This window comes from Hyperolius riggenbachi, chromosome 10, assembly GCF_040937935.1.
Source record: "Hyperolius riggenbachi isolate aHypRig1 chromosome 10, aHypRig1.pri, whole genome shotgun sequence".
NCBI classification, from domain to species: domain Eukaryota; kingdom Metazoa; phylum Chordata; class Amphibia; order Anura; family Hyperoliidae; genus Hyperolius; species Hyperolius riggenbachi.
Genome location: NC_090655.1, coordinates 223101056 through 223173144, shown reverse-complemented (window position 1 = coordinate 223173144; position 72089 = coordinate 223101056). Strand labels below are relative to the sequence as shown.

Below are 72089 nucleotides of genomic sequence, written 5' to 3'. Positions count from 1 at the left end.
AAAATGTCCTACTTTTCGTGTTAAATATCAAAGCTTTAATTGATTGTGTGTAGGATTTAGAACTATTGGGAAAAATCATTCTCAAAAGGGTTGTCCGCTTCAGTGCACAGCCAGTGTTGTTTTTTTGCATATCAGCTACAGAGAATTTTTCTATGAAAGCCAAAAAAAAAGTATGAAAAGCTGTGGTGTCACAGATAATTACAAATGTTTATAACAAGTTCTGCTTTCTTCAGACACTTCAGTCAGAGACACAGGACACATGGCTTTCTCTCACATACACAGGGTTAACAGATGCACTATGAGGGAATTCCCCCTCCCCTCATGGCTCACTCTGCCATCAGATTAGAGCAGACTACCATCAGTTCAGAGTGAAAGGAATTTGATTCAGTTAACAAAAGAGATAAGCAAGTGAATTGCATTCATCATTATTTACCAGCACTTCAGGAACTCTCTCAATCCCAGGTTAAAAAAAACATGTTTATCGATAGTGTTCCTTAAAAGTTCGGTTTGTGATTTTACAGTTGGTTATGGTCATTGCTTAACTAATAAGCCCTTAGTTTTATCAGCCAATTTAGGCAAAAATATCTAAATGTGGTCATACGCACATCAATTTTGATCACATTGATTGCATCGTCCAGTAATCTATTGTTCATACATATCCCATTGATTGATATTCATTTAATATTGTGGTGTTTATCAGTCAAAGATCAGAGCAGATATATTGGAAAATCTCTGTAGGATGGCGGCAGGACAGCAGTAGTGAGGGATTGCTGGTTCATTAATCTGCACTGCATCAACCAGTACAGCACTTGCAGTTTATTTGGAGCTGACACCTATCAAGCCTACCAAAATTAAGATTGCCATGATAGGAGTTGACCACTATCCAATTGAATTCTAATTAAATAGAGATTGATAGATTCGATTTGGCCATAATTGACATGTGTATAGCTAGTAGGGATTAGCTAGCAAAATGGACAAGTGCGGTATTGCAGTGAATCAGCCCCAATTTTGCTTAGCGAGATTCTCACAAACTTGACAGTCAAAGTGGCAAAGTGGCAGGCTTAGGCAATATTAAGGAAATTTACAGCAAAATCATTTTTTTCTGTAAACAAATGTAAAACAGGTGATCTTACATTGATCACTAACTGCCAGATTATGTATGAGCATGATTATTTTGGTTGACTAAAAAGAATCAAATGTTTAATTGAGAAAATAAAATCTATAGTGTTTAACTACCTTTAGCAGGATTATTTTATTCCCTCCCCCCCCCCCCCCCCCAAAAAAAAAACTACTTGATTTGCAATCGATTAGGCATCCTGTCTGATACTCACTCGATTATGGTACCATTGTGCGCCCCCAAGAAATCTAAAGCTGGAGCTGTGGACAACTGTACATTTCCATCAAAGTGACTTTTTTAGTCATAATACTAAATAGAAGTGATTAGAGTCAAAACACTGGGAAAATCAAACAGCAGTGTTCTAGTAAACACCAATGTTAGCAGTAAAGTCACAAATCAGGCAGCTGTCTGATCATTGGATCTGATGAATCCAGAGCTGCTGATGTTTATTATTCCCATCTAGTCATTTTATTTGAACTCATCTTAACCACTTGAGGACCTAGGGCTTTCTACCCCTTAAGGACCGGCCACTTTTTTTCCATTCAGACCACTGCAGCTTTCACGGTTTATTGCTCGCTCATACAACCTACCACCTAAATGAATTTTGGCTCCTTTTCTTGTCACTAATAAAGCTTTCTTTTGATGTAATTTGATTGCTCCTGCGATTTTTACTTTTTATTATATTCATCAAAAAAGACATGAATTTTGGCAAAAAAATGATTTTTTTAACTTTCTGTGCTGACATTTTTCAAATAAAGTAAAATTTCTGTATACATGCAGCGCGAAAAATGTGGACAAACATGTTTTTGATTAAAAAAAAAACCATTCAGTGTATATTTATTGGTTTGGGTAAAAGTTATAGCGTTTACAAACTATGGTGCCAAAAGTGAATTTTCCCATTTTCAAGCATCTCTGACTTTTCTGACCCCCTGTCATGTTTCATGAGGGGCTAGAATTCCAGGATAGTATAAATACCCCCCAAATGACCCCATTTTGGAAAGAAGACATCCCAAAGTATTCACTGAGAGGCATAGTGAGTTCATAGAAGATATTATTTTTTGTCACAAGTAAGCGGAAAATGACACTTTGTGAGAAAAAAAAAAAAAAAAAAAAGTTTCCATTTCTTTTAACTTGCGACAAAAAAAAATGAAATCTGCCACGGACTCACCATGCCCCTCTCTGAATACCTTGAAGGGTCTACTTTCCAAAATGGGATCATTTGTGGGGTGTGTTTACTGTCCTGACATTTTGGGGGGTGCTAAATTGTAAGCACCCCTGTAAAGCCTAAAGGTGCTCATTGGACTTTGGACCCCTTAGCGCAGTTAGGCTGCAAAAAAGTGCCACACATGTGGTATTGCCGTACTCAGGAGAAGTAGTATAATGTGTTTTGGGGTGTATTTTTACACATACCCATGCTGGGTGGGAGAAATATCTCTGTAAATGACAATTTGTTAATTTTTTTTACACACAATTGTCCATTTACAGAGATATTTCTCCCACTCAGCATGGGTATGTGTAAAAATACACCACAAAACACATTATACTACTTCTCCTGAGTACGGCGATACCACATGTGTGGCACTTTTTTGCACCCTAACTGCGCTAAAGGGCCCAAAGTCCAATGAGTACCTTTAGGATTTCACAGGTCATTTTGAGAAATTTCGTTTCAAGACTACTCCTCACGGTTTAGGGCCCCTAAAATGCCAGGGCAGTATAGGAACCCCACAAATGACCCCATTTTAGAAAGAAGACACCCCAAGGTATTCCGTTAGTAGTATGGCGAGTTCATAGAAGATTTTATTTTTTGTCACAAGTTAGCGGAAAATGACACTTTGTGAAAAAACACAATTAAAATCAATTTCCGCTAACTTTTGACAAAAAATAAAATCTTCTATGAACTCACCATACTCCTAACGGAATACCTTGGGGTGTCTTCTTTCTAAAATGGGGTCATTTGTGGGGTTCCTATACTGCCCTGGCATTTTAGGGGCCCTAAACCGTGAGGAGTAGTCTTGAAACGAAATTTCTCAAAATGACCTGTGAAATCCTAAAGGTACTCATTGGACTTTGGGCCCTTTAGCGCAGTTAGGGTGCAAAAAAGTGCCACACATGTGGTATCGCCATACTCGGGAGAAGTAGTACAATGTGTTTTGGGGTGTATTTTTACACATACCCATGCTGGGTGGGAGAAATACCTCTGTAAATGGACAATTGTGTGTAAAAAAATCAAAAGATTGTCATTTACAGAGGTATTTCTCCCACCCAGCATGGGTATGTGTAAAAATACACCCCAAAACACATTGTACTACTTCTCCCGAGTACGGCGATACCACATGTGTGGCACTTTTTTGCACCCTAACTGCACTAAGGGGCCCAAAGTCCAATGAGTACCTTTAGGATTTCACAGGTCATTTTGAGAAATTTCGTTTCAAGACTACTCCTCACGGTTTAGGGCCCCTAAAATGCCAGGGCAGTATAGGAACCCCACTAATGACCCCATTTTAGAAAGAAGACACCCCAAGGTATTCCGTTAGGAGTATGGTGAGTTCATAGAAGTTTTTATTTTTTTGTCACAAGTTAGCGGAAATTGATTTTAATAGTTTTTTTTCACGAAGTGTCATTTTCCGCTAACTTGTGACAAAAAATAAAATCTTCTATGAACTCACCATACTCCGTACGGAATACCTTTGGGTGTCTTCTTTCTAGAATGGGGTCATTTGTGGGGTTCCTATACTGCCCTGGCATTTTAGGGGCCCTAAACCGTGAGGAGTAGTCTTGAAACCAAATGTCGCAAAATGACCTGTGAAATCCTAAAGGTACTCATTGGACTTTGGGCCCCTTAGCGTACTTAGGGTGTAAAAAAGTGCCACACATGTGGTACCGCTGTACTCAGGAGAAGTAGTATAATGCGTTTTGGGGTGTATTTTTACACATACCCATGCTAAGTGGGAGAAATATCTCTGTAAATGACAATTGTTTGATTTTTTTACACACAATTGTCCATTTACATAGAAATTTCTCCCACCCAGCATGGGTATGTGTAAAAATACACCCCAAAACACATTATACTACTTTTCCTGAGTACGGCGGTACCACATGTGTGACACTTTTTTGCAGCCTAGGTGCGCTAAGGGGCCCAACGTCCTATTCACAGGTCATTTTGAAGCATTTGTTTTCTAGACTACTCCTCGCGGTTTAGGGCCCCTAAAATGCCAGGGCAGTATAGGAACCCCACAAGTGACCCCATTTTAGAAAGAAGACACCCCAAGGTATTCCGTTAGGTGTATGGCGAGTTCATAGAAGATTTTATTTTTTGTCACAAGTTAGTGAAAAATGACACTTTGTGAAAAAAAAACAATAAAAATTAATTTCCGCTAACTTTTGACAAAAAATTAAATCTTCTATGAACTCGTCATACACCTAACATAATACCTTGGGGTGTCTTTTTTTTCTAAAATGGGGTCACTTGTGGGGTTCCTATACCGCCCTGGCATTTTACAGGCCCAAAACCGTGAGTAGTCTGGAAACCAAATGTCTCAAAATGACTGTTCAGGGGTATAAGCATCTGCAAATTTTGATGACAGGTGGTCTATGAGGGGGCGAATTTTGTGGAACCGGTCATAAGCAGGGTGGCCTTTTAGATGACAGGTTGTATTGGGCCTGATCTGATGGATAGGAGTGCTAGGGGGGTGACAGGAGGTGATTGATGGGTGTCTCAGGGGGTGGTTAGAGGGGAAAATAGATGCAATCCATGCACTGGGGAGGTGATCGGAAGGGGGTCTGAGGGTTTGGCCGAGTGATCAGGAGCCCACACGGGGCAAATTGGGGCCTGATCTGATGGGTAGGTGTGCTAGGGGGTGACAGGAGGTGATTGATGGGTGTCTCAAGGTGTGATTAGAGGGGGGAATGGATGCAAGCAATGCACTGGCGAGGTGATCAGGGCTGGGGTCTGAGGGCATTCTGAGGGTGTGGGCGGGTGATTGAGTGCCCTAGGGGCAGATAGGGGTCTAATCTGATAGGTAGCAGTGACAGGGGGTGATTGATGGGTAATTAGTGGGTGTTTAGGGTAGAGAATAGATGGAAACACTGCGCTTGGGTGGTGATCTGATGTCGGATCTGCGGGCGATCTATTGGTGTGGGTGGGTGATCAGTTTGCCCGCAAGGGGCAGGTTAGGGGCTGATTGATGGGTGGCAGTGACAGCGGGTGATTGATGGGTGGCAGTGACAGGGGGTGATTGATGGGTGGCAGTGACAGGGGGTGATTGATGGGTGATTGATAGGTGATTGACAGGTAATCAGTGGGTTATTACAGGAGAGAACAGATGTAAATATTGCACTGGCGAATTGATAAGGGGGGGTCTGAGGGCAATCTGAGCGTGTAGGCGGTCGATTGGGTGCCCGCAAGGGGCAGATTAGGGTCTGATCTGATAGGTAACAGTGACAGGTGGTGATAGGGAGTGATTGATGGGTGATTGATGGGTAATTAGTGGGTGTTTAGAGGAGAGAATAGATGGAAACACTGCGCTTGGGTGGTGATCTGATGTCGGATCTGCGGGCGATCTATTGGTGTGGGTGGGTGATCAGATTGCCCGCAAGGGGCAGGTTAGGGGCTGATTGTTGGGTGGCAGTGACAGGGGGTGATTGATGGGTGATAGGTGATTGGCAGGTGATTGACAGGTGATCAGTGGGTTATTACAGGGAAGGACAGATGTAATTAATGCACTGGCGAATTGATAAGGGGGGGGGGGGTCTGAGGGCAATCTGAGCGTGTGGGCGGGTGATTGGGTGCCCGCAAGGGGCAGATTAGGGTCTGATCTGATAGGTAACAGTGACAGGTGGTGATAGGGGGTGATTGATGGGTAATTAGTGGGTGTTTAGAGAAGATAACAGATGTAAACGATACATTTGGGAGGTAATCTGACGGCGGGTTTGCGGGCGATCTAATGGTGTGGGTGGGTGATCAGATTGCCCGCAAGGGGCAGGTTAGGGGTTGATTGATGGGTGGCAGTGACAGGGGGTGACAGGGGGTGATTGATGGGTGATAGGTGATTGGCAGGTGATTGACAGGTGATCAGTGGGTTATTACAGGGAAGAACAGATGTAATTAATGCACTGGTGAATTGATAAGGGGGGGTCAGAGGGCAATCTGAGCGTGTGGGCGGGTGATTGGGTGCCCGCAAGGGGCAGATTAGGGTCTGATCTGATAGGTAACAGTGACAGGTGGTGATAGGGGGTGATTGATGGGTAATTAGTGGGTGTTTAGAGAAGATAACAGATGTAAACGATACATTTGGGAGGTAATCTGACGGCGGGTTTGCGGGCGATCTAATGGTGTGGGTGGGTGATCAGATTGCCCGCAAGGGGCAGGTTAGGGGCTGATTGATGGGTGGCAGTGACAGGGGGTGACAGGGGGTGATTGATGGGTGATAGGTGATTGGCAGGTGATTGACAGGTGATCAGTGGGTTATTACAGGGAAGAACAGATGTAATTAATGCACTGGTGAATTGATAAGGGGGGGTCAGAGGGCAATCTGAGCGTGTGGGCGGGTGATTGGGTGCCCGCAAGGGGCAGATTAGGGTCTGATCTGATAGGTAAAAGTGACAAGTGGTGATAGGGGGTGATTGATGGGTGATTGATGGGTAATTAGTGGGTGTTTAGAGGAGAGAATAGATGTAAACAATGGATTTGGGAGGTGATCTGATGTCGGATCTGTGGGCGATCTATTGGTGTGGGGGGGTGATCAGATTGCCCGCAAGGGGCAGGTTAGGGGCTGATTGATGGGTGGCAGTGACAGGGGGTGATTGATGGGTGATTGACGGGTGATTGACAGGTGATTGACAGGTGATTGACAGGTGATCAGGGGGATAGATGCATACAGTAAACAGGGGGGGGTGGTCTGGGGGGGGGGGTCTGGGGAGAATCTGAGGGGTGGGGGGTGATCAGGAGGGGGCAGGGAGCAGGGGGGGGGATAAAAAAAAAATAGCGTTGACAGATAGTGACAGGGAGTGATTGATGGGTGATTAGGGGGGTGATTGGGTGCAAACAGGGGTCTGGGGGGTGGGCAGGGGGGGGTCTGATGGGTGCTGTGGGCGATCTGGGGCAGGGGGGGGAGAAATCAGTGTGTTTGGGTGCAGACTAGGGTGGCTGCAGCCTGCCCTGGTGGTCCCTCGGACACTGGGACCACCAGGGCAGGAGGCAGCCTGTATAATACACTTTGTAAACATTACAAAGTGTATTATACACTTTGTATGCGGCGATCGCGGGGTTAACATCCCGCCGGCGCTTCCGTATAGCCGGCGGGATGTTGCGGCGAGCGAGCGGTGACAGGCGCCGGCGGAGGATCGCGTCACGGATGACGCGATCGCTCCGCCCATGCCCTTAAATGGACCGCCGCCTCTGTGGGTGAGGCCGTCCTGCAGGGCTCCACTTCCCCGCCGCCCCTGTGTAGTGGGCGGTCGGGAAGTGGTTAAGGCTTCACATATATTTACTCATTACATGTACTATTTATGTGAACTTTGTGAACGGTCTCTGTTGTTTGCCACAAACTGTTCGCTTACGACCAGTTCATGCCATCACCAAGGGCGTTGCAATAGCCATGGCAGCCATTGCAGCTGCTATGGGACCCTGGAGCAGAGAGCCAGGTGGTACTTGATGTATTTACCAACGTTCCTGTGTTCCTCCACCCTATGGTTTTATCTCGATGAAATATCTCGATGCAGCCCCCCTCTTATCATGTCCCCACCCTTTCAGTTTATATAGCATTCCTCTGGCAGGGCCTTCCCTTATTGTGTATTCTACCTGATCATGCATCCTGCTCACAGAATTACACAAACTTGCACTGTTTGTACGCAATGGCGTAGCTATGGAGCTGTGGGCACCGATGCAAGTTTTACATTGGGACCCCCAAGCACTCTATACATAACAATTGATACGGTGCACCAAAACCTGCCAATGGCAACTACAGTGTCAGAGGTGCAAGAAGGGGATGGGGTGCAGCTTGTTAATGATTACCACTATTCAAAGTATCTATAGAAGTGATTATTATGGGCACAGGACCAATAGAGAGCTAATACTGTAGTTAAGGGAGGGCCCTTCAGGGCCCCTCTGGCCCAAGGGCCCCAATGCGGTCGCTACCTCTGCAACCCCTCCTGCTTGTACTACTACTTCAATGTATTATCTGGCATTGTGTGTCTATTACCTGTATTGTTTTGTCTGTCACCCCTTTATCATTGTCTGTAACCTTATTTATTGTAAAGTGACGCGTATGTTACCTCTCTTACAACATCTATGACGATTCCAGCTTTCGCACTCCCTCGGCCACCAACACCTCCAGGCATATCCTCTTAAGTGGACTCAAAGGGATGACACTCAGGCCTTCTGTGTTTTAATGCTTTATTGAAGTAGAGTGCACTTGGCTGGAGCCTGTAAGACAGGGGTCCCCAAACTTTTTCGGTCAAGGGTCAACAAACTGCTGGGGGGCCGGAACATACATAAAATTATGTTGAAAAACATTACATTGAATATAGGTATGGATTCCCCTCAATCATGCCTGGAAAAGAACTCCCAGCAGCAGCCATTCAGTCATGCGGTGCCCGAAGGAACGTTTTTGTGCACCAGACAGTGTAGCATACCCGGGGACAACCTGCCAATGCCATCCAGTTGGACAGCAGTGTCATGAATTACTGCTCGCTGGCATGTACAGTATGTGGATGGGTGGGGCCAGCACAGCTATTCTATATGTGGGACACTGATATTTAAAGAGACACTGAAGCGAAAAAAAAATTATGATATTATGATTTGTATGTGTAGTACAGCTAAGAAATAAAACATTAAGATCAGATACATCAGTCTAATTGTTTCCAGTACAGGAAGAGTACTGCAAACAAGCCATTAAGCTCTCCGACTAAGTTAGTCGTGGAGAGGGCTGTTATCTGACTTTTATTATCTCAACTGTAAGTGAACTGTTTACTTTTTCTCTGCTAAAGGAGAGGTCATTACTTCACAGACTGCTCTGAAAGAATCATTTTGAATGCTGAGTGTTGTGTAATCTGCACATATTATAGAATGATGCAATGTTAGAAAAAACACTATATACCTGAAAATAAAAGTATGAGAATATTTTATTTGCTGCTAATCTTCTAGTAATTATTCATAGTACACAACCAATTCATTATATCATATATTTTTTTCCGCTTCAGTGTCTCTTTAAAGGGGCAGTGGGCCACATCTATAAGTTATACATTTGGTGTTTGGGGGCCAGTAAAAAGCCTCAGGCGGACGCATTCTGCCCGCGGGACATAGTTTGAGGACCACTGCTGTAAGACAATAGGGAAACACTGCCCCTATCTGGTGTACTGCCAGGCCACCAGCCCACCTATATCACATCAGGCAGACATTATATTACATTCCTACATACATGTTACATAACATATATAACAATGAATACAGAAAAATGAACAAATTCTCAAGAGAAAACAATCTGCAAAGATATTGAGGCACGGTGATATGAAATACAACATGTCTTACATATAGCAGCCATTTAAGGAAGAGAATAGCACATGGCTCTCTAAGTTTACATCATTTACTCAACCTTGCATGTACTGCAGGACCCACAGGCTGCTAGCATGTACTGCAGGACCCACAGGCTGCTAAAAAGTATACAGGCACCTCTTTACTTTCTACTAGGACCGGATTTACACCTTAGGAGCTTGTAGGCCAGGGTCAGTTCTTTCATGAAGCAAGGTGAAACACTTGCATCAGGCACAGAGATTACTGGAGCAGCATGTTTGTACTGTGTTTTCACACTTACAGCACGCAGCCAGAGTAGGAAGAGAAGCGAGAGGAGAGCCAGCGAGGTGAAGAGGTCTTCATTGAGCAAAAGCAGCTTGTTGTGCTGTGTGAGGAGGAGGGGAAGTCAGAAGAGCCACAGTCTTTCATTTGACTTGCACAGCAGAAGGGAGGAGGTGGAACTGCTGTCCTGACTGAGGAGAAATGGAGGACGGCCGACTGGCTGAGGGTGAGCAGTTTGTTTGTCACAGCCAGCCAGCGCAAAATTGTGTTGAGCTGGAGCATGGCATGTCTCAAGTTGTTGCATATGCTCCCTTGTTGACTGAAGCAGAGTAAATTGTCGAGTGCTGTGCAAACATTCCAAATTGTGGGGGGAGGGGGGGTGCATCCTCACAAGTTTGTCTCAGGTAGCGAAAAGTCTAGAACCGGCCCTTTTGAAGACACAGAGGTTTGAATGCCCTAAATGCCATCCTTTAACACAGGCCACACTTCCAATTCCCATCCATTTTTTTCTTATACTTCCTGGTAACATCTTGCGATGCAGCATTGAAATGTCCCTGACTCTCCTCACACATATACGGCAGTACACCTACGTAGAACATGGATTGGAAGCTGTTTATGTAATGGCTGTAGACTGTGTTGCAATTAGCTGCACAGCATCCTATGTGACTCGGTGAGCATGTACCAGATTCATAGCAAAAAATGGTGGCAATGAGGTGTGCAATTCCTGTCGCACAAACATGGAATGCCGGAGATAGTGTACTTGAGGTGACCCAGTGGATCCCACACATAAAATACAGAAAACATTACTCCACACATAAATTACAGAGAATGTTACCCCACAGTTCAGGGCTGTTTTAGGCAAAGGCCTTCCAGGCCATTGCCTGCAGTGCAATTGGTCCTGGGGGTGCCATGACCCTGGATTAATCCCCACCCACAAATTAAGCTTTGCCCCCTGGAATGGAGCCCCTCCCCAAATGAAGCCCTTCCTCCCCTGGGTGCTGTGTGTGTGCAACAGCATGAAGTTCGGTGAACTGAAAAACAGCGGCGTTGCTGCTCCCTTAGAGAGCAGACATCACAAGGCTCGGATAGTGTAAGTTGCAGGCAGCCTGCACTGCCCCACCCCCCCCCCACCCCCACCCCCAGCCTGTACATCCTTCTATTCCCATTTCTTCGGTCCCCCTTTGTGCCTCCCTCTGTCTCCTTGTGTCTCCTTCAGTCCCCCTGTGCCTTTTTCAGTCACCCTGTGCCTCCCTTTGTGCTACCTTCTGTCCCCCTTTGTGACTCCTGGTCCCTGTACCTCCTTCTACCCCTTTTTGTATCTCTTTCTGCCCCCTCTGTGTCCCCTTTGTGCCTCCTTCTGTCTTCTGTCAAGCACTGTGCCTGTTTGCCCATCCTATCCATTTACTGCTCCCTTTAGTGCTGGTACCTCATTCTCCTCATGTACCATGTAATTATTATTATGCTACACTACATGCAGTAGGAGATACTGGGTACTAGGCTGAGCAGTGAACGCACAGGTGGAAGCACAGCACTGGACTCTGTCGGAGAGGTGAGAGCACAGCTTCCGCTGCACTATACTCTGCATTTACACACAGGGCTGGGGTAGTACAGGAAGGGGGTGTGCAATGAAATGTGACAGGATCGGCAGGTTGTTTGTATCTCGGGGACTCCCTGTGCCTCCTTACATAGCACATGGCTGTTATTCTCTATTGTATGCATCGGGGAGAGGGGGGGGGGGTGACACAGGACTTCTTACCTGGGGTGACAAAAAAGGCTAGAAATGGATCTTCCACAGATGCAGCATTGTTGTCTACCACCTTAAAAACCAACCCCTATGCATTGCAGCCCTTGTCCCTCAAATCACTGGTACTCAACTACTCTAAATGAAGCATACACATCTCCACAACTCCCCCTTAATGCAATCACACTGCTCACCACAAAAAGAAGAGCAAACATTTTCCATATTAAATTATTGGACCAATTTACCAATCATGTAACTATGCAAGAGGGTCCATTGTAAATCCATTACCATGATTAGGATAATCAAATAATGAATTATATTACAGGATTGTGAGAAAATGCGGAAAAGCCGCCGCATGTGCCAAGAGCAAGGCGGCTGACTCCGCGTCCAACGCGGCGGTTTGCACGCATAGACACGCATCTGGTAGTATGGTGGAATGCGGAAAAGCCGCCACATGTCCTGACAGCAAAGCGGCTGTTTCTGCGTCCAACGCGGCGGTTTGCATGCAGCAGCGTGTGCTTGGTGTGGCTGGGTCTGTTAGTGCACATAGGCAGATGGAGAGCTACGCGCGCGCGGGCCTGAACTCAGGACCTTTATACCAGCAGGGGAAGTGTCAGCTGATCAGGAAGATCAGCTGATTCCTGCAGGACTCACGATTGGCTGAATGGCTCGGGGGGGGGGGGGGGGCGACAGAGTCCAGCAACTATATATTCTGCTGCTTGTCAGTTGCTGGTTGTCTGCCATTGCTAACACTTACGTGAAGGCACTCAGACCTTAGTCAGATCCTTACCGTGTGTTTGAGCTATGTGGACCTGGGAATTCACATTTAGCCAGATTCTGTTGATAGCTTAAAGTACTAATTGAATTGTATTATTTGTTAGACCAGTTCCAGGGTGTTGAGATCAAGGCCCTCACACCCCAGACTAGGAATACTGTGTATCTTCTGTGTATTCTCTAGCATAGTTCCAGGGTGTTGAGATCAAGGCCCTCACATCCAAGACTAGGGAACTGTATTATCATTTATGTAATACTCCAGACTAGTTCCAGGGTGTTGATGATCACGGAACTCACACCCAAGACTAGGGAATTGTATTATCATTTATGTTATGCTCCAGACTAGTTCCAGGGTGTTGTGACTACGGACCTCACACCCCAGACTAGGATTGTGCTATTACTGTGTTACGTTAGCCCAGTTCAGGGCAAAACCTTACATATTAGCAGCAGGGCTTCCTGCAACCCAGCCTTGGTCCCTTGCTCAGGGGTCCACAGGCTACAGGAATATCACCCACCGTCAGGGGTGAATTCCTCAGGATTATAGGCCGCCAGCTCCTCTGGTGGTCTTTACTTAGAGTTGTTACTGTTGCACCAAACACCTACACTCTCTCCGGTGTCTAGAGGTTAGACATATCTGATTATTGACGATTCCGCAGATCCTCAATAATCGGGTATATCTGTATTCTTGGGGATACTGCGGATCGCCAAGGATCAGATTCTCTCTCTGGTTGCTGACACCGATCGTTACAAGGATGTATCCAAAAAGATACAAAACAAAACATAGACGTTCCAAGCTGCCTCATCTCAATCAATAAGAACCACTGTAGACAAGCACCAAAGGAACAAAATAATGATCAAATATCAAGTGCAATCAAATTAATAAATGGGAAAAACACAATATAAACATATATATTACATTCATGATGAATTAGAAAGTGCATACCATGCAATAAAGTACTGTATATAAGTAATCGATTCATATAGTCAAAAATGAATAATATCGAAACCTACTAGTTCAAACTAAAATACAAGTATTAGACTAGATGCCTGGCAAGGGAGAAAAATCTCTGCTAACCACTACCTGATAAGTTACAACTGTGCAAAGATTCTTGGTTGTTAAGATTCCAACCCCCAAGATTCTGCAATGAGAGAGACCAGGAACTCAATGGTGCAATATTGTATAGATCGATGTAGTTCAAGTAAAGTAATGAATTACCGGTATACTCTCAAGGGTGGGTTACACTCCTGCAACCACCATCAGAGCCTATGTAAGATTGAACCATTCCCATTCAGTAACCCAGGTCTGCTGGTACAGGTACTGGTCAGTCGCTTTCCTTGGTTATTGAAAACACATATTTTTTACAACATTAAACCCGAAGGATTAAGCTACTGAGAGCAAACACTGTTGCAGGTGCCCTAATTTACTTATAGTCTAAAATACAAGTACAACCCCCCTGGAGGTAATCTGCTCAGAGCAGTAAGCCCAAAACTGCCGTGCGCTGCCTTTTCCTGGGTCTTGTGCACAATCAGTGCTGGCCAGCATGACCCAGGCTTCCTCCCTGGTGGCCAATTAGGACGAGCGAGTGGCGGTTTGCAGTGGTGTGTCACTCAATGACCAAGTTTGTGAGCTTTGTGGTCCTTGGCATTAATAATTAAAATGTTCCTACTGATATGAAACAAATCTGATTGGCTGTTTGTGGCTCTGCCCCCTTTTCAGAATGTGAACCCCCAGTCACCAGTGGCCAACTGTACCGGGTTTGAGGCCTTTGCCATTAGGAGTGTAAGAATGGCAGCAATGTAAATATTCACCTTTAAAAATCAATAGGTGAATTTTGATTGGCTGTTGTAGGCCCCACCCACTTTTCTGATTATTAACCACTTGAGGACCGTATGCTTTCATCCCCCTAGTAGTGACCAGGCTATTTTTTTTACTATTTAGGCGACTGCAGCGTTAATGGTTCACTGCAGGGCTGTACAACTTAGCACAGTGATCCCCCCACCCCCCCAGAGATTTCTGCTGGTGGGCTCTGATCGCTACTGCCCTGTTTGTTTATTTTTTTATTCATTTTTTAACAAATTTGTCTATTTTTTTTTAATTCCCAGCCCCCCCTCCCTCCCCACGCCAGCCAATCACCGCAATCGGCTGTTATATGCTTCAGCCTATGACAGCCGATTGCTCCTAATCCTCTGTAGGGGAAAGCCGAGTGACACGACTGTCCCCAGCTCAGCGCTGCCTTAGATAGCAGCGCTGTACATTGTAAATAGACAGTGGTTTCGCAGTCTAACAGTCTGATGTGGAGCTCCATCATTGAAGCGGATGTGTGCCCAATCTCCTGCAAAACCTCGCCCCAGGACTTCACGCCAATTGGCGTTGAGCGGTCCTGGGGATGCTGCTGCATTTACGCCAATTGGCGTGGAGCAGTCGGGAAATGGTTAATGCCAGTTACCCAGTGGCAAAATGTGTCAAGTTTGAGAACCCTGCCATTAACAGTGTAAGAATGGCAGCAGTTTATATCTTTCCATGTAAAAAAATTTAGTTGTTGGCTCCGCCCACATTGTCTGACCTTGACATGCTGTCACTCAATGACCAAGTTTATGAGCTTTGGGGTCCTTGGTGTCAATCATTTGTATATTCCTATAGAAATTAAACAAATCAGATTGGCTGTTTGTGGCTCCACCCACTTTCCAGAAATTGAACCCCCGTCATCCAATGACCGACTGTACCAGGTTTGAGGCATTTGCTATTAAAGATGCAGCAATTTAAATATCCCTCTTGAAAATCAACAGGTGCATTTTAATTTGGCTGTTGTAGGCTCCACCCACTTTCCTGAATGTTAATCCCAGTCACCCAGTGACTAACTGTGCAAGGTTTGGGAACCCTGCCATTAACAGTGTAAGAATGGCTGCAGTTTATATTTTCCCAGTGAAATTTGGTTTTGGATCCGCCCACTTTTTGTAACCTTGACTCACAGTCACTCAATGACCAAGTCTGTGAGCTTTTAGGTTGCTGACATCAAAAATGTGTGAATGGAAGCAGTTTATCCACCAAAGAAATCTGATTTGCTGTTTGAGGCTCCGCCCCTTTAGTGAATTTAAACCCCAGTCACCCAATTACCATCTGTAGAAAGTTTGAAATCTCTGCCATTAAGAGTGTAAGAATGACAGCAGTTTAAATATTCCTCTTGAAAATCAATAGGTGAATAGGTGAATTTTGATTGGCTGTTGTAGGTTCCACCCACTTTCCTGAATATTAATCCCAGTCAAGTGTGCCAAGTTTAACGATTAACAGTGTAAGCGTGGCTGCTATTTACATTTTCTATTTAAATGAATCTCTGAAATTTGATTGGCTATTTTTTGCTCCGCCCACTTTTCCTGCATTTGTAACCTCGGTCACCAAGTGATTAACTGTGCCAAGTGTGAGGCTTGATTACTGTGAGCATGGCATTACCCATTACCCATTATTGTACATACTACACTACATTGGGCTCTCAGTGTTCCCTTCTTTTTTTTTTTTTTTTTTACTGTGAGAATGGCAGTCTTTTACATTTTTCCCATTAACTTGAATGGGTGAGCTTTGATCGGTTGTTTGTAGCTCTGCCCAGGTGTACAGGGGGGACGCGAGACCCCCAGAACATATCATCCCAGCTAGTAAGGGATCTGTGTACCAAGTTTTGTTCAAATCGGTCAAAGCATTTTCGAGTGATCGCGGCACATACACACATATATATATATATATATATATATATATATATATATATATATATATATATATATATATATGTGTGTGTGTGTGTGTGTGTATGTATATATATATATATATATATATATATATATATATATATATATATATATATATATATATATACTGTATATTTACAGTATATGCACATATACATATATAGAGAGAGAGAGTTTTAGCCTGTCTAATTATTCCTCATTTGTCTCTAATTACAAGTTGTAATTTGATCTCTCCCATGTCACCTGACTGCCATGGCAGAGATGGCAGATAAGCTCATTTGAAAGCACAGGATGTTAACAATATAGCCATTTGGTTCCCAACTGCTTCTTAGCGAAGTGCTTCTGCCTTACTGTTACCAACGTCTGCCTGGATTTTGACTACTCTCCGCCTGCCGTCTGCACAGACGTCTGCTGGATTTTGACTACTCTCTACCTGCCGCCTGCACCGACCTCTGCCTGGATTTTGACTACTTTTTGCCTGCCTCCTGCATTGATGTCTACCTGGGTTTTGACTACTCTCTGCCTGCCTTATTTGAGCAGTGGGGTGCCTCTATTAAGCCAAAGCCAGGCTTAATAGAGGCGCCCACACTCGAGACTGCTCAAACTTAGGCACTTTACATTGACCTGTGGAAGCGGACCAGTACCTGTGAAATGTGTTGTCTTATGTGCATCAATAAATATTATATCTTTCTCATGTGGTTTGTTCCTTAAAGGAGGTAACTCAGGTAAGATTAAACTACTCCTATTTTATTGTTGTATTTTAGACTATAAGTACATTATGGTGCCTCCTACAGTGTTTTCTCTCACTACCTGATAAGGAACATCCATGCTTAGATTAGAGCTGGTTCACATGGATGACTCTGCAGCAGTAAACGATGGTGTCAGTGCACACTGTTTACACGTTGGTGTGATCGCTTACCGTTGTTTGCTCTCCATTGTGATCCCGATTTTCACCGTCGTCTGCCAGGTGTTTAGATGATCCTGGAAGCAACATGTTGGCTTGCTTCCAGGATTGTTTACCGCCACACTTGCGTGTCTCCCTGCGGGGATGAAAAACGCTGCATCCCGGGAAGTATCAAGGAAAGTCGACAAAAGCTTTTCTGCAAGCTTGCAGGAAAACATTTGAAATGAGACGCCGGGCTGCTGCAGGCAGCTGGTTCAGATGTCCGTTTTAACCAGCCATTAAATAGAAATTCTCTGAGTGCAAAATAACATGCTTACCAATAACTATTCACAAACAGTCAGTGCTGCAGCATGAACAGGGGTAGGGTGGTTTAACAGGAGCTGGTGGCAGAACTTAATGGGAGCTAGGGCGGGGATGGGGCTTAGCATTGAGTGACTCTGCAAGACAGTTGGCTAATTGAATTGCCCCAGCTGACCCTCAGTGCTACAAGACAAGGCTGCTTGAGGCAATCCCTCACCCCTCACCTCTGGCCAGTCTGCCCTGTCGACTATACAATTACTGTTGAAAAAGGTACAGCCAACACCAAATAACAGTACAAAAATCAACCAACAAAGCAGCAAAACAAGGGTCTTAAAAAAAAAAAAAAAAAACATTCACATCTAACATTTACATGAAGAGCCTGCAAGGCCCCATCACTCCAGGGAAGCCGTTAACCTAGCGGTCCATGAAATACTCCAGTCCCATTTTTATATAAGAATATATTAGAGGAAATAGAAAGAAAAAGAAACTAAACTAAAAACAAAAAAAAAAGAGTAGAAATAAATAAATAAATTTGAATTAGAAGAAGAATGGGGATGCGAGTCAGATTGGGTACCTCAGCTAAATACACAAACCCTGATGTTATTACAGGTCGTCCTCCCCCAGCATCAGTGGGTCCCCAATTAAATAGAGGTCACTCCCCAGAGCCTCTCTCTACACTCCAACCATGCTGCCCATTGGCTGTAGAACTTCTCTGACTGATTCTGAGCCGACAAAACCAATTCCTCCATCCTCATTGTGTCATTGAGGGCCTCAGCCAGGTCTACTGCCCCCAGTTAGGCGTCTACTTTCATTACGCAGCGTGTTCATTGTTGCAGCCATTCAGGGACGGATCTAGGGGGGGGGGGGGGGCAGGCGGGTATCTTGCCCCAGGCGCAGTTTGTTGAATTCTTTAAAAGGCGGCAAAATTTGGATGGGGAATGGCAGTTTAGGCGCCAAAACCTGATCTTTAGGTGCCAAAACCTGACCTTTAGGTGCCAAAACTGGATGGGGAATGGCAGTTTAGGCGCCAAAACCTGACCTTTAGGCGCCAAAACTGGATGGGGAATGGCAGTTTAGGCACCAAAACCTGACCTTTAGGCGCCAAAACCTGACCTTGCCCCAGGCGCAACTTGGTCTAGATCCGTCCCTGCAGCCATTGGTTGGTAAAAATGTCACAGAAAATGGATGCCTCTAAAAACTTCTCATAGTGCAAGCTATACAAAGTAGTGCATGTCCAAGAAAAATGTAGAGGGGGGGGATTGACGGGGTGTTTATAAAGCATGCTGGCCTCTGCGTCTTGCTCTGCAAAGGTTGAGAGAGATGCGCCACACCCCCACCACCTCTGCTATTAGTCAGAAATTAGTCAGAAATTAGTCAGAATCTTGGGCCCAACTCAAGTACATGTCGACCCCCATAATTTTATTTTATTTTAGTGAGTCAGACCTAAAGTTCTAGACTTACAGTCTTGTATATTTGTACAAAAATTGGACAAGCACATAAGGCATAATATTATTAATATAATCAATCTGGGTATATACTCCTGAAATAAGAGATAGTACACTCAGATAAGAGCGGAATGTGCTAATGGGTCAAAGTTCATACATACAAAACCAAAGAAGGATTACCCAATATGACAGCACCCACTTCCGTCAGCCTTTCTCAGAAGCGGGGGTGCCCGCGAGATGCATTAAGGCACTGGGTGTATCTTTTCTCCCATCAGCACGTAAGCACTTTTTCCACTTGTCACTTTTCACTCCCTCATTCATACCTTCTATTCAAGCCTAGTGCTCTGCTTTTCAGCTTGTCCTAATTCATATCTGTCCGCACACAGTTTTGGGGTCACAACCTACTTCTAGCAACATAATTACTTTGCACATTATTATGATTTTATTTCATTATTACTGATTGGTTGTTTATATAATGTAATAGTGTTGGTAAATTCATGGGATTAAAATAAAAGATATTCACTTTGGTTGTTTTTGGACGTCCTGTAATTATATATGACCGATCAATTGACTGTGTATTTCTGTACACCCCATGCATCACCTTTTGGTGATTTTAAAGCGGATCCGAGATGAAAAACTAACTATGACAAGTATCTTGTCTATATATCTTATCTAAAGTTTAGATAGTCTACACAGCAAATCTAGCTGCAAACAGCTTCAATTTCTTCCTGAGATACAATGAGAGCAGCCATGTTTTGCTTGTGATCATTACACACAGGCAAGCTGCTCTGCATCTCCAGCCCTCAGCCTGTGAAAACGTCACTTCCCTCCTCCTCTTCCTGCCCAGACTGAGCTCCCATAAGCCCTTGCTACATGGGTATCAGAGTGCCTCGGTGCTGGAGTAGCTGTGGGTAAGGCCTGTTTAGTTTATAGGGAATTAGGGTATTAAAACAAACCAAAAAAAGTATTTGACTTGCGGAATGCCCTATAAACTATATGTAAGAAAGACAATTATGCAATGAGTAAAAGTATCTCGGATCCACTTTAATTGTTTTAAGATTGTTATGAATTATATAGTCTCAATATTTTTTTTTAGTATTTCTGTGGTAATGCAGAGTTGGACTGGTGCTGTCATATTGGGTACTCCTTCTTTGGTTTTATAGTCCAGTATATACAGTAATTTTTCTACCAATTAACATTCCAAGGAACAATCTTTCAATATTAACTTTTTTCTAAAGTTACTTTTCTCTTTTCATTTTTCTCTAGTATTGTCACATATTGTTACTCATGAATGTATCCCACTTACAAAATGTGTAATATCAACTTTTCTATTGCCCTCAGGGTTTGTTCTAGACTTGTTGCTGCCTGAGGCATTATTTTTGAGGTTGCCCGCCCCCCATTTGGAAGCACCCAGCCAATTTCCACCATGCAATATAGCCACAGTGTGACCAAAAAAACACCCTCAGTATTAGTAGGTAGTCAAGTATAGGTGCCCCCTGCATAGGAAGCCAAGTATAGGTGCCCCCACTATAGGTAGCCAAGTATAGGTGCCCCATGTATAGCTAGCCAGGTAAAGGTGCTTCCAGTGTAGGTAGCATAGTATAGGTGCCCCCAGTATACAGGTTTTTCTAAAAAAAAATAGCATATTGTGATAAAGTTCATTATTTTCTGTAATGTACTGATAAACATTAGACATTCATATATTTTAGATTCATTACACACAACTGAAGTAGTTCAAGCCTTTTATTGTTTTAATATTGATGATTTTGGCATACAGCTCATGAAAACCCCAAATTCCTATCTCAAAAAATTAGCATATCATGAAAAGGTTCTCTAAACGAGCTATTAACCTAATCATCTGAATCAACTAATTAACTCTAAACACCTGCAAAAGATTCCTGAGGCTTTCAAAAACTCCCAGCCTTGTTTATTACTCAACACCGCAATCATGGGTAAGACTGCCGACCTGACTGCTGTCCAGAAGGCCATCATTGACACCTTCAAACAAGAGGGTAAGACACAGAAATAAGTTTCTGAACAAATAGGCTGTTCCCAGAGTGCTGTATCAAGCCACCTCAGTGGGAAGTCTGTGGGAAGGAAAAAGTGTGGCAGAAAACGCTGCACAACGAGAAGAGGTGACCGGACCCTGAGGAAGATTGTGGAGAAGGACTGATTCCAGACCTTGGGGGACCTGCGGAAGCAGTGGACTGAGTCTGGAGTAGAAACATCCAGAGCCACCGTGTACAGGCGTGTGCAGGAAATGGGCTACAGGTGCCGCATTCCCCAGGTCAAGCCACTTTTAAACCAGAAACAGCGGCAGAAGTGCCTGACCTGGGCTGCAGAGAAGCAGCACTGGACTGTTGCTCAGTGGTCCAAAGTACTTTTTTCGGATGAAAGCAACTTTTGCATGTCATTCGGAAATCAAGATGCCAGAGTCTGGAGGAAGACTGGGGAGAGGGAAATGCCAAAATGCCTGAAGTCCAGTGTCAAGTACCCACAGTCAGTGATGGTCTGGGTGCCATTTCAGCTGCTGGTGTTGGTCCACTGTGTTTTATTAAGGGCAGGGTCAATGCAGCTAGCTATCAGGAGATTTTGGAGCACTTCATGCTTCCATCTGCTGAAAAGCTTTATGGAGATGAAGATTTCCTTTTTCAGCACAACTCGCACCTGCTCACAGTGCCAAAGCCACTGGTAAATGGTTTACTGACCATAGTATTACTGTGCTCAATTGGCCTGCCAACTCTCCTGACCTGAACCCCATAGAGAATCTGTGGGATATTGTGAAGAGAAAGTTGAGAGACGCAAGACCCAACACTCTGGATGAGCTTAAGGCCGCTATCGAAGCATCCTGGGCCTCCATAACACCTGAGCAGTGCCACAGGCTGATTGCCTCCATGCCACGCCAGATTGAAGCAGTCATTTCTGCAAAAGGATTCCCCACCAAGTATTGAGTGCATAACTGAACATAATTTTTTGAAGGTTGACTTTTTTTTGTTTTAAAAACACTTTTCTTTTATTGGTCGGATGAAATTTGCTAAATTTTTGAGATAGGAATTTGGGGTTTTCATGAGCTGTATGCCAAAATCATCAATATTAAAACAATAAAAGGCTTGAACTACTTCAGTTGTGTGTAATGAATCTAAAATATATGAAAGTCTAAAGTTTATCAGTACATCACAGAAAATAATGAACTTTATCACAATATGCTAATTTTTTGAGAAGGACCTGTAGCTAGCCAGGTATAGGTGCCCCAGTATAGGTAGCCTAGTATAGGTGCCCCCAGTATAGGTAACCAGGCATAGGTGCCCCCAGTATAGATAGCCAGGCTTATGTGCCCTCAGTATAGATAGCCAGGCATAGGTGCCCCCAGCATAGATAGTCAGGAATAGGGACCCCCAGTATGTATCCAGGTATAGGTCCCCACAGTATAGATGGCCAGGCATCAGTGCCCCTAGTATAGGTAGGCAGCCTGTCCCCCCCTTTCCCCCACCACCCGCAGGGCCGAATCTAGCTACAATTAGGTGTCCATCATATGTCCCCTAAAAAGCATTTTTGGGGTTCCCATTATTCACCTCCTTTTTCTATACAGAGTAAACACACAACATCTCCACTGTCATGGGTCACCGTAGCTGGAGGGGAAGAGGGGCATTTTGGGGGTCCCCCACAGGCTTTTGGGCCCTGGGGCAATTGCCCCCTTTGCCTCTATGAAAGTGCCGGCCCTGACCACCCACTTCTTCACCTCCTCGGCCCATGGAGTCCAGATCCCCTCTGCCTCGCTGGCACTGTACTTCAGTCATCAGACCTCAGATCACCTGTGACCCACAGTGAAGACTTAGGAGAGCGTTGTGACGTGTCCCTGCTAGTGGGCGTATACAGGAAGTGACATCTCACTTAGTTCTTGCATAGTGCGCTAACAGGGACACCAGGACAATGCTCTCCTGTGTCTTCAGTTGTGCGGGTCAACACTGATCTGAGGTCTGAAGACTGAAGTATCAGCGAGGCAGAGGGGATCCAGACTCCGTGGGAAAGGGGGTGGGTGGGATGGCGTCCCTTGGAAGATGCCGTCTGACACACCCGGCTCAGGCAGCATCATGGGCAGTGAGTGACTTCAATATATTGTTTTAAAATTCAAAATTAAGCAGGAATTCTGAAACCAGATTTGGCCAAGTTTGCTCATCTCCACTAATAAGTCATTCCTGCTGCATCTCTGTTCTGTAAAGTATATGTAGGAGAGAAAACATTCCAAGTAAAAGGAAACCCAACTGAAATAACAAACACTGGAACACCTTGCATGACAATGTCCCAATATGTTTCCAGGATTACCACGGCGATTGAGCAGTTGGGAATGTTTAAACCTCAGTGTAAGTGATTCCCATAACACAAAAAGAAAAACAAGGCGTATTAGTTAAGTGTATTTTTATTAAGGCACCTGAAGTTTTTCATAATTCAGTCTGATTATATCAACCAAGTTCCATAGAGGTGGAGGATAATTATCTACCTTTTACGATCTTATATTTGTATTTTGAAAATGCATTCGAATAAGCATTCTCATCACCAAATCGCTTTTCCAATTCCTCCTCGCTATCGCTTTCTTCTTCTCTCTTATTTTCTCCCTCTTCAGCATCGTCATCCTCATCTCTCCTATGAAAAAATAGAGGTTGAGGCCATTATTAGGCAATTATTCCATGGTAGCAGTACTTTATATACAGTGCAGAAATGCTGTGTTTTCTCTGCTTGTCACTAGGCCACAATGATTCCTATTCACCAGAATGTTGGACCCCAGGGAAATACAGGTGGAGGGGTAAAACTCAAATGTTCATTTGTCATAAAATGATAAAATGTTGCTCTTTCCTTTCACATTATTGTTGTAAATCTATAATTACAGATCTGCTCCCACCAATAGCATCATCTTCATTTATCTGCAGAGTTGATAACTCCTCAGCTAGTACTGTAGTTCCTGCTACTGTCTGCCATGGGACATCTCCTGCTTTGGGGTGCTGCTTGACCCAGGTGAACTATTAAACCCCTTGGGGCCTCACCTACAGCAAGGGCCTCCTATGCAACCAGGCCCTCCCTGTCTGTGACTTGTATGGATACTTCTGCCTGTCACTTACAGACAGACCTCAGATCAGTGGCAACATATACAGAGGGGAGAGCAGTGCAGTGTCCACTGCAGCTGTGAAAGTTATTGCTTGTTCCTGCATTTGGAATGTGCTGCACATTGATCTGTAGGTCTGTAAATGTTGGGGAGGGAGAGGCTGCAGCTACATATCCCCACTGACACCAATGCCCTTTATGTGGGGTAACCTTTGGCTAGCTGTACTGGGAGAGACTCATTGCCTACCTATACTAAGGATGGTTACCTATACTGGGGGTTGATCCTTTGGCCAATTACCTACAATCGAGGATTACCTATTTTTTGGGGGGAAACACTTAATATGGCCTAATACACAATGGCTTCAATTCTGGTAGCTATGTGCAGAAACTATTTTTTTGTTGGCAAAATACCGCAATCAGCATTATCAGGGTTTTTTTTTTTTAGCAATTCTGAAAGATTTTCCTGCATTTCCTAAAATGTGGTAAAACATGCTGTAAAACATGTGAAAAGTGTGGAAAAAAGTGCAGTATTTCAGTGCAGTAAATAGTAATAATAGTCTTTAACTATTTCAGCCCGCGGGCATTTTTCACATTATGTACAAGAGGAATTCTCACATTTTACGCTCCTCCCTTTTATTCACCAATACCTTTATCACTACTTAGCACAACACAATAATCTAAACCTTGTTTTTTTCGTCACCAATTAGGCTTTCTTTGGGTAGTACATTTTGTTAGAATTATTTTATTCTAAATTCATTATAATGGGAATAATTGAGAAATAATGAATATTTAATTTTTTTTTTCTTATTTTCAGCCATTATAGTTTTAAAATAATACATGCTACCATAATTAAAATCCACACATTTTATTTAACCAATTGTCCTGGTTATTGCAACATTAAAATTATATCCCTAATATAATGTATGGTGACAATATTTTATTTGGAAACAAAGGTGCATTTTTTTGTAGTTTTACATCCATCACTCATTTTTATCCCATAATAATATGCCCTCTTGACAAACCTATTAAAAACATTTAATTCCCCAAAGTCAGTAGGTGTAGTTTTACTATTTGGCCACAAGATGTCCCCACCGAGTACTTCCTATCCGCGTACAATAAGTACGCAATACAAAGTAATGTGTTGCTACATTGTAACTGGTGGCCTGCGGAGAGATTAATGAATGGGAAGTTTGTACCCATTCGTAAATCTAACGATCATCGCCGGTAAGTGGTGGAAATCAGCATCTATATAAGAATGAACACTGTTTTTGAACTAAAACAATGTTCATTCTCAGTGGACATGTACGGATTGGCTCAGGGGACTGTTGCCGCTAACAGTGCGGTCATGGGCATCTGCCCGCATGATCACCCACACAGCCCCCCAGTGACTATCGTGTCCCTGCGGCTGTAGCAGCTGCCACTGCGGACGTGAGGCTCACACCCAACGGAAGAAATGGTTAATTGTCTTAGGATAGTCTTTGAAAGGTGTTTTTTTGTTGGGGGGGGGGGGGTAAGGTGTATTTAATTTTGTAGCAACCTATGGAAAGTATATTTATAGGCACCCCCTATAAAAAAAAATATTTTGTAGTTTTAATTCTACTATTCTTTTTTATTATGCAGCCTGAATAGGAACTCCACTAAAAACTGCAAAATGCATACAAATTGACTTTACCTCCAGGTAACGGCAGGTCTTAAACTGATCAGTAAATTATGTGCTAACATGCCCTCTATTTTACATGAGAAATCCGATAACGCACAATTTAAGACCTTATTTACCGCATGGGGATTGCTCAGGTAAGACCGTAGCATCCATTATACACCATGTAACATTTTTATGTTAATTTTATGCAAATATATGCAGCTTGTGAAACCAGCTTGAATAATCTATTTCTGACATATTCCTTACTTTATTTCTAATATATAATAGCCTTTATTCAATTCCCCTTTTCTCCCATGTTTTCTCCTAGGAGACAATCTTTTATCTTCTGTTTAACCACTTGAGGACCACAGGTTTACACCCCCTTAGTGACCAGATGATTTTTTTTTTATAATTCAGCACTACGCAGTTTAACATTTTTTTTTTGCTCAGCCATACAACTTACCACCAAAATTAATTTTATTTACCGCCATTCCTTGCCACTAATGTAGGAATTTTTTGGTGGTGATTGCTGCTGCGATTTTTTTTATTAATAATTTTAATAGATTTTTTTTTTTAAATGGAAAAAAAAACTATTTTTTCCCTCTGCCTCCCTCCCCACCATTTGGCCCTGACTGCGCTCCGTACGCTTCATTACCCTCTCATAGGCAGAGGCGTAGCTAGGGCTTTCAGCGCCCGGGGACAAAGACTATTAATGCACCCCCTGAGGTGAAGGCGCGAGAAAAAAGGGGCGTGAACACGTAATAAATGTGGGCATGGTTATGGGTGGAGCCAAATGTACAGAAAGTTAGCAGTAGTATAAGCAGTGGTTTATAAATACATAATATTAATATGGTAGGACATATGGCAGGATTACACTAGGAGTGTGGTAGGATTAGATTGTGAGCTCCCTGTAGCCAGGGGTCTCTGGCTACAGGCCTCAGGCTCAGGCCTTGAGCCTGAGGCCTCTAGCCAGAGACCCCACTAGGCCTCAGGCAAACTGCCTGGTGGTTTGGTGGGCAGTGGACTGGAGACCTTGGTCAGCAGTGAAGGGGGTGGGGGGGCTGGTGTGTCTGGGAGTGAGGGGTCGCAGTAGCCAGTAGGCTGGCAGAAAACGTAAAACACAGCCAGGCCGGTTGCAGCCTACAGCTGCTGGATAAAACTGGATCTGGGCTGAGCTCTGGCAGGCAGGCAGGCAGCACCATTGCCAAAAATATGTGGGCGGAACTTCACAGGTAATGGTGCATCCAAACTTTTCCATACATTTTTACTTGGTGGAGAATTTATTTGCATGCTCCCACCTGTTGCCCTGGAGACACAAAGATAAACCTTAACCTATCACTACATGGCACATACCCCCCACCTACTGACCCCCTTCTTCACATCATATATACCTAAATTAAATACTGATCAATAGACCCCACCCTTGCCTTCATATATATACCTTCATACATACATATCATCATGTCATATATACCTTCTTACCCCTCCACCTCCTCCCAATCAACTATACCCAACCTTGCTTCCTGCACATATCATTGATATGTGAATGTATGAAGGTATATATGAAGGTAGGGTGGGTCTCTCTCTCTATCTAGGTGGGTCAGTATGTCTCCTGTAAACAATTTATGGAATCTGCAGGAAGGTTGGGTATAGTTGATTGGAAGGAGGTGGAGCCCCCCAGGCTCATGCTCACCCACCCTCCCTCTGCCTGGCTTCCTCTCAGTGAGCCTCACCATCAAAGCGTCAATATGCCTAATAGGCTCTGGTCCTCCTCAGTCCGCCTGGAAGCCTAAATCGTCGTCCATCCCATCCAGCTCCACGCTGTCTCCGGCGACTCCACCTGTCTTCTTCCCTCCCTGCCTTGCCTGCCTCGTGAATCTCGTCGGCTGCCGGCAGCGAATAGGATGGGGCTGGCTGGCGGCGCCTCGGTCTCTCTGCCGCTCTGCTCAGCGTTACACTGCTATGGACGATGTGCGGCAGTGCGCTGATGACGTGTGACATCACTGGTGACGTCACTGACTGTGGAGACCCGGTCCGGGGAGAAGAAATAATACATTTAAAGAAAAAAAAAGGACACTGCAGCCGGGCGCCCTTGGGGACCCAGCGCCCGGGGGCACTTGTCCTACCCCGATCCCCCCAAGCTACGCCCCTGCTCATAGACATCAGCTTATGAGAGGGATTAGACTGGGAGCCAATCTGAGGGACAGCTAAGTGACAGGGCTGTCCCCGAACAGGGATGCGCTAGATCGCAGCACTGTACAAATGTTTTTGACTTTTTTTTTTTACATTGCAGCCTGCCAGCTCCGATTGTGGCTGGCAGGCTGCTAACGGATCCCCGCTTTGTGTATTTGAAGGGAACGGGCACGTGAGCGAGTGTCAGTACCTTGCTAATCTCTGCCCACCACTCTTGACACCAATCAGCGTTAGGCGGTCCCAGGAGAGCCACTCTGCAGCTGCCCATCGGCATTAGGCAGTCACAGAGTGGTTAAAATAAGTTCTCAGCACTCTGTGATAGATAAAGTAACAAAAGGTAGTAGGTGAAAAAGTACTGTCAAAAATATTCTGAATATTTTCTTGCTTGCTGGTGGCTTAAAGGGCATTTTATTGGATAGTTGTGAAAATATCAAGCAGGAGAAAACTTAGGACAAAAAGTGAATTGAATAAAGAATATGTATCCTGTCTCCTTATCATCCTATCATCAGTGCAGATCATTTATTATCATTTCAGCACCTAATGAGTACTGAGTATGAGTGGTGATAAATTATTCTTTTATGCGTGAGAACACAGGCCAGCACTGGCCGTAACTCTGTCATAGCTAAGATAGAAAAGAGATTCTTCTCTCTTGTAGCTTAGGGTATCAGAATTGGTCATTATAAAACTCTGTTCAGTTACCACTCAATCTTATTTATTGTATTATGATCAATATAACAATCAATTATTTTGTGAGCGACTAAAGACCAATATTGCAGATCAGTCATTAGATCAATATTGGCCCTTAATATCAATTGTAATATTGATCATCAATGTTTCATCCACTTCAGTTTTTGAACAATTAGATGTTTTGTACAATTAAACGTCTAATTCGGAAATATATATATATATATATATATATATATATATATATATATATATATATATATATATATATATATATATATATATATATATATATATATATATACAGCATATGGTCAACCTAAGTTTGTATGTATTTTTAGAGCTGGAAAAGGTTTATAAATCTTAAATACAAATTTGACTAAGTTACAAATTATTGATTGATCTTTTTATTTTTCCTGTTTATGTAAGCACAGGTGCATTTTATATGAGCTGTGTTAGAGCCTCCAGTGTGTGACTTCTAACCAGCGAATCGACCAGAGGAAGTATTAATTACCCCACATATATGCTGCTACCAGTGCTGGGTACATTTATGCAGTAATAAAGCTGGCCATGGTTTCACCTGGAGGTAGGACCAACAATTTGATTGCATTTTGGCAAGCAATGCCAGGGACACCAGAGCAGAAACAGGAAAACTTAACATAAAGCTTGCTAAAATGCAGCGACATAGCTAAAGAGCCACAGGACATAATGGAAGTTTTATACTGGGAATACAGAGGAATTTTCCAAAGGGGGTTAGACTACACGGCCTCCTTCTAATGTATATGTCAAACTCCAGCTCGTAGGCCAGATCTGGACCTTAGAGCCATTTAATTTGACCCCCAAGTGGTTTCCCCACTTTGCATTATGTTTGGCCCACTCTAGACCAACAGGGAAAGCTATATTGGAGGTGAAGCACTAGAACACCAGGGAAGCCATATGGGGGAGGTAAGGAGAAAGCACTAAATACCATGGAACTGTATAGGGGAGGGATGGGGACCACTAAACACCAGAGAACTGTATAGGGGAGGGAGGACCACATAACACCAGGGAACTGTATAAGGGAGGAAGATGGCCAGTAGACAGTGAGGTTGGCCCGCGACTTGGTCCCAGAATTCAATTTCGGCCCACTCTGTATTTGAGTTTGACACCCCTGTTCTAAACACTTCCAATACACACACACACACACACACACACACAAACACAGGCACACACACACACACACATGAACACAGGCACACACACACATGAACACAGGCACACACACACATGAACACAGTCACACACACACACACACACACACACACACGAACACAGGCACACACACACACACACACACACAAACACAGGCACACACACACATGAACACAGGCACACACACACACACACACACACACACACACACAAACACAGGCACACACACACGAACACAGGCACACACACACGAACACAGGCACACACACACACACACACACACACACAAACACAGGCACACACACACATGAACACAGGCACACACACACACACACACACAAACACAGGCACACACACACACACACACGAACACAGGCACACACACACATGAACACAGGCACACACACACACACACGAACACAGGCACACACACACACACACACAAACACAGGCACACACACACACACGAACACAGGCACACACACACACACACACACACACACACACAAACACAGGCACACACACACAGGCACACACACACATGAACACAGGCACACACACACACACACGAACACAGGCACACACACACATGAACACAGGCACACACACACATGAACACAGGCACACACACACACACACACACACTCACACACAGCTTATAATGATTATAACGAATTAAATGCACATAATGGTAATCCTTACAACTATGACACTAGTGAAGTCTAGCTGATGTAGAGGCCAATAAAGTGTTAGAGCAGTGGACAGGCTGCAAAGATGACATTTGATGCCCAAATTAATACTGCACTGCCAACATATATGCAATGGCTGCATCTAACCTGAGAGGCTTTGCCCTGTGTGTGTTTTATTTGTATTTTTTTTTCAAAATAAATAAATGTACATATAATAATCTGAACATTCATCAATATACAGTAGTGCATTTAAATACTTGCTTTTCATCAGCAAGTGACAAGGAAACCATCCCAAAGAAGAAAAGCAGCAACATAGATTTCTTCAGGTTCAGCATGCTGGAAATCTGTCAATAAATCACGGAAAGAAAAAAAAAGAAAAGAAAAAAGGGGATAAATATAGGTAGGGTTAGTAAAATATATATATAAAACATTGTAAGGCCAGAAACCCACTAGGAGCGATTTTCTGAGCATTTTGCGATTTGAAAACTCTTGCTAATGTAATGCTATGGGTGTGATTCCACTTGAGCGATGTGATTTTATAAAAAATCCCCCATAGCATTGCATTAGCAAGAGCTTTTTCAAATCGCTAGCGATTAGAAATCACTCCTAGTGGGTTTCTGGCCTCATATTGGAGACCCAAAAAGTTATTTGCTTGTTAGAATTCTTTGCTCATTTCTCCATAGAAACTTTACAACCACAGAAGTTTAAGAAATTTCCATTTCAAAAATAAGGATTTGGCAATCATTTTTGAAGCTCTGCCTTTTGGTTTTTCTGGCAAATCTTGTAAGCAGAGTAATTTTTGAAGAAATAGGTCTCTTAACATTTTAGAAACTGTGGCCGTTATTCTATTTACTTTTTTTCCTAATTTTTTTCCTAGGTGATATTTTCACATCTGATCAATAAAATGTCTTTTAAGCCTCCAGCTTGCAAGAAAATACTTAGAATGATGTTAACAGTACTTTTTAAAAATTGATTTTAAACAAAAGATAAAAATATCTCCTAGGAGAAACCAAATTAATTAAGGCCACATGTCTCCTATAGAGAGGATCAAATTATCCTGACTGATATTCAGATTTCAAACAAATAATATGCAACTTGAATTAGAACCAATCAAAATCAGCAGCAAATTCATTTGATTGGCTCAATCCCAAGTTGCACACCATTTTCTTGAAACTTGCACAAAAAGCCAGAATTATTTGAAGTTTATTGACCATCTTTACTCTCCTGACTTGGCAACTGACAGTCAGTGTCCTGATGTTTAATATGGAGATAGCTTGCCTTGACTAAACAGAAGTTTACATTTCCCTGATGAAAGTACAATCTCATAGTACTATACAGATCACAACAAAAAACTGAAAACATTCCCTGTAAAACTAAAGATAAAAATTAATACTGTAATAAAGTCTCATAAACCTGTAAGCTGAAAAGGCTGTTAGGTTCCCTTGTCTGTAAAGTACTAATGATACCATAAGGAATAATAGCCCTGTATATACTTACTTAGTTTCGTAAGCACCGAGTCTATACACAAAAGAGGGACTTTGGAGCTGTTCTCTGTGTGGAAGACTGGCTTGGCTTATATAGTGAAGCAATCAGGTCACAAGGTTATAAGTTTCAACTAAAGCTTGACTTTCACAATCATATGCTTAGATATAAATATGTACTTCATATCACACCTGACATGGCGTAAGTTGGCAGCGTAATATATTTTAGAATTTTCTAACATAGAGAAAATACATTCCTACATCCTGTATGATGGACAAAAAACTTCCTAGACCCACAGAGGACACAAAGGGAGCCACTGATGCTGAAATATCACAGCTACAAGCTAAGGCAGGTTATCATGAAGGCAACCACAGCTAAGGCAGGTTATCATGAAGGCAACCACAGCTAAGGCAGGTTATCATGAAGGCAACCACAGCTACGGCAGGTTATCATGAAGGCAACCACAGCTACGGCAGGTCATCATGAAGGCAACCACAGCTAAGGCAGGCTATCATGAAGGCAACCACAGCTAAGGCAGGTTATCATGAAGGCAACCACAGCTAAGGCAGGTTATCATGAAGGCAACCACAGCTAAGGCAGGTCATCATGAAGGCAACCACAGCTAAGGCAGGTTATCATGAAGGCAACCACAGCTAAGGCAGGTCATCATGAAGGCAACCACAGCTAAGGCAGGTCATCATGAAGGCAACCACAGCTAAAGCAGTTAGGGAATATTATAAACCTGTCCCCACTCAGGCAGAATGATCGGCAGTGGTCACTCTCCTAAATTTGTGAGAAGAACACATCTAAAAGAGTTGACTTGGATAGAGTCAAACATCAAAAATACCAATAATATAAAATATTTACAAAACCTTGTGAAAGGAATATACGAACAAAAAAAGTAACTTATGTTAACCTGAGCAACTCAAGTCATGTTCAAAATGTACATTGTTCTTACAATGTATGTTACACTATTTGTGTAATGTACAAAATACTAACACCATGAACATTGTGTGTGACAAAACAAAAAGACAGTGGAAAATAAAAGCCAACTTATTACTATGGAGAATAAAAATATTTATAAAAATAAATAAACCTTTCCTCCTACTTCATACAAGTTGAATACTGTGATGGCAGGACAGCTCATTGGGAGACTAGTTCCTGGTTCCCAGCTCGCAAACAGTACAGGTCATTCACGCCTGCCCTATACTTTCTCATAAGGTCATTCTTTGACCCTCCACCCTGAAGTCAGGTGGGACAGAATGGTCAGTTCGAACACTACCTGGGCCACTCATGAGAGAAAAAATCTTGGACATTTTACAGCCTGCCTTAGTCAGTGTAGGGAGAGGTGCTGCTGCTGCTGCTGCTGGTACAAGGACAGTTTTAGATAGGCTGTATTGTATGTTGTGCTGTGTAGCTACTCTGCTACGCCTGGTGCACCAGCTGTGGCAGAGCCGGATTAAGGCTAAATGGGGCCCTAAGCAAAGAAACTGATTTGCCCCCCCCCCCATCATGTCATAATAGAAGCAGCAGATGCAGCTGCACAGCAACATGTCGCACACACCGGGGCAGCCGAGCTACTGGTTGCTATGGGCAACAGCCCGCTTTCCTCTGTGGGTGCACAATGCAGGGAATAGCAGCGGCAAAATGCAGAGTGAGAGATGAATGGCTGGAACATTTGCACTCAGGGGCTGGGGCACCCCTGTGAAGAGGGCGCCAGATATCACAGCAGCAGCACTTCCCCCCTGCATCTCCAGCCTGGCAATAGCAGAAATCTCTGGACACCGCCAAACAGGAAGCCGTTCCTCAGACAGAATTACATAACCACCCCCACCACCGAACAACCAATTTCCTCCCAAACTAGACAGCCACCATGCTGCCTCCATCCCAGTGAATACGATAGTCCAGCAGAGAAGGCAACCACAGCGGGGGAGAATGACAGCACCAGATGACTCACATTCACCTATTGCGATCCAAGCAATAGAGGTCCCGTCAATTCGGAGCCCATCTGTCTCCTCTAGAGTGCTGCCGCTCTGTTACTACTACTATAACTACTTCCTGCTTCCTGTCTGATCTGAGAATCAGGAAGTTCAGAGCGAGCGGCTGCACTATAGAAGAGATGGGTTTCAGATGACAGGATCTCCATCGCTTGGATTATGGATAGGTGAGTGAGCGTTTGCCATCTGCTGCTATCATTCTTGCTGCAGCTGTGGTTCTCTGTGGGAAGGGAGGGAGGAGTGGGCAGTGGCAGAGTGCACAGTAGCAGGAGGGGGACCTAGGAGGAGAGCCTGGCTCCGAAGACAATCAGCAGCGCACGGCATCATTTGACAAGACAAGACAAATAACATTTATATCGCGCTTTTCTCCTGGGGGACTCAAAGCGCCAGAGCTGCAGCCACTAGGACACACCCTATAGGCAGTAGCAGTGTTAGAGAGACTTGCCTAAGGCCTCCTACTGAATAGGTGCTGGCTTACTGAACAGGCAGAGCTGAGATTCGAACCCGGGTCTCCAGTGTCAGAGCCCTTAAAGGGACTCCGAGCAGTGCCTGTGGGTATGCCTTTAAGCATACCCACAACTAATTAATTACATCCTCACACCTACCAGCATGATGTTTGTAATTATATCCCCCGGGTTCCTTCTATTTCATTACATTGTGCTGAATTGAGCTGCCGACTTTGGAGAAAAGTCGTCCTGTGTAATATAATGTAACTATGTAAAGATGCATATCATTTTGAAGCTCTCTTTCTCCTCTTTCCAATTATAGATAAACTGCCACCCTACGCCTTTTAGTTTTCGCTATTTTCGTGATCGAAATTGCCGTGGCCGCAATTTCGATCTCGAAAATAGCGAAAACTAAGAGACACAGGGCGGCGGTTTATATATCATTGGGAAGAGGAGAAAGAGAGCTTTAAAATGATATGCATCTTTCCATAGTTACTGCACTGCTCAGAGTCCCTTTAACCATTATACCATCCAGCCACCACTGACAGGATGGCGAGGGCTGGTTTATGTGCTGATGGGGCCCCTTTGACTCTGAATGGGTCCCCAAGCGACCGCTTTTGTTGCCTGGTCGGTAATCCGGCCCTGGTATGGATGTCCAAAAGTCGTTGGACTAGATAGGCTGTATAGTGTGCCGTGTAGTTTCTTCGTAGTTCTTATGTGCTGTTCCCCTTGTAGTGCACCAGCTAGGGACACTCTAATAGTCTTTTTGAGCACTAATCCTGACCAAAAAAGTTATTTTTTTCTACTGGCATTGAAGCTGTTGTCTGCTGCACTGATATTGCATTGTGGTGTGTGTTGTAGCAACACAACACCTGTATGTGTTTGATTGTCACTGACTCCCACACAGCTTCACCCATGTAACTTTATGTCATATCAGACAGCCATTTTGAAATAAGAAATAAACCAAATTTCACTTATAGTGTACTGCACATTTTTGTTCTCACTGATTGTTGATTAGCATAAGTTATTTACAACAAACCTTACTGTGCAGTGCGTTACTTTGTGTCATATCGGACAGCCATTTTGAAATAAAAAATAAATCAAATTTCATTTACAATGTACTGCAAATTTTCGTTCTCACAGATTTTTGATTAGCATACATTATTTACAAATAGGTTTCATTCACAGTGTAACACATATTTTCACACGCTCGATTGTTAATTAGCATATATTATTTAAAACAAACTTTACTGTTCTGTGCATTACTTTGTGTCATACCAGACAGCCATTATGACGTAAAAAATAAACCAAATTTCACTTACAGTGTACTGCACATTTTTGTTCTCACTGATTGTTGATTAGCATACGTTATTTACAACAAACCTAACTGTGCTATGTGTTACTTTGTGTCATATCAGACAGCCATTTTACAGTACAAAAAATTTTAAGTTAATTTACAGTGTACCGCACGCTCTCAATGATTAACGATCAGCATACATTATTACAACACACCTTACTGTGCTGTATATTACTTTGTGTCATTTTAGACAGCCAGTCGGTGAAGTGTCAAATACTCATTGGCTGGTCACTCACTCAAACAAACATGACAGACAGAGGCAGACCAAAACTCAGTGGTTCAAGGGGTGGTGGTGGTTTGCCATTCCATGGCTGTAGCATATGCGATCTTCTACAGAAGAAAGCTTTTACTTCCCAGGATGCAGAAAAAGTGGTTGACTGGTTCACTCAGCATTCTACCTCTTCAACCTTTTCTACTGCCAATGTTTCTTCCCCCCCCCCCCCCACCCCCATCCTCCTCTGCTGTGGTCAACTGAGGGAGAGGAGCAAGTCAGACACTCAGACTGAAGTCCCCAGGTCACCCCATGGTGTAATGTCCCAGCTGCTGTGGTCTACTGTGGGCTTGCAGCTATAATCGATGATAAGGGTGATGATGATGTGGTGATGGATGTCTCATAGTTACCCACAAGAGAGGAACTGGAGGAGGAGAGTTCAAAGGGAGAGACCAAGTCTCACAGAGGGTGGAGAAGGGAGGGAAGCAGGAAGAGGTTGCAGGGGACAGGCGGCAAACAGCGAGGTGTGACAATGTCACCAGGGGTCAGCCAGCCAGCATGCCCGGTCACTTCTAGCAATACTAGACCAGCTCAACAAGGCTCTTTAGTGTGGAATTATTTCTAGGTGTTTGTTGCTGACAAAACCGACACCATCTGTATTTTTTGTTAAGAGAAACATTAGCCATTGAGAGACCACTATGCATGTAGGAATGACTGAGCCCTGTGGCATAAAGCCCTTAAGGCAATAAGCACTTGTCACGGACGGTTGCGGGGCCGCAGGCGCGTCCTGTAACCGCCCGTGAAGGAAAGCAATCGCACTCGATTCTCTGCATCGATTGCGCTTCAAATCGATACAATCTGGGTTGAGTGTGTAGGGGCAGCTGAAGTCCTTTTCCCAGCAGAGAGGTAGCATCAGCCGAACTGCAGGATGGCTCTTTTGATATGCTAATGAGCCTGGGCCCAGAGAGTCCCTGGCTTCAAGCTGTGCTGATGGCCCATCCATCAGGTATAGACCATGACAGAAGCAATCTAGTTGGGAGAAAAGCTAGACCCTCCGGCTCCCTCCCGGCAGGGGAGCTGACACCTAGCTAGCTGCCCCAAACTTCAAAGAGTCTTTGCCTGGGAATGACCTGCTATCAATCCCAGGGGTATATCATATTCCATAAACGGCTATATGTGTCATATTTTCTGTGTTGCCAGGCTGGCAGACCCTCCAAACTAACAGAGCATGCTTGGCCCTATCTGGCGCTGGTTCTGAAGAAACTTCAGACCATTCTGAGGGAAAGACTGCCAGTTAGGCAGTTCGAAAGTGCCCTGCTGATACCACAAGGGTCCCACCCCTCATGTTTGGTATCAGGCTGCTGGGTACATCGAGGCAGACCTGAAAATATTAGTAAATCTGCCCTGACCTGTATGGTTCTGTGAGATAGAGCCCATATATGGTTAAGGTATGATTTCTGGTTCCCAGGACAAGGGGAGGACTCATCTCATGTTCTAAGGGGGTGTGTGGGCCCGCCCTCACTCCCTCCTACTGAATCAGGGGCATAAAAATGGCAGAGGACCCAAACTCAGTGTCCTCCACCCTGAAAACATCTTGAACTCATCGGTGCCAGCTTGAGGATATGCTGGCATCCACCTGGTCTGAACTCTGAACTTTGATTGAAACCAAGAACTTTACAAGTTTTCCCACTAAAGGACATCTTTCCAGGAACTAAGTATTTTTCTCCCTTCTTTTATTTTTTATACTGGCTATTACTGTTTTAATAATTGTTGATTTTAATAATTGTCTGTATATATTAATTATTTATATTGCTGTGAATAAAAGACTTCCTCCAAGTCATTCACTGTTCCACTACCCTGCTTATCAGCACACACAGAACTGATCCCGGGTCTCTGAAGATACGCTACTGTTTGTTTGTTGTTGGCTAGACAGAATACCGTGTGTTTAACCGTTTTATTCGCAGGACTAGTCAGTCAGTAAATCGGGTCCACTGGCCCATACCAGTGGTGGTGGCAGATACCGTGGAATCGTGTGTACGTTGTAATTACCCGTGTCTCACAGGCTCCCTTCTGAGTTGTCTGCGGCTAATTCTTAACGGTTCCTGCGCATTGACTGCAACCAGAGTTCGCACGATCTGTGCGCTGGCACCGTTTAGAAGGCTAAGTGCGGTCAGCCACTAGGGCTCCTGTGACAGCACTCAAAGCACAAGCCAGTGTCCTTGTGTTCCACCTTCTGCCTCCTCCCCTCCTTCTCCTCTACCTCTCATCTCCCTCATTCCCAGTTGTCCTCCACTCCACCTTCCAGCATGCCCAATTCATGATTATCACCACAGAGTCAACGATCCATCCCAGAAATGTTTAATAAGAAAAAAAAATGTTTCCAGCAAGTATCCCTCTTGCCCAATGACTGAGTGCTGGTTTGTCTGAACTGCTAGCCCTCCAGCTATTACCATATTAGGTAGTAGAAGCAGAGGTTTTTAAACAATTTGTAGGCATTGCTGCATGGCTGCACCATTACTTCAGGCCTCATGTCCATCCTGACCAAAGGCACAGCTCTGCTGCTTCATCTGCCACCACCCAGCCAGATGCTGCTTGGTCCTTCTTCCCTTGGCTTTACTCAAAAAATATATATTATTATTATTATTATTACTTTCCTGGTGCATGCCACTTACACCAGGCCTCCTGTCCGCCCTGCCTGCAGACTGCTCTGTTAGCCATCACCAGTATGTTGCTGCTAGATCCTACCTCAATTGGCTTTATTAAAACAAAATGTTATTATTATTACTACTCTGGGGCATGCCAGTTACTCCAGGCCTCATGTCTGCCCTGGTCACAGGCACAGCTTTCCTGCTCCATCTGCTACCACCCAGTGTGTCACTACTTGCTCCTACTTCGATTGCCTTTACTCAAAAAAATATTATTATTATTATTATTACTACTACCCTGGTGTATGCTGGATACTCCAGGCCTCTTGTCTGCCCTGGCCACAGGCACAGCTTTCTTGCTCCATCCGCCACCACTCAGTATGTCACCTGGTCCTACTTCAATTGGTTTTACTCCCCCAAAAATATTATTATTAGAGATGTAGCAAACATCAAATTTTCGGTTCACAAATAGCAAACGCGAATTTCTGCAAATGTTTGTGAACTGGCTATTCGCAGTGGGCTCCATAGACTTAAATGGCACGCGAACTGCCGCTGGCTTTAGCGGTTAATAGCAAAGCCTGTCACAGGGCCCCTAGTGGCCGGACCGCAAATTGCCTTCCAATCGGTTTCAGCACAGAGACCATGCAAGCTGTGGTCGCGTTCAGTGCGCAGAAACCGCTGGAATTTTGGCAGCAGACCGACCAGAAGGGAGCCTGTGAGTTATGGTAATTACAAATTACACACTATTTCAGGGTATAACTGCCACCACCTCTGTTATGGGACAGAGGCACCCACTGACTGACTGAGCCTAGACCTGCAAATAAAAGCCGTTAAACACACTCTATTCTGTCTAGTTCTCAACAATAGTAGCGTCTCTTCAGAGACCCGGGTTCAGTTTCTGTGTGTGGCTGAATAATAGGGTAGCTGGACAAACAACTGACGATAGCGTCGGTTTATTGAAATGCAATATAAATAATTAATATATACAGAAAATCGTTAAAATCAACAATTATAGAGACAAATGATAACACAGTATAGAAAATAAAAATGGAGAAAAACGGATACTTAAAGTTCGTGGAAATATGTCCTTTCTGGGAAAATCAGAGCACATAGAAAATGTCCTTTGTTTCAGTCCAGGAAAATAGACCTCTGGCTGGCTTGATCAGGTGATGGTACACAGGGGAGGACTGCGGGAGGAGTCCCTCGCAAGCACTTTTGATTGAACCCCATCTTTGGGTGGAGTCTCAGGTTCAGCCCAGGGGCTGGACAGGGGGCGGTTAGCTCTCTGGATAGGTTCCTGATGCCCACCAAATATGGCATTTTCCATACCTCGGCGTATGCTCCCCGCACGCACTTAACGGCCACGGATTCATATTCCTCAGAATATGCCAGTTCATATGATACCAAACTTGGGCACGTTTGCATGCCCAGTTACAAAACAGTGGAATACCTCGAGTTCTGGATATGCCAGTGGCCCCAATTTAATATCAAAATACTCACAAGAAACCAGATTTGGCCAAGTTTGCTCATCCCCACGAATATGTCATTCCTGCTCACTCTGCATCTCTGTTCTGTAGAGTTGTGTATATGTAGCAGAGCAAAAAACAGTCAGAGTAAAAGGAAACTAAAATAGCACTGGGACACCTTGGGGTTGATTCACTACGCCTAACGCAACGCGCGACAACGGTGATTACGGCAAAGCGTGCATTATCTAGATAGCGTTTGGTAGTTAAATCATAAAGGGGCGTTGTGAAAGATGTGTGCATCTTTTATTAGACCAGTAATTCAAACACACATGATCGTCAAAGCATGCACTGTACATTTATAAAACACGCTGTGTATCCCTGATGCACGCCATGGAGTTATACCGCGTGATGTGTGTTTTTCCTGCGGGCTGTAACGTTTCGGCGCACATAAAGTTTTATGCGCACTGTAACACGCGTAAAGCATTTAGCGCTATAGCGTTATGCATTGGCACGGCTTAGTGAATCAACCCCCTTGCATGATAATCTTCAAACATATTACCTGGATTACCATGGTGATCAAGAAGGCAGTTATCGGACCTCAGTACAAGTGTTCCCCATAATATAGTAGGAAAAAAAACACTGTGCTAATTATTTTTTTATTACGTTTTTTAATAATGCAATCAGAAGGTATCAACCAAGTTCCATAGAGGTGGAAGATAATCATTAACCTCTATTGAGCTTGTATTTTTTTCTTGTAAATGCATCAGGGCGAGAAATATCAAAATTTCGCTTTTCTAGTTCAGCTTCCTCCTCAGTAGCCCTTTCTTCTGCTCTCTTATCTTCTGCCTCTTCAGCATCCTCATTGTCATCTCTCCTATGAAGAAATACAGGTTACGACACAATTAGACAATTATTTCATGGTAGCAGGCTTTCATATGTGAGCAGAAAAGATGTGTTTCCTCTACTTGTCACTAGAACTCAATAATTCCTATCTACCAGATGGTTGGATCCCAGAGGATTACATGGGAAGGAGTAAAACTCAAATGTTTATTTGTCATAAAAAATAAAATGTTGCTTCTTCCTTCTACATTATCACAGTGAAGCTATAATTACAGCGAGATAGTAAAAAAGGGCGCATGCCGCTCATGGACTATAAGGGCGCCGCCATAGAGAGCAATGTTAATTATCGCTTACACTGCGCCCGCTAGGAAAAAAGGGCGCAAAACACTATTTTCCGCTTACATATAACATTCTACTAATATAACCGTTTACAATTCCTCATTATTTCCTATGGACAATAGCGCTTAACATCATAAACACTATAAACAAGGGACACCACAAAGCAGAGTACAATAAGGATAAATAGTCCTATATCCATGTCTATGGATCTGTTACATAAACAACCACAAAGAAAAAAGCGTCCATGACACCATGAATCAATATATAAGGCCACACTCCATAATGGTACAAATATAAGGTAAAGTTTATTAAGGATATCATAACAATAAAATCAAAATAAAAACAATCAGCACGGGTGAACAACGGGAGGGGTACTCAAAAATGACGCTCAAAGAATCACATATATAATATAATGTTATAATGTAGGTCTGATATAACACTGAATAAAGAGCATAGATGTTTAGCCAGGGGCAAGTACCCAGAAAAATAAATACACAGGACCAAACAGGTAACTGACTGAGTCAGATTGACTGGGTAAGGAGTGACCAAGAATAGGTCACACCAATCCGCATAGGATAGAATGATAATATGGCCAGACTGTGCACTTACCCACAAGTGGAGACCCCAGCCACCGAAGCCCCGCTGCTGCGCGCAATCTCACGCGTTCCGGACCCCTGTCCTTCGTCGGAGATATCAGCGCAATGGAGCTGATATCCTTTATACTGATTTCCCGGAAGACGCCGAGTACTGGTGGGCGTGGCCACGCCCACCGCCGGACTGCGCCTGCGCGCCAATGCGCACACACCCAGTCAGGCCACCGTAACAGCCAAGCCTCGCAGCCGCAAGCTCCACTCCCAGGAAAAAATGCACAGTCTTTATAAGCCAATGAAGTAACGCGGCATAAATAACTAACATATTACAAAATATATAAATATATAAATGTATTACAATGGATGGCTAGAAACAACGCTAGCAGGAGATACAATGTAAAAAACATACACAATATAATATGTAAACAAACAAAACAATTCCATGCTTCTGTACAGAGACAACAAAACTCCCGGTGACATCTTGTGGAGAAAAATAAAACTGCAGGCACAATACATCCAAATGCATAGTACAAAGAGTATAAAATGTATAATCAGCAACCAAACACTCAATTGGACGATACAAGAATCTAAACCAATTAAATTCTAATATATATAAAAAAAAAAAAAAAATTTATATTAAATATACATAAAAATGAAAATAAATTGAGCAATGCCGTCAACGTGAAAAATATACATGCCATAAATAGCTAATGTGCAAGCAATAATAGGTGAGTATATGAATTTTTCCGCAAAAGGAAAAGACATTCCTATTGTATATAAACAAGTACACACATGCCCATCAAAAAAGGGGGGGCTTTTGCATGTGTATGAAAACACCAATAATTATAATAATCATCATACAAAGTGCTGAAGTGCATATAAGGTGTATAAAATTCATGAGTGTATATACACATATATGGTTATAAAAGTGCAATAAGAAAAACTGTCAGATCAAGTGACCCATCTTGGTGTGTCTAAGATCGTAGATCCATCTGTGAAGTCTAGTATCTTCAATCGAGATAGATACAAGAAAGTGCCCATCAAAAAGTGCATCCTCCTAAATAGATAATAAAATTAGTAAAAAACTACATGAACATACATATAACGTGCCAAAACGTATCCAAGCACCATCACCATCACCACCACCACCATAGCCAATGGAACCAACTACGCCTACTGTTGGGAAAACATTGGGGGATATTGAGAAATGATAATGATTTGAGACCCTTCTTGACTGAATATCCATGTATCACACCAAAGAGAGCCCCCACACTGAGAAACATCTTATGCAGGAGTCATTATGAAGGGTACAAACATGGTTCATCCGTGAAAGGCAGTTTCCCTTGTGGGAGTTGTAATATGTGTTCAAACATGCGGAGAACCAAGATGGTCACCAACAAACACACGGGTAAAAACATGTACATTAATAATTTTATTAATTGCAAAACGTGTGCCGTAGTGTACCTGATCCAATGCCCGTGTGGATGGCAATATGTTGGACAGACGAGAAACGCCCTTAAGCTAAGACTACAAAAGCATTGTTCAGTTGTGAGATTGGCTGGACGTGATCTTGAAAAAGGAAAAACCATATCGGTATTAGCTATGCATGCCCTCAATAGACATGGGGGCTCATTACATGATTGGTTATTTTGTGGACTTGAAGTCATCAGATCTAGTGTTAGGGGTGGAGATATCAGTAACAAACTTTTGAGGGCTGAGCTGAAATGGATTTTCAGGCTTCAAACGAGAGCCCCTATGGGCCTCAATGAAGAATTCAGCTTTGGCTGCTTTCTTCCCCAATAGACGCCAGGGATTCATGGTGTTCATGGTGTTGGGCCCTTTGTCCTTTTGCTCTCTGCATGTATTCATGTGTCCATGTGTGGTTTGAAATCTGGTAGTTTTAACCTCATGCTTATGTTTTGCCAGGTTTATGTGTCCTGTGCAATATATTCCTATGCATCCCTGGTGCCTTGGAGATCTGTGAATTGCTGGCTCGCTCCTTTGAATGTTTTTGTGCTCGGAGGGTGGTTTTGGAATCCATATGCCTCACCTTGGACGTAAGTTTGAAATCTTCTGCCTTTATACATACTGTATATGAGTATTCGTGTGTGTGTGTGTGTCTTTCACCAGTTTGGATTATATCCATCTCCTGGAAGTAAGTACCAGGGGTGGTTTTTTATCATGTTCACTTGCATTCTGGCTCTGCACATGGGTGTGAGTAACATGTGCAGAAGCCTAGTATATCACTGGTTTTTGCACTAGGATATCTGTATACTTTCTGGGGCCCCCAATATGGGCTGATATAATCCTGGTGTCACCTTTTTTGACAGGATTAGTCATAATGTAGTATGTGGTGGCCATGCTTTATTTCTTCACATATGGTGGTTCTCTGGTTCCTGTAGGAGTGAGTAACACAGGTACCATTGATTTGTTCAGATGGTGATGGTGCTTGGATACGTTTTGGCACGTTATATGTATGTTCATGTAGTTTTTTACTAATTTTATTATCTATTTAGGAGGATGCACTTTTTGATGGGCACTTTCTTGTATCTATCTCGATTGAAGATACTAGACTTCACAGATGGATCTACGATCTTAGACACACCAAGATGGGTCACTTGATCTGACAGTTTTTCTTATTGCACTTTTATAACCATATATGTGTATATACACTCATGAATTTTATACACCTTATATGCACTTCAGCACTTTGTATGATGATTATTATAATTATTGGTGTTTTCATACACATGCAAAAGCCCCCCCTTTTTTGATGGGCATGTGTGTACTTGTTTATATACAATAGGAATGTCTTTTCCTTTTGCGGAAAAATTCATATACTCACCTATTATTGCTTGCACATTAGCTATTTATGGCATGTATATTTTTCACGTTGACGGCATTGCTCAATTTATTTTCATTTTTATGTATATTTAATATAAATTTTTTTTTTTTTTTTATATATATATTAGAATTTAATTGGTTTAGATTCTTGTATCGTCCAATTGAGTGTTTGGTTGCTGATTATACATTTTATACTCTTTGTACTATGCATTTGGATGTATTGTGCCTGCAGTTTTATTTTTCTCCACAAGATGTCACCGGGAGTTTTGTTGTCTCTGTACAGAAGCATGGAATTGTTTTGTTTGTTTACATATTATATTGTGTATGTTTTTTACATTGTATCTCCTGCTAGCGTTGTTTCTAGCCATCCATTGTAATACATTTATATATTTATATATTTTGTAATATGTTAGTTATTTATGCCGCGTTACTTCATTGGCTTATAAAGACTGTGCATTTTTTCCTGGGAGTGGAGCTTGCGGCTGCGAGGCTTGGCTGTTACGGTGGCCTGACTGGGTATGTGCGCATTGGCGCGCAGGCGCAGTCCGGCAGTGGGCGTGGCCACGCCCACCAGTACTCGGCGTCTTCCGGGAAATCAGTATAAAGGATATCGGCTCCATTGCGCTGATATCTCCGACGAAGGACAGGGGTCCGGAACGCGTGAGATTGCGCGCAGCAGCGGGGCTTCGGTGGCTGGGGTCTCCACTTGTGGGTAAGTGCACAGTCTGGCCATATTATCATTCTATCCTATGCGGATTGGTGTGACCTATTCTTGGTCACTCCTTACCCAGTCAATCTGACTCAGTCAGTTACCTGTTTGGTCCTGTGTATTTATTTTTCTGGGTACTTGCCCCTGGCTAAACATCTATGCTCTTTATTCAGTGTTATATCAGACCTACATTATATTATATATGTGATTCTTTGAGCGTCATTTTTGAGTACCCCTCCCGTTGTTCACCCGTGCTGATTGTTTTTATTTTGATTTTATTGTTATGATATCCTTAATAAACTTTACCTTATATTTGTACCATTATGGAGTGTGGCCTTATATATTGATTCATGGTGTCATGGACGCTTTTTTCTTTGTGGTTAAACACTATAAACAACACATGATTCCTACTACGTCTACACGGAAAGTATTTAATACCGTCAACTGCACTATATCGCTAACAGAGGTTACCACATGTCCTTCGGTTACAACCTTTAACAGCAAATGAAAGGCTATAACAATTAACACTGTATTTTTGCATAACATAATATAAACTATAAATCAGTGTATTTTAACTACCAGTATATTTTACAGACGACGGCTACATTATTACATCCCAATTGTTCGTTTAAATATCAAACGTAAAATAACGTTGTCTTCGGGAAACTATAGCAAACGAGAGTAAAAGATGTAGTGGTTAGTAAAATATAAACCATAACTCTCGTAAAAATGCAAACCTTTATTGCGGGCGTAACAAATAAACGTATTCAACGGTTTTGAAACAACCGATAATAAAAAAATCTATTTTTAAACCTTATTTTTTGTTGTTGTTGTTTTTTTTTTTTTTTTTGTGTTGAAGCCGATACCTAACCATTACATATATTAAGCGTTTACTACGGTTTGCTCTATTACAAAACTCAATTGTCGTGGTAAAGATGTAACAATTAGATCGCGTTTAGTTATATTTGAGGCACCTAACGGCTGCAAACAAACCCGTTGCATACAGCGAAAGTTTACATTCTTAAAACAGCTTATAAAGAAAAACATTATTTAAGGGATATTTAAAATTCCGACTATGAACAACCCTTTATTTGGCTACTATAGTGAAATATCGATTGTGGAAGCCTATGATTAATTAATAATAATTATCCGTTCATCTAATCTTAACTAATGCATGAATGGCTATCTACATTTATGTAAATTTATGAAATACGTAAAGTAAAATGAAGGTAATAGCTTTATAATCCCTACAATACCATTCATGAAGTTAACCAGCTAAATTTTGGTGTACCTATGTATGTCATGTGTTAGGTATATTGACACCGTTATAGATTTTTTTTTTTTTTGTTTTATGTTCCCATTATGTATTTTCTAAAATTCTAAATGGTAAGTAGTATAGCTATGTAATACTTTCCTTTCCTCTGCCTCCCCCTGCCATCTTCCTACCCTCCCTTTGTCAGGCAGCCTATCACATTGATTGTCTGAGATCGTCTTCAAATTGTCCTCTGCCTCCCCCAGCCATCTTCCCTCCCTCCCCCAGGCAGCCCCAGCCATCTTCCCTCCCTCTCAGGCAGCCTATCACGCTTAGTCATTGGCTGCAGATCGTTCTCTTGTCCCCTAGGGGGACATACAGGTCACACGTCTGTTCCCAGTGCAGCGCTGCTGTTTATAGTAGTGCTTCTTGTCCCCTAGGGGGACATACGTGTCACACGTCTGTCCCCAGTGCAGCGCTGCTGTTTATAGTAGTGCTGCAATGTGTAAATAGACAGTAATTTTTGTGTGTAATAGTCTTCCGAGCGTCACTAGCCACCTGGAGACTGAAGAGAGCGCGTAGTTCAGAGCCCCCCTTAGAATGAGTTGCGCATGCAGCGGGTGCGCAACTGCACGTAAATTAGATCCCCCGTACTTTACGTCAATTGTTGTCTTGTGGCGGTCCTGTTTTTTTTCAATGTAAATTAAAGTTTTTCAAAAAGCACTCTTAATTGTGACCTTTATGTACAAAAGAGAAAAATAACCCACAGTAATAGTTGCAAGAATGTAATATTTATTACATTAAAGAAATAACATGAAAACAATAACAAATAGTATTTTTACAAATCTTAATAATAAATTGTTCAGTTGTTCAAAATTTTTTATTCATTAAACACTGAAGATTGAAATGAATTCAGAAATGACAATTTTTTAATGTAGAAGAATAAATAGTCACGTTAATCACCACTCAATGTATAAAACAATGTACAGTTACATGAAGTCAGAGATGAGATTTTTCCAAACTTTGTATGAGATTCATGTTTTCTACCACTGTACACAGCGTACCGTTACCAGTAACAGTATGGAAACAGTTTTGATGTTAAGTATTTAAATACTATGTGATGTTTAACCTCCAATTCCCAATAAATAATTTTTTGGAAATATGTTTTGCGTACTGTCCTTCTAAAACCACCTTTTCTAAGCACCTGTCATGTATCATGAGGTGCTACAATTCAAAGATAGTTTAAAAAACCCTGAAATGACCCCATTTTGAAATGAAGATATACCAAAGTATTCAGTTAGAGTCATGGTGACTTCATTGAATTTTTTTTTTTTTAAGAGAAAAAAAAAGGAAAAGTTTTCATGTCTGCTAACCTGTGACTAAAAAAAAAGAAATCTTCCATGGACTGAACAGAACAGTTGAACCCACCACTGCATACCTGTACTGTTCAGTGAACCCACCACTGCATACCTGTACTGTTCAGTGAACCCGCCACTGCATACCTGTTATGTTCAGTGAACCCGCCACTGCATACCTGTTCTGTGAAGAGATGTATGTGAGCAGTGATCAGCAGTCTGTGGAGGAAGGTGATATGAGGACAAGTAAAGAGGAAGAAGAGGAGACATATGTGAGGAGTGATCAGCAGTCTGTGGAGGAGGGTGACATGATGAGGACAAATAAAAAGGAGGAAACTGTTACAGAGAGCAAAACAGGGTGGAGTCCCGTCATCAGGAACCTCTCCGAGACTTGTCTCTCTGTATCCACAGACTGTACAATGGATGATGATGTCATTGGACAAGAGTCTCCTGCAGATATCCTGGTGCAGATATCATGGTTACCCCAAATATTCTACCAGACTCCCCTCACCTGTCTAACCCTCAAGGGCCCCATACCCAGCAGAGCTCTTCCCCTGCTGGAGGGTCTCATTCCTGTTCCACATGTGGGAAATGTTTTGTATGGAAATCACATCTTGTAAGGCATGAGAGATCTCACAGTGTTGAAAAGCCATTTTCGTGTGCTGAGTGTGGGAAATGTTTTGGGCAGGAAGGAAGCCTTGTCAAGCATGAGAGATCTCACACAGTTGAGAAGCGCTATTCATGTGCTGAGTGTGGGAAATGTTTTGGAGAGAAACGAGGCCTTGTCATACATGAGAGAGCTCACACAGGTGAGAAGCCGTTTTCATGTGCTGAGTGTGGGAAATGTTTTGGCTACAAAGGACACCTTGTCAGACATGAGAGAACACACACTGGTGAGAAGCCCTTTTCTTGTGCTGAATGTGGGAAATGTTTTGGGGAGAGAGGAAGTCTTGTCAAACATGCGAATTCTCACACAGGTGAGAAGCCCTATTCATGTGCTTAGTTTTGGAAATGTTTTGGGCGGAAAGGACACCTTATCATTTATGAGCGATCTCACACTGGTGAGAAGCCCTATTCATTTGCTGAGTGTGGGAAATGTTTTGGAGAGAAAGGAAGCCTTGTCAAACATGAGAGATCTCACACTGGTGATAATCCCTTTTCATGTGCTGAGTGTGGGAAATGTTTTACACAGAAAACAAACCTTGTCATACACGAGAGATCTCACACTGGTGAGAAGCCCTATTCATGTGCTGAGTGTGGTAAATGTTTTGGAGAGAAAGGAAACTTTATCAGACCTGAGAGATCTTACACTGGTGAGTTGCCCTTTTCATGTGCTGAGTGTGGTAAATGTTTTGGCGAGAAATGAAACCTTATCAGACATGAGAGATCTCACACTGGTGAGAAGCCATTTTCATGTGCTGAGGGTGGCAAATGTTTTGTAGAGAAAGGAAACCTTATCAGACATGAGAGATCTCACACTGGTGAGAATCCCTTTTCATGTGCTGAGTGTGGGAAATGTTTTGGAGAGAAATGAAACCTTATCAGACATGAGAGATCTCACACTGGTGAGAAGCCGTATTCATGTGCTGAGGGTGGGAAATGTTTTGGAGATAAAGTAAACCTTATCAGATATGAGAGATCTCACACTGGTGAGAAGCCGTATTCATGTGCTGAGTGTGGGAAATGTTTTGGAGATAAATTAAACCTTATCAGACATGAGAGATCTCACACTGGTGAGAAGCCGTATTCATGTGCTGAGGGTGGGAAATGTTTTGGAGAGAAATGAAACCTTATCAGATATGAGAGATCTCACACTTGTGAGAAGCCGTATTCATGTGCTGAGTGTGGTAAATGTTTTGGAGAGAAAGGAAATCTTATCAGACATGAGAGATCTCACACTGGTGAGAAGCCGTATTGATGTGCTGAGTGTGGGAAATGTTTTGAACAGTGGCGTGTTCACTGAACAGAACAGGTATGCAGTGGCGGGTTCAGTGAACAGTATACGTATTCAGTGGTAGGTTCACTGAACAGGTATGCAGTGGCGGGTTCACAGAACAGGTACCCAGTGGTGGGTTCACAGAACAGGTACGCAGTGGTGGGTTCACAGAACAGGTATGCAGTGGCGGGTTCACTGAACAGGTATGCAGTGTTGGGTTCACAGTACAGGTATGCAGTGGTGGGTTCACAGAACAGGTATGCAGCCAGGAAGAAGGTAAGCCTAACTAATATTTCCCTATGAGATACAGTCAGCAGCAGCTACTCTCACTAACACAGGCACACGAGTGAGCGTAATGGCCGCTGCCTGCCTTTTATTAGGGGGTGGAGTGGCTCCAGGGGCTAGTGTAGCCTAATTGGCTACACTGGGCCTGCTGACTGTGATGTAGAGGGTGAAAGTTGACACCTCAGGGTGCATTATGGGGCGAACCGAACTTCTGCCACAGGTTGCGAAAGTTCGCAAACGCAAACCACCGAAGTTAGCACGAACAAGTTTGCCGGCGAACAGTTCTGCCCATCTATAGTTAAAAGTTGGTGGAAAATGACACTTTGTGAACAAATCAATAAAAACCAATTTTCCGCTAACTAAAAATAAAATCTTCTGTGAACTCGTCATACAACTCAAGGAATACCTTGGTGTGTCATTTGTTGCTAAAACGGGGTCACTTGTGGGTTCCCTATATTGACCTGGCATTTTAGGGGCCCGAAACCGGGATGAGTACTCTGTAAACCAAATGCCTCAAAATTAATGTTCAGTGTTCTAAGCATTTGCACATTTGGATGACTGGTGGTCTATGAGGGTGTAAATTTTGTTAAACCGGACATAAGCAGGGTGGCCTCTTGGATGACAGGTTGTATTATGGCTGATTGGATAGATAGGATTGCTAGGGGGTGAGAGGAGCTGATTTATGTTTATCTCAGGGGTTGATTAGAGGTGAAAATATAGGCAATACATGCAATGTGGAGGTGATTGGAAGTGGGTATGAGGGGGATCTGATGGTTTGTCCGAGTGATCATGAGCCCACACGTGTCAAATTAAGGCCTGATGCGATGGGCAGGTGTGGTAGGGGGTGACACTTGGTGACAGGTGATTGATGCATGTCTCAAGGTGTGATTACAGGGGCGAATAGATGGAAGCAATTCACTGGTGAGGTGATCAGTGCTGTGGTCTGAGAGTGTTGTGAGGGTGTGGCCGGGTGATTGCGTGCCCTAGGGGCAGATAGGGGTCTGATGTAATTTGTAGTAGTGACCGGTGGTGACAGGGGGTGGTTGATGGTTAATTAGTGGGTTTTGAGAGGAGAGAATCGATGTAAATAATGCACTTGGGATGTGATCTGATGGCTGGTTTGTGGGCGATCGGATGGTGTTGGTGGGTGATCCCATTGCCCGTAAGGGGCAGGTTAGGGCCTGATTGATGGTTGGCAGTGACAGGGGGTGATTGATGGGTGGCTGTGACCGGGGGATGATTTATGGGTGATTGACAGGTGATCAGTGGGATATTACAGGGAAGAACATATTCAAATAATGCACTGGTGAATTTATAAGGGTGGGGGGGGGGGGTGCTGAGTGGAATCTGAGTGTGTGCGCGGTTGATTCGGTTCCTGCAAGGGGGCATATTAGGGTGTAATCTGATGGATAACAGTGACAGGTGTTGATAGGGTGTGATGGATGTGTGATTGATGTGTAATTAGTGGGTGTTTAGAGGATAGAATAGATGTAAGCAATGAACTTTGGAGGTCATCAGATGTCCGATCTGCGGGCGATTTGATGGTGTTGGTGGGTGATCAGATTTTATGCAAGGGCCAGGTTAGGGGCTGATTGATGGGTGGCAGTGACAGGGTGTGATTGACTGGTGATTGACAGATGATCAGTGGGTTATTACAGGGGGATAGATGTCTATAGTACACCGGGGGGGCGCTGGGTAGAATCTGAGTGGTGGGATGTTCATCATGAGCCCCCAGTGTGCATTTTTGGACCTAATAAAAAAAATTAGCCTTGACAGATAGTGAGAGTGAGTGATTGATGGTTGATTGGGTGCAAACAGTGTTGTGGGTGGTCGATGTGAGTGGTGTTGTGGGCTATCCGAGGGAAAGGGTGGGGGGGGGGGAAATCAATGTGCTTTGGTGAAAAGTAGGGTGGCTGCAGCCTGCCCTGCTGGTCCCTCGGACACTGGTACAACCAGGGCAGGAGGCAGCCTGTGTAATACGTTTTGTATACAATACAAACCGTATTATAGGCTTTGTATGCGGCAGATCGAGTGGTAACATCCCGCCTGCGCTTCCGTGTGGTTGGCGTTATATCGTTGCGGGCGTGCGTAGCCTAATTCCGGTGGATGTGCGATCCCTGGGCCGGCAGAGTCCCAGGATCCAACTCCAATGTGCGTTACGTGTTCCTGGCACTGCCACTTTGCCTTCGGCAATGTATAGTGGCTGCGCGGCTAGTGTTTACATTTTTTCCGCTTAGGGCAACTATGAAGGTGTAATTTTTATGTTACACCAGCACTGAACTTTTCGAATAGCCTGCAACACGGTAGCTGAAAACTTTTATTTTTTTTTGGTAGTAAATAAAGAGATTAGAAATGTGAAAATGTAGAAGCGTGACCCACCATCATTCTCATTGTTTAAAATGGACCACATTGTATGTTTTGCACTTTGGAACAGGTCTTTTAATATGTATACTGATTGAATTTCAGCTTTGACGTCTTGGTATTTAGTATATTGTAGTAACAATTTCCGTTTATGTTGAGAAAATAGGCATCAATTATTGCAGAGGAATTTAAATAAATTCTGAAATAAACTACTTCGAATAATAACAATGAAATCATACTGATTCAACGTTTGAGTGATATGTACCAATGTAGTGTACTATGGCATTTACTAAAACCTTTAAGAAGGAATATTTTTTCAATACATGTAAAAGTATTCTCATTTTTTTCCGTACTGTACTCTTTACCAATTCCTAGGCCTTTAACCGTATTGACCATATAATGTAATCTTTTACATTATTGAACATATATTGTTCCTTCATGGTACTTGTATATAAATAATGTCTGTCAGATTTTTTCAATAATAATTTATAGATGTTGTAGATTGGCTTAGAATTCACCATTACAATGTCTTTCCCCCCCAAAAAAGTTGGGGATCGGCAATTAGTGTTTGAAATGTCACATTGTTGTGCAAAACTGTACACATTGATTGATATTTCAATGCTTAAATCAGTGTATTGCATCCAAAATAGTTTTTCCATCTTACTTTAGTACCGTTGTAAATGAAACTTAATTATAGAGTGTATGATCATTGATCTAATTCCCATGTTACATTTGAATATAACTGTAACAAATGTCATGAAAAGTTTATTTCATAATTAAACACTTGTACTGATAGTCATTTACAAAACAGCTTGTCTTTCAATTTCGTTGTGTATACACTGTGTTACAGTGTTTTTAAGAGAAAGTAGTGTTGCATGCACAACATTTTTCTGTTCAACTGTTAAATGTGCACTTCTGAAATCAGATTTTCAGTTCCTGTAGTTTAACAATAGAAAATCTCTGATAATTTTCTATTGTGTGTGAACTAATCTAGCCAAGTTCACCTCCTTTTACAGCTTTTGCACTTTCATACATTACTGTTTCTTCATGGAATTACAGTGTGGGTACAAGCTGCATGAGTTGTTACTACATAAAGATTGTAGAGGCTGACGGCAGTAGTTTTGAGGAAGGTTGTTCATGTAATTTCCTAATGCGTACAGATTAATGTGGTTTGAAGTGCATCACTGCGTTATGTTTGTAAGCAATAGGGCTGCTGTGATATAATGCCCTTTAAAAATAAAGATATTTTATATAAGGTGTTAGCATGGAGGTTTACAGCAGCTTACATTTCTATGTAATCGCTGCAAAAAGTTTACAGGATAGTGTTTGGTATTGTACAGACAACCAATATCTCACTCAAAAAGTGGTTGTTATGAAAATGGCCTAATGAATATCCAGACTGTATCTCGAATACAAGGATTATGACCAAGATTTACTTAATTTGCCAATAATTTAATCCAACTCTACATTGAGAGCCACCCCTCTTAAGTATTCCCAAAATGTTCTCTGTTGGTATTGCCCAACAATTCTTTTCAATTTTTCATCATAATCCATGTATTTTTGTTTTTTGCTTGGTGCAGATTCTCCCCTCAAAAACTGTGCATATTGTAAATCTCTCCCTTTCTGCACCTTCAGTATACTATCAACGAAACGCCATATGCTCGGGTGTTCCATGTCTAGCTCCGAACGCAGGCGACGATGAGCTGCTTCCACGTAATTGTTTGTGCGGTCCATGTCTGTCAGAGTGCGTTCATATACCGACCACAGGGAGGGAGGAAAGATCGGTTTACGAAGGCGTCTCCCACAGATTCCAATGTAGACTCGACTGAACCAGCTGAGTATTGGCCGAATCTCCTCTTTGAGGTCATATTTGATGGCATCCACTGCCGCCTCCAAATCTGGAGGCGGGACAAATGCCAGAGCTGCTATCATGCGAGCATGAATAGCGAGCTCTGGGTCCGAAGAATACCTCGGACAAAGTCCCCGGTTGTCCAATTGTTTTTTTATATTCCGCGTCAAATGAAAGAAACAACCATTAATGCTGCAGGAGGGGAAGACTGCTTTGAATGCATTAATGGCTGCAACTTCATAGTCCGTGGAATAATACTCAGGGTTCAGCATAGGCCACAATTGGTGGATTGCTTCAAACATTTTTTTATATGTCGCTTGACTTTTGTTTGGCAGCAAGCAGTACAGCAGAGGGAGAACATAGTCTTCTCTTTTTCCCACCAGTGCAAAAACTTGCTTGAATAATTGGGGTGAAATTTTAAAAGTTCCATCCCCGTACAAATACTTGACATGTTGGATCCAAGCAGCGTTTGCACTGTTGCCAAAAATCAGAATTCTATGTTCGTCATTAGGTCCAGAGTCATAAAGGAGAAATGGCACAGTCTGTAGGTCTGACACAGAGTAAAATCTGTATTTATCCGGTATGATGAGGTCAGCTAGAGACTTTGGACCACAAGGGTGTGACATAACTCGTTTCCTAACATTCTGGACCAAATGACGTAAACAGTCCCTCGGCGGTAAAGAATCTATGACTGCCGGTTCAACATTCTGAAGGGCCAAATTAATAATTGTGGAGGGGCCACCCTGTGAGCATATTGCTTTTTCCTTGATGGTACACCTAACTCGAGATACCTCCACCAGACCAACATTTTGTCCATGATTGTGTTTGCGAAGAATACCTACAACTTTTCCTGTGCTTACATCAGTGTGTACACGTCCCAAGCAAGGTGGGTCTTTGTTTTTTCGAATGCATCGCCAGAAGGCTACTTGACCGTCATGACTCCTTCTGTCAAAGACGTACAGGTAGCCATCGTGGTCAAGTTTTGGTTTTCCCTTGTTGCTTGTAATGGTCGTACTCTGTCGAGATGCGGCCTGTAACAAAGTACGTGTTCAGCATGTATGAAATAATTTTGATAATCAAACACTTAGCTTGTCCATGTTACATAGCATAAGTAGATTTATAAATATAACCTCGAGATCCAATAGTACGCTGTTTGAAAAACTGATGTTTGTTGTGCTGTATAATAAGAAGTACATTTGCCAAATGCTTTTTTTCCTTTTTTTGGTGTATAAAATACAATTTACTGAGATGGTTAGTGATTTTAGTACTCCCCCCCCCCCCCTCCAAAAAAAAAAAAATTACTAAATACAATGTATACTTGTGAAAATGGTCCTGTGTAATGATTACCCCTCTAATTTGTTAGTCAACCTGAACAACAACATCGCAAATCCCATTAAGCTTTGCAGACCATAAAGGGAAAAAAGGACAGGCAGTTTCCTTTGCTGTGACGAGCTTACATTAAAAGGCTGTAAAACATTCATGCTGACTTTCTAAAATCTAAGTTCTGATGGCTTGAAACTGTTAAAACCCCAATCCTTTTCTATTCTGTTGAGTAGATTTTCATAGTTTATGTTCACTTTAAGTATGGCTTTTGATATTTGAAAGCAAGACACTATTTATTTCTCGTTGTGTTTAAAATGATAAGTATTGATTAACTTTATTCCCTTTCAGATAAGTTTATTAGTACAATTCACACATAACCCACAAAAATTTTAAGTTATGATCTCTAAAAAGTATATGAACTCTTAGAAACATTGTCTTCAGTTCTCTGCACAGTTAACATAAATTTTGTTATATATTTCTGTACACTGACGTACTTTATTTTCATTTAAGTCACATTCACAAACAACATTATTTTTACACTACTCTGTCTACAAGGTTCAAACAATTTTGTGAAGGTGCTACGTAAATCAGCATACATAGATAACAGTTGCAATTGACATATGTTTACATATGTCTATCATCTTTCCCCTCACATGCTATCTCCTCTTAGACTACTTGCACACCAAGACTTTGCGTTAGGTGCCACGTTAAGGTCGCATAACGTGCACCTAACACAACGTTTGGTGCTGCAAGAGCGTACGGTACAGCGAGCCGCGTTAGCCGGCTCAATCCCTATAAGGTCTTCCAGAGTGGTGCTGATTGGCCGGCTGGACCACGTGATGCGGAGTGAGACACTACGCATCACGTGGTCCCGCCGGCCAATCAGCGGGCGCTAGTGCAGTGAATATTAAGTAGCCAGGTGTGCGTCTACTTTAGCTGACTCTCCCCGCCTCCTGTCTGCCCCACGCTGCGCATGTGCAAACAGTGTAACGCGGCTATAGCCGCTATAACGCCGTAGCATGCTGCAGTTTCCGGATAACATGCAGCTTTACATGTAACGCAACCTGGGCGTGTGAACAGCCCACTTGAGTTACATTGCTGTGCGTTGGGGGAGCGTTACAGGCGCAGTAACGTGCACCTGTAACGTCCCTGAATGTAAGCAGCCTTAAAGCAATTAATTCCCTGCCTAATGTTGTTTTCAATTTCCACACTCAGATGTAAAAAAAAAAACACACAGAGTAAGTGTTCCTGCAGAAATTAGCCTGTTAAAAATTATAATCAAAAAAGTATGTTTGGTTATTCCTGCTTTACCATGTTCAAGTGTGTAAGTAATCACTGTTACCTTTTCTATAAATAACTAATTTAATACAAGAGAATCGGCGGTTAATGGCCATACACACGTTTTATTTTTACAAACGATGTGTTGTTAGAATATCCCCTCGTTCATTCGGTAGACCACCAAACCGTGTTTATGTACAGTCCGTATGTCGGGTGATAACATAGATCTTGAACCATTCGCCTGGCTTAAAGGGACACTTAAGTAAAAAAAAAAATAGAGTTTTACTAACCTAGGGCTTCCAATAGCCCCCTGCCGCTTTCCAGTGCCCTCGCCGGCTCCCTCATATCCTCCTGGCCCCACCCTCAGCCACTTCCTATGTCTGTGACAGGAGCAGACAGGCTGGGGACGCAAGTGAATCTTTGCATTCACAGACACATTAGTACCCTCTATGCTGCTTTATGGTATATGATATATGCTATAGCAGCATAGATACCGCTATTGAGGCCAGGAACGCGAAGAATCACTTGCGTCCCCAGCCTTTCAGCTCCTGTCACCGAACCAGGAAGTGGCTGCCGGCGGGGCCAGGAGGATCGAATTGAGATGGCGATGGCACTGGACAGCGTCAGTGGGCTATTGCAAGCCACAGGTGAGTCAAACTCTTTTTTTTTTGTTTTGACTTAATTGTCCCTTTAAGCTCGAACAATGGACTGTACACACGCCTGAATTTGCGAGTGAACGTTGGGACGTTGAAACAACCCGTAGTTCTTAAAAGTTAAAAGCTGTGTAAGGTTCTTTACTATTCTTAAATTCCTCTGGACACAACTGTAAATATATATATATATTTTTTTTTTTTTATATATTTAAAAAGTACAACCTATGCTGCCAACAATGACAGTATATTTTGTCAATTTTTAACAATAATAGTTACCATTCCAGAAGACACTTGTTCCATAGATGTGTCTTACGCTGTGTTAATTCAAGAACTGTTCTTGCTTGGGATGGTACACACTGCTGTAGTACACAGGCTTTATTTGTAAAAAGGCACAATTCACGGACAAGTTGTGGTTGATGGAGTGTCGGATATCTGTTGAAAGAGCAATGTTCAAGTATAAGTAATGGTTGTATAAATTTGATCTCCAATGCTTGAAATATTTTCAGATCTGTATATTATGTAATTTTATCGGTATAGGAACTCTTATAAATGGTTAACATTAATGTTAACCCAATTTGTAGTTTGTATATATTTCAAATATTCATGTCGATTTCTATTACAATTTGTAATTGTTCCTTGCATGGTTTTCTAAAACTGTTATTAATTTTCTACTGTATTATCAAATGGTATGTGTTTTGATTTTTTAATATATACTTTATTGTATTGAATTCACCTTTGTCAAAATCCATGAATATTTGGATATTACAGTAGTTTGCCAATGTTCAATTTTATCTTACTAATTGATAGTATTTTTTAAAATTGGAGTTAGTTAATCCTGTAAACGGAATTAGTAGTACTGTCAACTTTTTTTTTTTGTTTGGGAGTATGAAAATGTTTATGTGCCTGGCATGGATAGCTGTGTCTACATGTTTATTACTTATCTTCATTGTTATTTTGTATCAATGTCGCTTAGTAGGCTGCTATTTTAATTGTGTGTGTTAAAGTGCTACAGACTATTGTGAACATTTCAAATATCAATTCTACTACTTACTTCAAATTGTACGGTAGAAGTTGTACGGTAGGGAGTTACGCAGTTCATTATTATATACAGTACTATTTCCTTCAGGAATAGATAGTGTAGTACTCTGTAAATGATCAAACAACAGAAAACAGTTAAAAAATTAATTGAGCTCATTTTATATCCACCCCAAAAATTTTAAATAGATGATTTGCTTGCTATTCACTGCTTATAAAAGTAATAAATATAGTAGAGGCGCACTCACCTCTGAGAAGGCCGGATCGGCGTCTGGTCAACCGTCACTATATGGCGCTCCCAAGGACTGCAAGCTACCGAACTGTGGTCAGGAGTGCGGCTCGGTAAGTGCCGCTATGGACGATGGGATGAGCTGTGGAGGACAGGAGCATAGCATGTCACACTCATCCTTCTTTGTCATCCACCTGTCAGGAGGGAAGACAAGGCAAACAGTGCACTCACCTCTCAGAAGGCCGGATCGGCGTCTGGTCAACCGTCACTATATGGCGCTCCCAAGGACTGCAAGCTACCGGACTGTGGTCAGGAGTGCGGCTCGGTAAGTGCCGCTATGGACGATGGGATGAGCTGTGGAGGACAGGAGCATAGCATGTCACACTCATCCTTCTTTGTCATCCACCTGTCAGGAGGGAAGACAAGGCAAACAGCGCACTCACCTCTGAGAAGGCCGGATCGGCGTCTGGTCAACCGTCACTATATGGCGCTCCCAAGGACTGCAAGCTACCGGACTGTGGTCAGGCGTGCGGATGGGTAAGTGCCGCTATGGACGATGGGATGAGCTGTGGAGGACAGGAGCATAGCATGTCACACTCATCCTTCTTTGTCATCCACCTGTCAGGAGGGAAGACAAGGCAAACAGCGCACTCACCTCTCAGAAGGCCGGATCGGCGTCTGGTCAACCGTCACTATATGGCGCTCCCAAGGACTGCAAGCTACCGGACTGTGGTCAGGAGTGCGGCTCGGTAAGTGCCGCTATGGACGATGGGATGAGCTGTGGAGGACAGGAGCATAGCATGTCACACTCATCCTTCTTTGTCATCCACCTGTCAGGAGGGAAGACAAGGCAAACAGCGCACTCACCTCTCAGAAGGCCGGATCGGCGTCTGGTCAACCGTCACTATATGGCGCTCCCAAGGACTGCAAGCTACCGAACTGTGGTCAGGAGTGCGGCTCGGTAAGTGCCGCTATGGACGATGGGATGAGCTGTGGAGGACAGGAGCATAGCATGTCACACTCATCCTTCTTTGTCATCCACCTGTCAGGAGGGAAGACAAGGCAAACAGCGCACTCACCTCTGAGAAGGCCGGATCGGCGTCTGGTCAACCGTCACTATATGGCGCTCCCAAGGACTGCAAGCTACCGGACTGTGGTCAGGAGTGCGGCTCGGTAAGTGCCGCTATGGACGATGGGATGAGCTGTGGAGGACAGGAGCATAGCATGTCACACTCATCCTTCTTTGTCATCCACCTGTCAGGAGGGAAGACAAGGCAAACAGCGCACTCACCTCTCAGAAGGCCGGATCGGCGTCTGGTCAACCGTCACTATATGGCGCTCCCAAGGACTGCAAGCTACCGGACTGTGGTCAGGCGTGCGGATGGGTAAGTACCGCTATGGACGATGGGAGAAGCTGTGGAGGACAGGAGCATAGCATGTCACACTCATCCTTCTTTGTCATCCACCTGTCAGGAGGGAAGACAAGGCAAACAGCGCACTCACCTCTGAGAAGGCCGGATCGGCGTCTGGTCAACCGTCACTATATGGCGCTCCCAAGGACTGCAAGCTACCGGACTGTGGTCAGGAGTGCGGCTCGGTAAGTGCCGCTATGGACGATGGGATGAGCTGTGGAGGACAGGAGCATAGCATGTCACACTTATCCTTCTTTGTCATCCACCTGTCAGGAGGGAAGACAAGGCAAACAGCGCACTCACCTCTGAGAAGGCCAGATCGGCGTCTGGTCAACCGTCACTATATGGCGCTCCCAAGGACTGCAAGCTACCGGACTGTGGTCAGGAGTGCGGCTCGGTAAGTGCCGCTATGGACGATGGGATGAGCTGTGGAGGACAGGAGCATAGCATGTCACACTCATCCTTCTTTGTCATCCACCTGTCAGGAGGGAAGACAAGGCAAACAGCGCACTCACCTCTGAGAAGGCCGGATCGGCGTCTGGTCAACCGTCACTATATGGCGCTCCCAAGGACTGCAAGCTACCGGACTGTGGTCAGGAGTGCGGCTCGGTAAGTGCCGCTATGGACGATGGGATGAGCTGTGGAGGACAGGAGCATAGCATGTCACACTCATCCTTCTTTGTCATCCACCTGTCAGGAGGGAAGACAAGGCAAACAGCGCACTCACCTCTGAGAAGGCCGGATCGGCGTCTGGTCAACCGTCACTATATGGCGCTCCCAAGGACTGCAAGCTACCGGACTGTGGTCAGGAGTGCGGCTCGGTAAGTGCCGCTATGGACGATGGGATGAGCTGTGGAGGACAGGAGCATAGCATGTCACACTCATCCTTCTTTGTCATCCACCTGTCAGGAGGGAAGACAAGGCAAACAGCGCACTCACCTCTCAGAAGGCCGGATCGGCGTCTGGTCAACCGTCACTATATGGCGCTCCCAAGGACTGCAAGCTACCGGACTGTGGTCAGGAGTGCGGCTCGGTAAGTGCCGCTATGGACGATGGGATGAGCTGTGGAGGACAGGAGCATAGCATGTCACACTCATCCTTCTTTGTCATCCACCTGTCAGGAGGGAAGACAAGGCAAACAGCGCACTCACCTCTGAGAAGGCCGGATCGGCGTCTGGTCAACCGTCACTATATGGCGCTCCCAAGGACTGCAAGCTACCGGACTGTGGTCAGGAGTGCGGCTCGGTAAGTGCCGCTATGGACGATGGGATGAGCTGTGGAGGACAGGAGCATAGCATGTCACACTCATCCTTCTTTGTCATCCACCTGTCAGGAGGGAAGACAAGGCAAACAGCGCACTCACCTCTGAGAAGGCCGGATCGGCGTCTGGTCAACCGTCACTATATGGCGCTCCCAAGGACTGCAAGCTACCGGACTGTGGTCAGGAGTGCGGCTCGGTAAGTGCCGCTATGGACGATGGGATGAGCTGTGGAGGACAGGAGCATAGCATGTCACACTCATCCTTCTTTGTCATCCACCTGTCAGGAGGGAAGACAAGGCAAACAGCGCACTCACCTCTCAGAAGGCCGGATCGGCGTCTGGTCAACCGTCACTATATGGCGCTCCCAAGGACTGCAAGCTACCGGACTGTGGTCAGGCGTGCGGATGGGTAAGTACCGCTATGGACGATGGGAGAAGCTGTGGAGGACAGGAGCATAGCATGTCACACTCATCCTTCTTTGTCATCCACCTGTCAGGAGGGAAGACAAGGCAAACAGCGCACTCACCTCTGAGAAGGCCGGATCGGCGTCTGGTCAACCGTCACTATATGGCGCTCCCAAGGACTGCAAGCTACCGGACTGTGGTCAGGAGTGCGGCTCGGTAAGTGCCGCTATGGACGATGGGATGAGCTGTGGAGGACAGGAGCATAGCATGTCACACTTATCCTTCTTTGTCATCCACCTGTCAGGAGGGAAGACAAGGCAAACAGCGCACTCACCTCTGAGAAGGCCAGATCGGCGTCTGGTCAACCGTCACTATATGGCGCTCCCAAGGACTGCAAGCTACCGGACTGTGGTCAGGAGTGCGGCTCGGTAAGTGCCGCTATGGACGATGGGATGAGCTGTGGAGGACAGGAGCATAGCATGTCACACTCATCCTTCTTTGTCATCCACCTGTCAGGAGGGAAGACAAGGCAAACAGCGCACTCACCTCTGAGAAGGCCGGATCGGCGTCTGGTCAACCGTCACTATATGGCGCTCCCAAGGACTGCAAGCTACCGGACTGTGGTCAGGAGTGCGGCTCGGTAAGTGCCGCTATGGACGATGGGATGAGCTGTGGAGGACAGGAGCATAGCATGTCACACTCATCCTTCTTTGTCATCCACCTGTCAGGAGGGAAGACAAGGCAAACAGCGCACTCACCTCTGAGAAGGCCGGATCGGCGTCTGGTCAACCGTCACTATATGGCGCTCCCAAGGACTGCAAGCTACCGGACTGTGGTCAGGAGTGCGGCTCGGTAAGTGCCGCTATGGACGATGGGATGAGCTGTGGAGGACAGGAGCATAGCATGTCACACTCATCCTTCTTTGTCATCCACCTGTCAGGAGAGAAGACAAGGCAAACAGCGCACTCACCTCTCAGAAGGCCGGATCGGCGTCTGGTCAACCGTCACTATATGGCGCTCCCAAGGACTGCAAGCTACCGGACTGTGGTCAGGAGTGCGGCTCGGTAAGTGCCGCTATGGACGATGGGATGAGCTGTGGAGGACAGGAGCATAGCATGTCACACTCATCCTTCTTTGTCATCCACCTGTCAGGAGGGAAGACAAGGCAAACAGCGCACTCACCTCTCAGAAGGCCGGATCGGCGTCTGGTCAACCGTCACTATATGGCGCTCCCAAGGACTGCAAGCTACCGGACTGTGGTCAGGAGTGCGGCTCGGTAAGTGCCGCTATGGACGATGGGATGAGCTGTGGAGGACAGGAGCATAGCATGTCACACTCATCCTTCTTTGTCATCCACCTGTCAGGAGGGAAGACAAGGCAAACAGCGCACTCACCTCTGAGAAGGCCGGATCGGCGTCTGGTCAACCGTCACTATATGGCGCTCCCAAGGACTGCAAGCTACCGGACTGTGGTCAGGAGTGCGGCTCGGTAAGTGCCGCTATGGACGATGGGATGAGCTGTGGAGGACAGGAGCATAGCATGTCACACTCATCCTTCTTTGTCATCCACCTGTCAGGAGGGAAGACAAGGCAAACAGCGCACTCACCTCTCAGAAGGCCGGATCGGCGTCTGGTCAACCGTCACTATATGGCGCTCCCAAGGACTGCAAGCTACCGGACTGTGGTCAGGCGTGCGGATGGGTAAGTACCGCTATGGACGATGGGAGAAGCTGTGGAGGACAGGAGCATAGCATGTCACACTCATCCTTCTTTGTCATCCACCTGTCAGGAGGGAAGACAAGGCAAACAGCGCACTCACCTCTCAGAAGGCCGGATCGGCGTCTGGTCAACCGTCACTATATGGCGCTCCCAAGGACTGCAAGCTACCGGACTGTGGTCAGGCGTGCGGATGGGTAAGTACCGCTATGGACGATGGGAGAAGCTGTGGAGGACAGGAGCATAGCATGTCACACTCATCCTTCTTTGTCATCCACCTGTCAGGAGGGAAGACAAGGCAAACAGCGCACTCACCTCTGAGAAGGCCGGATCGGCGTCTGGTCAACCGTCACTATATGGCGCTACCAAGGACTGCAAGCTACCGGACTGTGGTCAGGAGTGCGGCTCGGTAAGTGCCGCTATGGACGATGGGATGAGCTGTGGAGGACAGGAGCATAGCATGTCACACTCATCCTTCTTTGTCATCCACCTGTCAGGAGGGAAGACAAGGCAAACAGCGCACTCACCTCTGAGAAGGCCGGATCGGCGTCTGGTCAACCGTCACTATATGGCGCTCCCAAGGACTGCAAGCTACCGGACTGTGGTCAGGAGTGCGGCTCGGTAAGTGCCGCTATGGACGATGGGATGAGCTGTGGAGGACAGGAGCATAGCATGTCACACTCATCCTTCTTTGTCATCCACCTGTCAGGAGGGAAGACAAGGCAAACAGCGCACTCACCTCTCAGAAGGCCGGATCGGCGTCTGGTCAACCGTCACTATATGGCGCTCCCAAGGACTGCAAGCTACCGGACTGTGGTCAGGAGTGCGGCTCGGTAAGTGCCGCTATGGACGATGGGATGAGCTGTGGAGGACAGGAGCATAGCATGTCACACTCATCCTTCTTTGTCATCCACCTGTCAGGAGGGAAGACAAGGCAAACAGCGCACTCACCTCTCAGAAGGCCGGATCGGCGTCTGGTCAACCGTCACTATATGGCGCTCCCAAGGACTGCAAGCTACCGGACTGTGGTCAGGAGTGCGGCTCGGTAAGTGCCGCTATGGACGATGGGATGAGCTGTGGAGGACAGGAGCATAGCATGTCACACTCATCCTTCTTTGTCATCCACCTGTCAGGAGGGAAGACAAGGCAAACAGCGCACTCACCTCTCAGAAGGCCGGATCGGCGTCTGGTCAACCGTCACTATATGGCGCTCCCAAGGACTGCAAGCTACCGGACTGTGGTCAGGAGTGCGGCTCGGTAAGTGCCGCTATGGACGATGGGATGAGCTGTGGAGGACAGGAGCATAGCATGTCACACTCATCCTTCTTTGTCATCCACCTGTCAGGAGGGAAGACAAGGCAAACAGCGCACTCACCTCTCAGAAGGCCGGATCGGCGTCTGGTCAACCGTCACTATGTGGCGCTCCCAAGGACTGCAAGCTACCGGACTGTGGTCAGGCGTGCGGATGGGTAAGTACCGCTATGGACGATGGGAGAAGCTGTGGAGGACAGGAGCATAGCATGTCACACTCATCCTTCTTTGTCATCCACCTGTCAGGAGGGAAGACAAGGCAAACAGCGCACTCACCTCTCAGAAGGCCGGATCGGCGTCTGGTCAACCGTCACTTTATGGCGCTCCCAAGGACTGCAAGCTACCGGACTGTGGTCAGGAGTGCGGCTCGGTAAGTGCCGCTATGGACGATGGGATGAGCTGTGGAGGACAGGAGCATAGCATGTCACACTCATCCTTCTTTGTCATCCACCTGTCAGGAGGGAAGACAAGGCAAACAGCGCACTCACCTCTCAGAAGGCCGGATCGGCGTCTGGTCAACCGTCACTATATGGCGCTCCCAAGGACTGCAAGCTACCGGACTGTGGTCAGGAGTGCGGCTCGGTAAGTGCCGCTATGGACGATGGGATGAGCTGTGGAGGACAGGAGCATAGCATGTCACACTCATCCTTCTTTGTCATCCACCTGTCAGGAGGGAAGACAAGGCAAACAGCGCACTCACCTCTGAGAAGGCCGGATCGGCGTCTGGTCAACCGTCACTATATGGCGCTCCCAAGGACTGCAAGCTACCGGACTGTGGTCAGGAGTGCGGCTCGGTAAGTGCCGCTATGGACGATGGGATGAGCTGTGGAGGACAGGAGCATAGCATGTCACACTCATCCTTCTTTGTCATCCACCTGTCAGGAGGGAAGACAAGGCAAACAGCGCACTCACCTCTGAGAAGGCCGGATCGGCGTCTGGTCAACCGTCACTATATGGCGCTCCCAAGGACTGCAAGCTACCGGACTGTGGTCAGGAGTGCGGCTCGGTAAGTGCCGCTATGGACGATGGGATGAGCTGTGGAGGACAGGAGCATAGCATGTCACACTCATCCTTCTTTGTCATCCACCTGTCAGGAGGGAAGACAAGGCAAACAGCGCACTCACCTCTCAGAAGGCCGGATCGGCGTCTGGTCAACCGTCACTATATGGCGCTCCCAAGGACTGCAAGCTACCGGACTGTGGTCAGGAGTGCGGCTCGGTAAGTGCCGCTATGGACGATGGGATGAGCTGTGGAGGACAGGAGCATAGCATGTCACACTCATCCTTCTTTGTCATCCACCTGTCAGGAGGGAAGACAAGGCAAACAGCGCACTCACCTCTCAGAAGGCCGGATCGGCGTCTGGTCAACCGTCACTATATGGCGCTCCCAAGGACTGCAAGCTACCGGACTGTGGTCAGGAGTGCGGCTCGGTAAGTGCCGCTATGGACGATGGGATGAGCTGTGGAGGACAGGAGCATAGCATGTCACACTCATCCTTCTTTGTCATCCACCTGTCAGGAGGGAAGACAAGGCAAACAGCGCACTCACCTCTCAGAAGGCCGGATCGGCGTCTGGTCAACCGTCACTATATGGTGCTCCCAAGGACTGCAAGCTACCGGACTGTGGTCAGGAGTGCGGCTCGGTAAGTGCCGCTATGGACGATGGGATGAGCTGTGGAGGACAGGAGCATAGCATGTCACACTCATCCTTCTTTGTCATCCACCTGTCAGGAGGGAAGACAAGGCAAACAGCGCACTCACCTCTCAGAAGGCCGGATCGGCGTCTGGTCAACCGTCACTATGTGGCGCTCCCAAGGACTGCAAGCTACCGGACTGTGGTCAGGCGTGCGGATGGGTAAGTACCGCTATGGACGATGGGAGAAGCTGTGGAGGACAGGAGCATAGCATGTCACACTCATCCTTCTTTGTCATCCACCTGTCAGGAGGGAAGACAAGGCAAACAGCGCACTCACCTCTCAGAAGGCCGGATCGGCGTCTGGTCAACCGTCACTTTATGGCGCTCCCAAGGACTGCAAGCTACCGGACTGTGGTCAGGAGTGCGGCTCGGTAAGTGCCGCTATGGACGATGGGATGAGCTGTGGAGGACAGGAGCATAGCATGTCACACTCATCCTTCTTTGTCATCCACCTGTCAGGAGGGAAGACAAGGCAAACAGCGCACTCACCTCTCAGAAGGCCGGATCGGCGTCTGGTCAACCGTCACTATATGGCGCTCCCAAGGACTGCAAGCTACCGGACTGTGGTCAGGAGTGCGGCTCGGTAAGTGCCGCTATGGACGATGGGATGAGCTGTGGAGGACAGGAGCATAGCATGTCACACTCATCCTTCTTTGTCATCCACCTGTCAGGAGGGAAGACAAGGCAAACAGCGCACTCACCTCTCAGAAGGCCGGATCGGCGTCTGGTCAACCGTCACTATATGGCGCTCCCAAGGACTGCAAGCTACCGGACTGTGGTCAGGAGTGCGGCTCGGTAAGTGCCGCTATGGACGATGGGATGAGCTGTGGAGGACAGGAGCATAGCATGTCACACTCATCCTTCTTTGTCATCCACCTGTCAGGAGGGAAGACAAGGCAAACAGCGCACTCACCTCTCAGAAGGCCGGATCGGCGTCTGGTCAACCGTCACTATGTGGCGCTCCCAAGGACTGCAAGCTACCGGACTGTGGTCAGGCGTGCGGATGGGTAAGTACCGCTATGGACGATGGGAGAAGCTGTGGAGGACAGGAGCATAGCATGTCACACTCATCCTTCTTTGTCATCCACCTGTCAGGAGGGAAGACAAGGCAAACAGCGCACTCACCTCTGAGAAGGCCGGATCGGCGTCTGGTCAACCGTCACTATATGGCGCTCCCAAGGACTGCAAGCTACCGGACTGTGGTCAGGAGTGCGGCTCGGTAAGTGCCGCTATGGACGATGGGATGAGCTGTGGAGGACAGGAGCATAGCATGTCACACTCATCCTTCTTTGTCATCCACCTGTCAGGAGGGAAGACAAGGCAAACAGCGCACTCACCTCTCAGAAGGCCGGATCGGCGTCTGGTCAACCGTCACTATATGGCGCTCCCAAGGACTGCAAGCTACCGGACTGTGGTCAGGAGTGCGGCTCGGTAAGTGCCGCTATGGACGATGGGATGAGCTGTGGAGGACAGGAGCATAGCATGTCACACTCATCCTTCTTTGTCATCCACCTGTCAGGAGGGAAGACAAGGCAAACAGCGCACTCACCTCTCAGAAGGCCGGATCGGCGTCTGGTCAACCGTCACTATATGGCGCTCCCAAGGACTGCAAGCTACCGGACTGTGGTCAGGAGTGCGGCTCGGTAAGTGCCGCTATGGACGATGGGATGAGCTGTGGAGGACAGGAGCATAGCATGTAACCCCTTAACTAAATTGATCACCTCTTAACTGCATTTTTTACACCTCTTCTCTTGTCTGAACACTCACTAGTTAACTATCATTCACCCATCAATTACACCCTGCCACTACTACACATCAGACCCCTATCTGCCCCTAGGGCACACACTGACCCGCCCACACCCTTTAGAACGCTCTCAGGCCCCAGCCAAGATCACCACGACAGTGCATTGGTTGCATTTCTTCCCCCACCAAAAAATCACACCTTGAGACACCCATTATTCAACCCTTTTAAGCCCCTAGCACTCCTATCCATCATATCAGGTCCAATACAACATGTCATCTAAGAGGCCATCCTGCTTCTGACCGGTTCCTCAAAAATCGGCCCCTCATACACCACCAGTCATACATATTTCCAGATGCTTATAACCCTGAACATTCATTTTCAAGCATTTTATTTATACACTACTCACGTTTTTGTGGCCATAAAACTCCAGGGCAGTATATGTGACACACAAGTAATCCCATTTTAGGAAACGGACAGCACCCGGTATTAAGTTATGTGTAATACATCTGGAGATTTCCAAGATATTGCAACGACATTGGTATATTTTACAGAACGACCCCACGATTGGTCCCCTTGTGCCCCATAGGCCGGCACTGTCGTTCCGGAGGGCCCCATCCCTTAGCGATATTCTTGTTAGAAGCCATTTCCAGGGTTCTAGTATGGGATCACGACACTGTCGAGTGACGGGTACCTATACGTGCGGGGGTTGCTCTGTCTGCCGTTATGTGGGCGTGGGACGTGTTGTTGAGCTACCGGATGGCAGGCAGTGGACACTGGCACACTTTGTAAACTGTGAAACCACTCTTGTTGTCTACTTACTCACTTGCCCTTGTGGAGCTTTCTACGTGGGTAAAACCAAACGTGAGTTTCGGGCCCGTATTGGTGAACACATCACTAATATTCGGGGCAAAAAGAAGGACAGAGAAGGTGGCCAGTTTGACCTGTCTGTGTTAACTCCGGTGGCTCGCCACTTCAGGGCCATGCATGGCGGCAGATATGATCAAATCCGTTTTGTTGGTTTGGATCGTCTGCACAGCACAATAAGGGGTGGCAATCTGGATCGCCTACTTTTACAAAAGGAAGCTCGTTGGATATACGAACTGGCAGCCACGGAGCCCCCAGGGCTTAATGAATCTTTTGGTTTCTCGCCATTCCTTCCACTCTGATGTCTGTGGCACTTCCCCTGCGTTTACGCGGGGTATCCCTCTGCAGCTATGGTTTTACGTTCCCATGTAGCATTGACCCTTGTTGAGTCATTTGGGAATATGACTGGGTATTATCCACGTCTCCCATAAATTTGTGTCTTTTCTAATGCACCTCTGTGTGCTAAACATGGCATTCTTTGTATTAGCCATGTGCAATTGACAATTTGAAAGGGTCTATCCTGTTTCTGGGACACTTTATTAGCCACACTAATATGTGCATTTAGCTTTTTCTGTGTAATTAGTACCATGCTACACGGGTTTCTGGCTGTGCTTACCTGTGAGTGCATTATTCACATTTATAACACGTATCTTGATCTACAAGGTGCAGAGCTCCTTTGTCCCTCCTCCTCTTTCCCCCCCACTGGTGACGCAGTGTTGTTTTTGACTCCTGCGTTCCATGTGCGGGGGTGGAGGGGCGGGTCACAGCGCTTACCCGCCCCCTTGTCTGCCGTCTGGAGCGCAGGTGATTGTGTCTTCCTGCTTCCGGACGGTGGATGCGGGGCGCGGTGGCCGCTGGGAGTCTACGCATTTCCGCCGCGTCGGCGGCGCCTTTAAAAAGTCCTCACTAGCGTAGTGCTTCATCTGCCACGCCTCCCTTGAGAAAGCTGGTTGGTTGCCAGCGAAACATGTCGGGCTCGCTTGGCGTGGACATGTTATACAGCTGAAAGTTGAGCCCCCTGCTACCTGCCGGAGCCTGCTATTGCCCATGACCAGACCATATTGGGGTATCTATTGTTTGGGACCCACCGTCTTTGAAGTGCAGTCTTTTGAATTCGCTGGCAGCACACTGGCGAATCAGCAAGTTGCTATTGAACTTCACGGTAGCCATTTTGGCTGGATCCCTCACCTATTTGCCCATACGGAGACTACCTTCCATACCTATACATGCATGGAGTAAACCTGCCCACGCATTGCCAACAGTAGACCACTGGATGGTCCCTACAGGAGAAACCTTGCCTGCGGAGACTTACTATATCCATCTGGTTGGTAAGATAGGCTGCAGTGTGTACCATACTGACATGGAATATTGCTCTATTGGTGTATATTGATTGACATTGCTGCTGCATGCGCTTTCGCTTCTCTCTCACCTGGCTGGTCACTGACACGATTGTCTGGAGACACAGATCTGTTACCCTGATATCCATTTGATTGTTAAGACAAGCAGTAACATATATTTGCCTGCATGGAACTTTGCCTTGGCTCATATTAATCTTCGCTATTGCATGTGCTTTTTCTGTCCTGGCTGTTTACAATCCAACTGCTTGAGGCATTGATTTGTTACTCCGGAACTTTACATTACTAATCACAACAACTGCATATCATTATTACAAAGCCTCTGGAATTTTTGAGGACATATTAGCTAATTGAATATGCATTAACTACCTGGCCTCTATTTTTCAGTGTTTGAGGGTATCTATAGTTTTTGCTGTGTGAGTATGGTTGGTGTACCAGCTGGTCCTTCATGTGCATGTGTGGGTGCCGGTTTGTGTGCAGGGTGGCCACCTAGCTGTTATACAGTTTTAATTACAGGTTTTATATGATTGATTGTTTGTACCAATAAAGTATTTTTGATAATATTATAAACTTGATGTGAGCTGTCAGTTTCACTCGCCTCATTCCCTCTATCCTTACATTTATAAAATATGTGTAATACGACTTCATTTACCTAAATTTTTTTACTTCATTTAGCCAAAAAAAAATGTATATTTTTTTTTTATTTTTTAAATTTACTTCTATCAAAAACTAAAATCTATGAAGTCCGCATAAAATCAAAGACCTTGTGGACTTATTTATTAAAAAAGAGGTTCTCTGGTTGGGTTCCTACACTGCCCTTTGATTTGATTGGAAAAAAAAAGTAAGGAGTAGTCAACCAAACAAATGCCGTTATATGAACCAGGGCTGTGGAGTCGGAGTCATGGAGTCGGAGTCGTGGAGTCTGGCAATTTTGGATGCCCGGAGTCGGAGTTGGAGTCGGGAAAAAATGCACCGACTCCGACGACGACTCCTAATGAATTTGTAACTGTAATTAAAATAGAAAATATGATAAAATGTTCTATTTCTCAGATAATAGTCATTAAAAATAATGTATATATACAGTACATATACAGTAATAGCTGTGCTTAGTCCACAAAAATGAAATAAACCAATCAAAATTAGTTACTTGTGCTGCTTCAATAAAGCAGTCCCCGTATTTTTAAGGTCAGATATACATATCGGATTGTGACTGTATATCTGATGTGTACACAGGAATCTCTTATATATACGAAATAACATCTATGCTGTACGAATAAAGCCTGATGTGTAGCTGTGTCACTAATAGAGATGGTCAATGAGATGGCAATAATTCTGCATTGATGCTGATTTATGCAAATGTATGCACTCCCTTTGCTGATGAAATCAAATAATTTGAAATGTTAAAATTTGGGTTGGGGACTACAAATTACAGGGTACCTGAGACGGATGAAAAGTAAAGTTTTATACATAGCTGGGGCTTCCTCCAGCCCCCTTCCGTCTAATCAGTCCCTCGCTGTCCTCCACCACCCAGATCTTCTGCTAT

The 72089-nt window shown here is 44.7% G+C and overlaps 1 long non-coding RNA gene and 1 pseudogene across 1 annotated transcript; one reads left to right on the top strand and one right to left on the bottom strand.

The window, feature by feature from the left end:
- Nucleotides 1–23211: 23211 nt before the first annotated feature.
- Nucleotides 23212–31903, bottom strand: LOC137534611 (uncharacterized). The gene is made up of 3 exons (XR_011024373.1): nt 31801–31903; nt 30565–30647; nt 23212–23451 (listed from the first exon to the last, which is right to left on the bottom strand). It is a non-coding gene; the product is annotated as an uncharacterized lncRNA (long non-coding RNA).
- A 16408-nt stretch (nt 31904–48311) lies between these two features.
- LOC137535798 (oocyte zinc finger protein XlCOF22-like) lies at nt 48312–49385 on the top strand (annotated as a pseudogene).
- Nucleotides 49386–72089: the final 22704 nt, after the last annotated feature.